Source organism: Xenopus laevis, chromosome 9_10S (genome assembly GCF_017654675.1).
Source record: "Xenopus laevis strain J_2021 chromosome 9_10S, Xenopus_laevis_v10.1, whole genome shotgun sequence".
Classification (NCBI taxonomy): Eukaryota; Metazoa; Chordata; class Amphibia; order Anura; family Pipidae; genus Xenopus; species Xenopus laevis.
The window spans coordinates 30,928,287-30,992,663 of NC_054388.1; the positions used below are offsets into that span (position 1 = coordinate 30,928,287).

General features: G+C 39.2%; 1 protein-coding gene across 7 annotated transcripts; it reads left to right on the forward strand.

The window, feature by feature from the left end:
* Positions 1-16,175: 16,175 nt before the first annotated feature.
* On the forward strand, positions 16,176-50,909 carry nbr1.S (neighbor of BRCA1 gene 1 S homeolog). Of its 7 annotated transcripts, none has more exons than XM_018238363.2 (22): positions 16,176-16,336; positions 17,697-17,808; positions 18,242-18,304; positions 19,310-19,328; positions 24,829-24,851; positions 25,740-25,961; positions 27,975-28,196; positions 28,632-28,706; positions 30,448-30,644; positions 31,595-31,711; positions 32,139-32,298; positions 32,533-32,808; positions 33,030-33,206; positions 33,483-33,558; positions 35,822-35,932; positions 36,563-36,718; positions 37,476-37,625; positions 37,751-38,084; positions 42,343-42,437; positions 48,502-48,580; positions 49,206-49,311; positions 50,388-50,909. In XM_018238363.2, exons 2-22 carry the CDS (start codon positions 17,707-17,709, stop codon positions 50,565-50,567), a joined length of 2,940 nt encoding a protein of 979 aa, XP_018093852.1. In that variant the 5' UTR covers positions 16,176-16,336; positions 17,697-17,706; the 3' UTR covers positions 50,568-50,909. The 7 variants fall into 7 exon arrangements, with proteins under 7 accessions (XP_018093852.1, XP_018093854.1, XP_018093855.1 ...); XM_018238365.2 differs by having other exon boundaries at positions 50,391-50,909; XM_018238366.2 differs by having other exon boundaries at positions 28,638-28,706.
* Positions 50,910-64,377: the final 13,468 nt, after the last annotated feature.

The window sequence follows — 64,377 nt, forward strand, 5'->3', positions numbered from 1 at the left end:
GCTATTTAAAGGCGCAGGCGCGCTGGCGTGATAATAGCTTTTATTTTCATCACTTCTGCATTGCATGGAGTCAACCAACTTTTGGCACCTGTTACATTGGTTTTGTCAATCTTGTTAAACCAAAATGTTGTTAGTTTACTGGTGTGTTTGGGTCGTTGTCTTGTTGGAACACCCATTTCAAGGGTATTTGCTCTTCAACATATGGCAACATGACCTTTTCAAGTATTTTGATGTATTGAAACTGATCCATGATCCCTGGTATGTGTTAAATAGGCCCAACACCATAGTATGATAAACATCCCATATCATGATGCTTGTACCATCATGTCTTCAAAAGTGTACTGTGACTTGAATTCAGTGTTTGGGGGTCGTCTGACAAACTGTCTGTGGCCCCTAGACCCAAAAAGTACAATCTTGCTTTCATCATTCCACAAAATGTTGCACCATTTCTCTTTAGGCCCGTCAATGTGTTCTTTGGCAAATTGTAAGCTCTTCAGCACGTCTTTTTTTCAACAACGGGACTTTGCGGGGGCTTCTTGCCAACAGCTTGGCTTCACATAGGCGTTTTTTAATTGTAACAGTACTCACAGGTAAGGTAACTCCTTTGATCTTCCTGGAGCTGATCATTGGCAGAGTATTTGCCATTTTAGCTATTCTTCTATCCGTTCTTCTATCTGTTTTCATCTCCAATTAACTTTTTTTCAAAGTATGCTGTTCTAAACAGTGTCTTAAATGACCCATTTTACCGCACTAGTTGAACTCCACACTGCTATTCTTTGCAACAATTTTATTATTTGGAAAAAGCTATTATTATTTTGAACAAGCCTCAATTAATTATTCAATTACTGTAGGATCTTTTGGGTTTCTATTACTCTACTACACCTACTAGTAAATTGCCATGTGGAAATACAGTATAATTTCTACCAAAAACAGTAATTGATCAGGTTAGTCAGACAGCTATTATTCTGAACACAACTGTAGGTCTGCAGTGGGTGCTCCATTTCAGTTTTGAATCCATTATGAACAGAATATAGAATCGTTGCTACAGACCGTTAATGCCCCCTTTAATATCCCATTTTAGAAAATGAAACTAATAGAAACCAGCTTTCCTTTCTCCCCCCTTGGTCAATCTTTTCTTTAATTTAGTTCTCCAATACTGTACAAAAACCTGAATACCAATGCTTTGTACTGATTTTGCCTTGCTGCTACCAATACACAATAAAAAATATAAAAAAAACATTAGGAGAGCATATTCTGTTTTTTATTTGGAATGACTGATGTATTTTTCAACTGTAGAGAATTGCACATATTCAGAGCCGCATGGTAATAGTTGCAATGGAATTACCCATACACAGCTAAATAACAGGTTCCACCTCAATCCTGACAATGTAAGTAGTCTGAATTTTTTGTTAAACTGTAAAAATTGTGCTGCTTTAAAATTCCCTTTTTGCTTTCAATGAACTACAAGATGAGATTAGAGCACAATTGTAACTATATGCAAACAATAAACATACAGTATTAGATCATGCATCCAAATGCATAGTCTATATCCTGCTATAAAGGAAGTAGGTTACATTACATTCCCTCTGTCTGCCAATCTGTTTCTTTAGTATGCATATTGGTATACAGTGTACAGAAGAGGGAGACTGATTAGAGCACCCTACCTACAAAATTTTGACTGTGCATGCTGGTTCCCAATTTCCATCCAATGTAATTCACACAATTTTGTGGATCCAATGACACCAGATGTTCAAGGCTTTCATTGTTACCTACGTGTCCAGGGGGTATCCAGTTTACTTGCTCCTGTCCACATAGAATACCAGCTCTGCAGGCTAGAATGGACAAAAATAAATTCTAGATTATGTAGGCTAAGACTGCTATAAAGTGAAGCTTGTCTGAGTTTCAGATCTCTCACATAAAGATATGTCAATGTTTACAACAAGGTTAGAGATATATTAACATATTTGTGTTAGCCACACATCCAATATCTAGGTCTTAAGATGTTTCACCAAATGTGTCACCCTTACTTTACCTTCAAGCTGAGTTTTCAGGTATATTGAGAAGAACAAACTGGCATTCTTCACAAACCTCACCCTTACTAGACTTCAAGCTCTGCTTTCAGGTGTATCTAAAACAAACAGGCATTCTCCTCTAATCTCACCCTAACTGGAGTTCAAGCAGGACTTTCAGGTGCATTAAGGAGAGCCTATAGGCATTCTCCGCCAAATCTTAACCTAAATCACCTTCAGGCTAAGCCCCAAGCAGGCCTGGACTGGGAGTCAAAATAGGCCCTGTCATTCCAAGTACACAGAGGCCCAAGCAGACTCCCTACCAGCCCAAACAGCCTCCTACCAGCCCACTATATGGTAACTTTATATGGAGACGTACAGCAGCCCCTCTGGCATTTGCCAGAACCCACAGTTTGCCAGTCCGGGCCTGGCCCCAAGCCACTGCCAAAGGCCTCCCTAGAGGGGCCAGACCCAAAGTGTTGCTACCACTGTCACAGTAGTCGAGTAAACTGTGAGACTTTTGTGAGAACACCATCCTAAATGTTCTCTTTAAACCTGTTGTGATGAAGATGCTAACACAGCTTATATCAGTGCATCTCTGTAGACAGCGAATTATATAAGAGGGTAAAGAAAGCACTTGTACATAGTGACAGGATACGAGCCAAAAGCATATCAGAACTGTTCAGTTCCGCAGTGATTTTATGCAAGGTAAGTGTCAAACTTTTGAAGTATGTAAGTAGCAATGCTGTCCAGCAACCACTCACGCGTCACTATTAGTGCCTTGTGCTTCCTCTGGATCTCTGTGATACATAAAAGAAAACAAATATAAACAGTTAATTAATCTAGCAACTAATTTGAACATTCAGTAATTAGACCAAGAAAATCTTTGAAAGGATAAAATATATGAATGTAAAATTGGTGAGTGTGCAATTTATGTTTATTTTTTTGAAATTCCAGAATATTAAGGGATACATATACTGTTAATATAAATGAATTTGTATTACAACAGCCGCACCTACTGGTTAATGTCCAACCATTCTGACCACCCAAGTAGTCAAGGAAACTGTTCAGAGCAAGACAGAGGGACAGTCTGATGTTCTTCTGATTAGAAATCTCAGATCACTTTTCTCATCTTTCCTAATGTTTTTCCTAACCAGAAAAAACACCAGACCAGTCTTCTAATCTTTCTCCCGACAACTTCCTCGACTACTTAGTGGTCATAATGGTCGGAAACTTACCAGCAGGTGGTGTTGCTGTAACAAAATTTATTGATATTATCAGTACATGCTAATATCTTAGAATTAAAAAAAAGTTGTATGTAAATTGCAAAAGTCCTTAGCACTCTCATCAATTTTACATTCACTTATTTTATATATTTTCAATATACATGAAACACAATTCAAATCTAGTTTTCAATATACAATGAAGTAAATGCAGCCAGCCTTGTATGCTTGGCAGTGTCTCTTCCAGTAAGAGTCAGGGTGAGATATTGCTCATTCCTGTCTATTCTTACCTCATTTACATAGTGTTTATTGTTTTGACAGCCAATATAATTATTGCTCTGCTATAGGTTTAGGAAGAGTTTAGGCATTCCCACTAGTAAAAGATGGAACACTGGTTGCAAGATTGATATTGGACTAAGTGCTTTCTTATATATAAATAACTATATACCTTGTTTCAAAAGTCAAAATCACCGTGGGAGAAGATAGAAAGGGATAGACAGATGCTGCTTCAAGCAGCAAGTTATCTATAGACATAACTTTAAGAATCACAATTCATAAAGAAAGTATCATGGAAAGTTGTTTACACATTTGCTTCATTTTTGTTATTTTGGGATTTACATACCCTTTTACTATAACCTGACTGACTTTATAAGCATTTCATAGACGGTGGCAATGGAATGGGCGTTTAAACCCCAAAGCATTCTGTACTCGACATCAATGTTTTGATGCAATTTATTTCTAAAAACAAAAAAGAGCCAATTGATTGTGTCTAGTAAGTAAACTTAATTCAGTATGTGCACCCAGAAGTTTAAGGTTAGTCTTAAAAATAAACACACAAAGTTGATCTTGCTCTGGAAAAAGAACTCTGAAATTGTTTGTCATTTGTTGGAAGATGGGGCAGGGACTATAGAGATAGTGTGCATGAACATCTGGTAGAGTTGGACTTGCTCCTCTGACTGAAATGTCAAGACTTAGGGACAAATTTACTTACCTCCGAATTGCGCCAGGGACGGCTTTGCTGACATTGCAACACTTCGCCAGGCATAGACTCGCCAGGACAACGCTAATTCACTAAAATCCGAAGTTGCATCCATGGCGCAGAACGCTTGCAAAGTTGGGCTAGCGTTACAGTGGCCTGCAAAGCGAAGTTACGCTAGCATTGGCTAATTTGCATATGGCGGGAAGTTGAATAGACATATATGTTGCAGCCAATACATTACACTACACAAGCCCAGGGAACCTTAATAAAATAATAATAAGTTGTTATAATGCCCTACACATGCCCTACACATGTGCCCACTGTATAGTTTATGTGCCATATGTTAGGAAATGTAGGGGGGAAGCAGGGTACCCCAAAAAAAAATTTACAATCTTTTGCAGCCTATCACCCTGTAAAAAGTAAGTGCCAGCGTTTTTTGGGACTTTTCACCTATTTTTTGACCAAGTCCTATCTACTCTATTGCAAGTCTGGCACAAGAGGTAACGTTCAGTCAAATCTTAATCTTAGTGAATTAGCGTAGTTACGTTCGTTCGCCAGAGCGCAACTTCGTCTGCCATTAGGGTGTGAAGTACCGCTAGAGTCTATCTCCTTCGCTAGAGAAGTTACGCCGGTGCGTGTTAGTAAATTTGCGAAGTACCGAAATGACGTCACGCTGGTGAATTTTCGCCAGCTTTAGTCACTTAGCCCTAGTAAATTTCCCCCTTAGGGTGGCCAAACACTAGGGAGAACATGCTCTATTAAGAGACCAAAATATCATCCCAGTTCTTATTTATAAACATTTGCTGTAATACAAGGTGACTAATATTTATGCACTAAATGATTCATACGTCATACAGGTAAGGGTTCTTTTCCATAATAAAAAATCATTACAGTATTAAATAAACCCAATATGATTGCTTTGAATCCAATAAGGATTAATTATATCTTAGTTGGGATCAGGAACAAGGTACAAGAGAAATAAGGAAAATCATTTTGAAAAATTTGAATTATTTGCTTAAAATGAAGTCTGTGGGAGATGACCTTGGCGTAATTTGGAGCTTTCTGTATAACAGGTTTCAGGAAAATGGATCATGTACCTGTATATGAATCTGTCATTGTATGAAATATTTGTGGATAGATTTGATAATTAAATGAGTAAATTAGAATCAATCTCTATTTATTGCACCACTAACTTTTTAATACCAGTAAAGGGGTTGTTCACAGTGGCGTAACTACCGGGGGAGCAGGGAGTGCGATTGGGCCAGGGCCCGCACCCCCTCAGGGCCCCCGGCAGTTTGCGCACCACTGATTTCTTGAGTGTTTCCGGGCGTACGGAGGGGGGTGGGGGCCCGGCTGCACGCCCCCCTCTAGTTACGTTACTGGTTGTTCACCTTTGAGATAACTTTTAGTATGATGTAGAGAGTGATATTCTGAGACATTTTGCAATTGATTTTCATTTTTTAATTATGTGTGGAGTTATTTAGCTTTTTATTCAGCAGCTCTTCAATTTGCATATTAAGCTGGTAACTAGGGTCCAAATTACCCTAGCAACCATGAATTGATTTGAATAAGAGACTGGAATATGAATAGGAGAGGGCCTGAATAGAAGGATCAGTAATAAGAAGTAACAATAACAACACATTTGTAGCATTACAGAGCTATTGAAAACCAATTGAAAAGTTGCTTAGAATGTGCAGTTCTATAACATAATAAAAGTTACCTTAAAGGTGACCCACCCCTTTGATATTACTAGAGACCTGAGATAGGAACAAAAATATTTGACAGTGCTACCTGTTTCCAACTTATATATTATATAAAACAGGCTGCATCTTACCAGAAAAATCTTCCACACTAGCATCACGTTGCACAATCACAAGCGATGTTGCATTCTACAATGAAAACCAAAGATTGGGAATCAGTTTGAAGATTCTTTTACACAGTAGTCCTGCCTGATCGCATTATTGTCTTGCAGTGGGATGGGGTTCTAGGTTTGATTCCAGACAGGGAAGTATCTACAAAAAGTTTGGATGTTTTCTATGTGTCTGCATGGGTTTCCTTCCAAACCCAGTTAGGTCTACGGACTCTTGATGAAATTGGCCATATTCTGTGGGAAATGTAGTAAAAACCTTATATTGTGAGCTCCACTGGAGCAGGGACTGATGAATATTATATATATATATATATATATATATATATATATATATATATATATATATATATATATATATATATATATATATATATATATAACGCTCCAAAGGAATCCGCACTCACAGGTCTTATATTAAATTAAAATTATTTATTTAGAACAAATGAATTTATTTAGAACAAATGACTAACGTTTTGGCCCCTCCGAGGCCTTTCTCAAAGGCCTCGGAGGGGCCGAAACGTTAGTCATTTGTTCTAAATAAATAATTTTAATTTAATATAAGACCTGTGAGTGCGGATTCCTTTGGAGCGTTATGGATGAAGTTATTGTTTCTGCACCCAGGCATACTAACATCCTTTTTCGTGAGTGCCGACACCCTGGTGGAATATATATATATATTAAAAGAGAACTAAAGGTGTAATCACTGGGGGGGATGTTAGTAATAGTAAAACCTTATATTGTGAGCTCCACTGGAGCAGGGACTGATGAATATTATTTATATATATATATATTAAAAGAGAACTAAAGGTGTAATCACTGTAATGCTCCACAGTTATTACAATCGCTTACCTAATACCCAGACTGGCACTCCTGTTCCCTAAAAACTGAACCAGCCTGTTATACTCCTATAGAAGCTCAGTCACTATGATCTTCTTCCTCTTCGGTCTTCTTTTCTACATGTCGAGGCAGGTGAATGAGCAACAGAGTGATAAAGTTGGGTTTTTGCATCTAATTTTGGCTTTCATTCTACTGTGCATGTGCTTTCTTGAACCAGAACAAAAATAAGTCCAAAGAAGCAGAAGAAGATGGCAAAAATGATCTACATAAAATACCCTGGGTTGGAGCAGCTATCCAGGTATCAGGTTATTATAATTACTGGGGGGCGATGTCTATGATTTTGGCACCCCAGTGATTTTAATCTTCTTTCTCCTTTAATAATAACCAGTTATTGCATAATAATTCATTTTATCTGGGTACAAGTAGATTTCTCTACTGTGCTTGCACCCCGCTAGAATTGGAGCAGGGAATACCTGGGAGAATGAAATACGATGGTGGTGTGGTTTTCAGTGAACAGTACCCTGGGCTGCTTCAGAACCACAGGGGCGCTAGCTTTGGGCTGAACATAAGCCACTAAAATCACTGGGGGCCTAACAATTTGATACCCCCCAGTGATTTTACCTGCCCTTCTCCTCCAAGGTCCCGGCCAAAGAAATTCTGACCATGCATTTTTCTAAATATGAATATGGTTAAAAACAGATATAGTTCATACATCATATCAAGTTGCCATGACTGATATTAAAAAGGAAAAAATTTCCTGAAAGCATACATTAAAAACAAAAAGTTTAGGAATTGATATTTGTAATGGTTATCATGTGATGGGTACGAGTTTCTCAAGCTTGAGAAACTCCCCAGAACAAGGTTCCCTCATTCAGTTCAGTCTTTTCTTCTCGTACCCATCACATAGATCTTTACATTCGTATATAACATACATGAATATATACTTACATGTTTTTATTTTAAAATTACATTTTTTCACCACAGAGGCTCCACACTTTGACACGATCCACTCAAGATCATCTGTATACAACAGGGCAATACAACAGTCAAAAATATTATTTAGTAAAGAAAACAGACACAGTACACCCACGTTAGACACTTTAGATATTATGTAACCTCTAATACCTTATCAAAGTCTGTCAAAAGAAGGATTATTTACTTCCTTCTCCATCAGAAATGGTAATTTTTATAACTATATACACATACAGACTGGTGTACAAGTATATTAAAATTAAGATCTCTCAACTTGGCAATTATGGCCTGTAATTTTGAGATCTGTAGTGGGCAACCTATTTGAAATTCTCCAATTGGACTAAGATTCTAAAATTGTGTATGCATTGGGTGCAACTGCAACTTTAAGCTGTTAGTATGGAGGAGGACAGTGAAAGCAATATATGATTGCTAATACCACCAATTAGGTACTGTATATGAACAAAATCCATCAAAGTAGTATCATCTTTGGGATGCTGGACGACCTGGGCAGATAAGATGTCACATGACTCACTGAAACGTGTGGATTATAAAATATAGAGTACGACTATACAATTCAAATGTACTTTTATTTGTCAGAGCAGGCTGGTAAATGAAAGCAGATGCATCGCATTATTTACATTTTTTGTATAGCTTTTCTTTCTAACCAAACCAAGTGTCATGTCAGTGAATGATCCAAAGACGCATATTTCAAAATCTGTTAGCAGCTGTAAGACAGCACATTTTTTTTTTTTGTGAAACTGAAAGAATAGAAGCAATTAACCCTTAAATCATTAACCCCTCCCTTTACTCTGGAATGCTTCACTATCTTTCTTTCCATGTCTATAGCCTGGGATGAATACAAATCAGTGTAGCTCTTAGCAGTATCACTGCCATTTCCAAGGGATATTTGCTGCATGTGGAAATTATCTAGAGGACATAGGGTTTCTACTAGGAGGTCTCTGAGGAAGTGTGTGAACACGAAACGCGTCAGACCTCAGACGCTTATTAGCCTAATGTTCAAATAAAATTTATCTTTTTAACAAGCGACTGCGGTGTTGGTGACTATTGAATGTGGTCTGGAGTGCGCTGCCATACATCAATAATCGTAACTTGGCGTTTATTTCTTGGCAAGGGACTCGGGGCGGCTGCACCCGGGTCACAGCAGAAATCCGGTAAGCTAAATACCAAATTGAAGATTGGGGATATCAAAGTTGGGGATGGTTTTTCTCTCTCCCCCCTTCCTTAAGTGAGAGGCTCGGGGCATTTGGCACCTGAGCCAGTTTAACTGAATGGTGAGAAAAATTTGAAGTTTATAAACACTATCGAATAAGCTTATACCGGATTTCACAACTCTCTGCATGAGTGTGAAATAAATTAATTATCATTAATAGGGTTTCTACTAGACCAGTAGCTCATGAGCAACATGTTACTCTCCAACCTCTTGGATGTTGCTCCAAGTGGCTTTGAAGCAGGTGTTTATTTTTGAATTCCTGGCTTGGGGGCAAGTTTGGTTTCATAAAAACCAGGTGCACTGCTAAACAGAGCCTCAATGTAGGTTGACAATCCACATAGGGGCTACCAAATGGCCAATCACAGCACTTATTTGGCACCCCAAGAACATTTTTCATGCTAGTGTTGCTCCCCAACTCCTTTTTACTTCTGAATGTTGCTCACGGCTTCAAAAGGTTGGGGATCCTTGCTCCAGACAGAGGTATTTCTAACAGTATTAAATATGTACCTGTGTAGATTTCAATACTACTCCCTTCTGCACTCTTCTTTGGGACTATGCGTCAGTGGCCAAACATGTTGCTGCGATAAATACAATTTGGGACTAAGAAAGATTGACCCATAAACATGTCATAGTCATTAGAAGACGTTTTCCCTAGATGAGACCAGCTCATAGACATGCCATTGCCATTAGTATTATTTGGGCATCTACACAGATCAAAATTGCTGCTACGAGTAGTAATGAGTAGTAATGCAAAAAGGTGACAAAGGGTATTTTTATGCAATGATGCAGTTTTCTTATATGCAGTGATTTCAATTCATACAGATGGAAAAGTATTTTGGGCCATAAGAAGAGGTGATTTCACATGGGTGAAAAAGCACCCAATCTACCATCAGTCTTAGGAAAAGCTTTAGGAGCCCTGGGCTAAATGAAGAAGGGTTTAATTTATTCTACATATATTGATAGCCCTTTACATCATAATATATATATCACCCTAGTACCCTGCTCCCAGGGGTGCAAATCTGCCTCCCTCTGAAGAGGATCCCACCAGAGTGGAATGTAACTTTACCAATGACAATGCTGTTGGATATGTGAAACAGCCCTGTCCCAAACATGACACCATATAGTTTATTATTATTCCAGGTTTTTACTTACCCTTTAAAGAGAGGCTATTGTATTTAAATGCAGGCTGTGGCTGTATCAGCCTTGTTAGTTCTCTTTGGCACACACTTTGATATAAGTCCCATCACCTCCTGCTGGATGCTGCTTTCCCACATTTTAGGATAAAGTAAATGAAGTTGGGCAGGCTGCCATGTTTCACATTAGGTTGAATAACAAATCCTTCTCATCCATGTCCACTGATATCCATGAACTTGATACTGCTTCTGAGATTTGGTACCCCCACCACCATGTTTTTACTGGGGCCAGGTGTCCCTTGCACTGATTTAAGCTGGGTGCAGTTACATTATAGTAAGCTCCCAAGAAGTATTAAACTGATACATGGCACCCCTGGGTTTTTCCTTTCCAGTATAAATGTTGTTGCATGGCTTTGTAAGCACTTTAGGCAACAGCAGTGATGGGGTTGAAGGTCCTGTAGCATGCATAGGGTTAAATGAGTCTACATTTTGCGGTACATATATATATATATATATATATATATATATATATATATATATATATATATATATATATATATATATATATATATATATATATATATACACTATTTGAGAATAGTACTCAATAGTAAAAATACATGTCCCACTGCAACTCCTTTAGTTACACTGAGTTGGAGAAACAATACCAGTTCAATCATGAAGTGTTGGCTTGTACTGAAAGCACATGATCAGACAAAATGACCTGAGATGGCTGCCTACACACCAATATTACAACTAAAAAAATATACTTCTTGATTGAGGAATAAAATTTGATATGGGTGAATTATTTGCAGAGTAAACAATGTAATTTAGAAATAAAAACTACACCATCATTTTCAAGATATCCCTTTAAGTAAACCAATAGGCAGCAGAAGTCCTATATATAGGGCTCACCTTGAGTCTAAACATGGGTTACCACTTCAAGCTTCCAGCTGTATTATAGTCATACATAAACTTAATTAATATTTACTTTGGTCAGAGACTTAATTACAGTTCTGTGTATCTGCTGATGAAGTCACATTTCATTTCTATAAAACATATAGGAATAGAGGTATCATTAATATTGTATATCTTAGTGACCATATTATGTCTTAATTATAATGATTGCAAATGAGATGCCTGTATTTATTAAGCAGGATAATTTTCATACATGGCTCTAATGAATGCAGGTATGAAATATGAATAAGATATTAGATATGTGACAGAATTACCAAATCTCATCAGAGCAAAATATTGTGTGAGAAGAATATTTATGTCACGGAAGCAGTAAGAGATGTGTAAGACACAGAAAGGATTGAGTGGGCTACTTGTATAGGGTGTACTGGGACTTTCTACTTGTCCTAACTTTCTTCTTGTGTCTCATGCATTCATTTGATTTACACATAGGGGCGCTGTCAAACCTACAGCTCTGTATTAACTTGAAAAGGATGCATCTGTCCATCCTATACAAATAATAAGAGACCTGTGAAATTTACCTTTGGTGAAAGATTTCTGATAAATATGCCCCATAAGGTACTCCGAATTTGCAATGCCCTCAACAGTGTTTACTACACCTGCCCATGTCTTGACACAGTCTGGTTAAACCACAAAGGTGGAATAAAGGGGAGGTTCTTGAGTGGATTTGTGTTGCAATATAGCACCCCTAATAGTCAAGAATTAGTTTTCATCTTTGCTAGTTGGACAAAATGCCAGAAATGCATATCAGATAAGGCATGTGTACTTAGGCGTTGTTCTTCAACAACTAAGGCTAAGGCCACACTAGGCGATAGCGCCGCGATTTGACTCGCGGCGACTTTTCGCCGCGACTTTTAAGCCGCAATCGCTGGGGAAACTTTTGCGCTGGCGTCTATGGGGAATCGCGAAAAATCGCCAGCGTAAAAACACACGCGGCGATCTTTTCTCTACTGTCGCTCGAAATTGCCTCGCTAGGCGATTTCGAGCGACAATAGAAAAAAGATCGCCGCGTGTGTTTTTACGCTGGCGATTTTTCGCGATTCCCCATAGACGCCAGCGCAAAAGTTTCCCCAGCGATTGCGGCTTAAAAGTCGCGGCGAAAAGTCGCCGCGAGTCAAATCGCGGCGCTATCACCTAGTGTGGCCTTAGCCTAAAAGTTGACAATATAGATATGGCATCTGTTATCTGAAAACTCATTATCCAGAAAGCTCCAAATTACTGAGAGGTCGCGTCCCAGAGGCTGCATTTTATCTAAATAATCCATATTTTTAAAAATGATTTCCTTTTTCTCTATAATAATAAAACAATACCTTGTACTTTACCCAAACTAAGATATAATCAGGGTCGGATTGGGCTGGCGGGACCCTGGGAAAAAATGCAGTGGACCCCAGCTCTTTTGGGCCCCACTGTCCCAGACCCGCTCCCTGCTCTCCATCTCCTTACCTCCCCCGGTCGCGCTGGGGCACTGTAAAAGTAGGCACACAGGGGTGGGTGTTGGAGAGGACTTTACAAGTGAGGGGCCCCTGTGGCTGCAAGCCCAGTAGGCCCTCCAGTCTGACGCTGGATATAATTAATACTTATTGGAAGCAGAACCAGCCTATTGGGTTAATGCTTACATGATTTTCTAGTACAGTACAGAAAGGTCCGTTATCCAGAAAGCCCCAGGTTCTGAGCATTCTGGATAACAGGTCCTATGCCTGTTATTGTTTTAGTTACTGGTGCACTCTATATTAGTGTGCATTCTCTACTTCGCAACATTAAAGCATAGTAAAGTATAGTAAAGACAACATGGTCTAATTCTAACATTAAACAGCACTAAAGGATACCTGGAATTAATTTTTTTAGGAAATTGAAGGAATGTGATTTCTTCACAGAATAGCCAAGTGTCTCAAAAACAGACAATACCCTCCTGTGAAATCCTGCTGACCACCCACCAGGCAACCCTACATCAACTAAAATGAAATACAGAGAGTGTTTCTATCCCCGTGAAACTTACCTATAAATATTAAAAGCAGTGATATGAGTCGCAGACTATAACGCTATTTATATACGGTTCCGTGAATTTAATGTTAATATATGGAGAAGAAGGCATTGCACTATTTGGTTTCCAAGTCGAAATATCACAGAGCTTAAGGGCTAGGCCACACGGGACGATTTCAGGAAGATTAGTCGCCTGGCGACTAATTGCCGCGTCTAATCTCCCTGAATGGCTTGCTGGTATCTTGCACCCGCTAGCGCTAAAGTCGCCTGCGCCTATTCACACGCGGCGATACGTTTTTCAAAGTCGCTCAAAATGCGGCGATTAGTCGCCAGACGTGTGTGGCCCTATCCTAAAAGTCTTTCCCAAAGCAATTTCTCAATGCAGAGCTTAGCTATCTGGCTTTGATAAGAGATTAGTTGTTTTTTTATCCCTAATAAGAGAACAAATGGATGTTAAACATTACACTCCTACATATTTTGTCTGGTATGTTGGTATGTTTGTGAGTACAGTGAATCCTACGATCCCAGGGGGCGGCCCTTATTTTTTAAAATGGCAATTTTCTATTTATGATTACCCAATGGCACATACTACTAGAAAAGTATATTATTATGAAAATGGTTTATTTACATGAAGCAGGATTTTACATATGAGCTGTTTTATGCAATATCTTTTTATAGAGACCTACATTGTTTGGGGGGTATAGTTTTCCTTTAATGGCTCTAGGGGTGCTTTTTGGCTCACAGAGTGGGAAAATATATCAGGTTGAACACAATTTAGTTATGGAAACTTACAACCCTGCTGTTTGTTCCATTACAGGTATGGGACCTGTTATCCAGAAAGCTTGCAGCACTTGGGGTTGCAAAATGTTAGGCAGCCCCAAGTGAATTGTAGTTACTAACCTGAAACCCCGGGCCAGTGTTCCTATCCGCAGAAAACTACACCAGCCCGGGGTTATACCAGTGAGTACCACAGAGTGATCTTCTTCCGTCTTCATCCTTCTTTGCGTGGTAGAATGAAAAGCCGAACTTTCATTTAAAAAGCCGAACTTTCATTTAAAAGTCGGCTATTTTGTTCAACTGCGCATGAGTTTGCCCCGGGAAATTTTAAGACAGAAGAAGACGGAAGTGGATCACTCCGTGGTGCTCACTTGTATACCCCGGGCCGCTGCAGTTTTCTGCTGATAGGAGCACCGGTCCGGGGTTTCAGGTAAGTAACTACAATCACTTGGGGGTGCCTAACATTTGGCACCCCCAGGTGCTGCAAGCCTTTCCTTCTTCTTTAAGGACCAAGTACAAGGTACTGTTTTATTATTACTGAGAAAAAGGAAATAATTTTTAAAATTCTGGATTATCTGGATAAAATGGAGACCATTTGAGATGGTCTTCACATAATTTGGAGCTTTCTGGAAAACAAATTTCTGGATAATGAAACCCATGCCTGCATTATATAAGGGTTATTCGTTAGAACCAACTAAAGAAAACACACATATATATATCAGGGAGATGCCGAAACGTCAAACCGTGTTTTGAAAATAAAACTTAAATTTTAATTAGTAATCCCTGTGAGTGCAGATTCTTCTGGATATATTTCATTTGTTTTGCTGCACCCAGGCACATTTACCGCAGTTAACGAGAGTTCCGGTATCAGAGTGAAATTTATATATATATATATATATATATATATATATATATATATATATATATATATATATATATATATATATACACTCACAATTTGGAATAAAATATTCCCAGGCCAGCACTTCCCTTGTGAAATAAGTGTCTTTTATCATTATACACACATTACAGTGCTCCAGCGTTTCGGTCCCTCTTGGGACCTTTTTCAAGGATAATATACAATGTGCAAATAAAACTTTATATAGCGCTCACAATACAAAATGGTGCCAAAGTGACCTCCTATTCCTTGTGACATATTGACCAATGGTGTGTCTTCTAATTTACCTACAATCATTTTGTGCATCCGTTAAAAATTTGTGAAGAAGTGTGTTAAGAAATTTTCACTTAATTTTCTAATAATTTTTTTAAAACCTGTACAAAATATACAATAAATTTCTTAAGTATATGTGCAATATACCGTGTGACCAGTAGATGTCCCCATCAGTTCAATAAAAACTACTCATAAAAGCGGTGCATGTTTCATCCTGTGAAATAAGAAGCATAACAAAATACTAAGTTACTACAACATTTATATCTGCAAATTGCAACATATGTTTCTTATCATTTAGAACTATATCCTCTTTTCCCTTTACTCTTGTAACGTATGTATCTATTCAATCTGCTATCTCAACTGGATGTTTTTTTTCAAAAGATAGTCTCGGGTTTAGGATGTTTTAAACCAAGAAGCAATTGTATGCTGTTGGGGACATGTACTGGTCACACGGTATATTGCACATAGACTTAAGAAATTAAGTATAGGAATGGAAATCAAAAATATTTCCCACATGTTCTCAGTCAGGTGCAACAACCCCAATAGTGGTCAGACCAGATGATTCTATAAAGAAACATAAAAGGGGCATGCTCCCATAGTATAAGATAATTGACAATTCTTTGAATACTATTATTGTACGTTACACATGAATCCCAGTGCATTACTTTGTTACTTTGTAACCCACATCCACATTCTAATAAATAAATACCTTTAGCTGACCCTCTACTTTTCATATTTCAGACTCTCATTCAAACCAATGTGTGGTTGCTAGGGCAATTTAGACTCTAGCAACCAGATTGCTGAACTGGGGAGCTGCTGAATAAAAAGTATAAATCTGAAATAAATAACTCAAAAAGCACAAATAAAAAATGGAAACCGATTGCAAATTGTCTCAAAATATCACTCTCTATATCATACTACACATTCATTTGCAGGTCAGACTTTCCCCACGCCTCTTTGTTTACAGGAAGGACTAGTTCCATCAAACCCCGCCCCTCGTCCCCATTTCGTCCAATCGGCAGTCTCCTCTGAGCTGGAAACGTCAGATCGCCATGTTCTACAGTAAAAAGTCTTGCGGGAGCGAGCGGAGAATTCTATAGTTAAAACAGGGGCTGTCGCGGATTTCACAGCCCCTGTGATCTCTCCGGCTGAGATCGCATGAACAGCCGAACACTGAAGGTACTGTGGGTCTAGATGCGTCTGAATGTAACAGATTCAAAGTCGTAGGTAAAAAGGAAGAACGTCATATATACACACTGTAGATGTCGTCTCTGGCTATTTCCCATCATTCCTTGCGGGTCACCTGTAGAAATAAAGGCTGATTAGGAGATGGGTAAATAGGATAGTAAGAAATAACACGGAAGTGACTGTAAAAAAGGCAAGTATTTGATTGGATATGCAAGGCTTAGGCCCCAGAAGAACAGTTTGCCCAGGTGCAGTACTGCATAGCAACATTGGCTTTGCATTTAAATAGGTGACTAGTAAATACTAGCTACTGATTGGTTGCTATGGGAGACAAGTCCCTTTTAGCACCCTGATGTTCCATAGTTACGCAGTAAAGTTATGTTGAAAAAGGGCCATTAAAACCACTCCAAATGACTCCCAGTACTTAACTTTAGAGACCTATCTCTACACCCCTATAGATAAACTATACAAAACTAACTATAGATCAACTATAGCCTTATTCTTGTGCAAGAAGTCACCCAAGCCACTCTTCTAGGCATCAATAGAATGTGTCACCACAACACCCAGCAGGGCATTTCACAACCTCACAGGCCTCAGCGTGAATAACCAAGTTCCTTTCCTCAAATCTAAAGGGGTGGCCTCTGGCTCTTTGTCCCTTTTTATGGGAAACAATCATCCACACTATTTGTCTATAATGTTAAAAAAACCCATAATATTGTGTTTCTACCGATGGATAATGGCCAATCTGCCCAGTGCTTCGTTTTCCGACGTTGCCTAGTGAGGAAAACAAAGTGCTGCATATGTTTTCCTATAGCAAGTTATTTTATTGCCTATGGGAAAGCATTTTGGGGAGACTTGTTGCTTGTAGTGCAAATTTAAGCATGGGTGACAAATGTCCCCGTGTGCTATTACCCTATGTTTCAAGTTTTAATCTAGCATTGCCACATTTCAACGGGCAGTGATGTCATAGATGTAAGGGATTGGGGCAATGGTTTTTATGGGCATCAGGGGGTGAGACTATAACATTACAGGTGGGGAATGGATTGGGAAGCATTTGAAGCTACTGTGCTGCAGTTTTTGCTTTCTCAGAAAGGTGAAATCAAGGCAAACAATTTTGAAGTGGAGTGCCTGTGTGAAAACCAGACTGTCCAGTTCAAAACTGGACATTTGTATCCAGTGTGGGGATATTAATTAGTTCTTGTTGTATGCAGAATTTTCAGTGGGCCGAACATTTTCTTTTTTAACTGCCATTACCATTTGTGTACATAACAGGACAAGCCCAGAGGATAAATAGCTCTCTAGTCTATGTTTCCTTCCAACAGTGAAATGCTTAATAGTGTAATATTTATTACAGAGCAGAGAGCATGGAGTCCCAGGTGAATTTGTTTGTGAGCTGTAATGGAGAATCCCAAAACTTTCTGGTATCTAACTCTGAAAATACAACTTGGGCTGATGTAGAGACAATGGTAAGTATTGGTTAAATAGGGGTCGTTGCTTATGTAATGTTTGGGGTAATAAGCATTTGTACTACTGCTGCGTTTAGCTTAAAGGGTAATGTAATAAAAAATGCAAATGTCTGGTCACCCATAGCAACTGGCCAGCTGACCGTAACTGCTGTCTGCTGATTGACACCTTCAAAGTGTGCCAGTGGCCTATTCATACAAAGTGTAGTGACATTGTGCCTGTGTAAGTAACCCAAAGGCCACTTAGGTATGTATTTCACCCTGTGCTAAACTTTCAAAATGTCAGTCTGGACCTGCTTCCACTGGTAAATAGCTTGAGCACAATATATTTATTTTTAGCAACAGTATAAATCATTTCTCTGTTTTTCTCAACTGTTTTGTAATTTCCTATATCCCAATGCCAACAAATTTGCTAAGTGTTGTTTGTATTTTATAGGTGTTAGTCTCTTATGATCTGAACTACATCCAGATAAAGTACATAGATGAGGATAACGAAGAGGTGAGAGATTTTTATTTTATTTGCAGCATCAATTAATCCAGTAATATTTAGGGGAGATTTTATACTCCACAAAGAATTAGGCCCCTTAGTTCCCCATGAAAATGAAGATACATGCCTCCAGGAGCTTTTCATAATTCTGTTCTTTTTATATCTTGAAACACAAGTTAATGACCTTTAAATGGAACATTGGTCAAACTAGCCATATCCTATCAAAACTTAGCCTAATGAGCTATGCATGCTTTGAGCACTAGGGAGATGTAAAAGACGTATGTGGTGCTACTGGATACAGTTTCAAACATGTGGATCAATACTGTCATCAGTTGATATAGCTTTAAGTAGATATATTAAAGCCTATGGCAGGTATTGTGCCGCCCCCAGCCCAGCATGACTGAAACAATTCAGCAAGGTGATTTAATGGTGTAGGAGGGTCGTGTTACTAACACGCTGGGCTGGGGGTGGTTTTGGGGAGGTTTTAGCTGCTTATAGTTGCGTGCAGCTTCTTTTCACTGATACTGACATGTTCCTATTTTTATAGGAACGTGTCAGTATCAATTTAATCCCAGATCTTAAGGCACAGTACTTGATAAAGTTTCTGAGGAATGGATCAGTACTGTTATCAACTGTTGTACTGACTACTAGTCTAGTGTAAAAGGTACAGTACTTCAAAGCCTAGTTCTTTTGTGGCCATTAGGGTACATACACTGGTGCTTCTATCTATCTATCTATCTATCTATCTATCTATCTATCTATCTATCTATCTATCTATCTAATGTTGCAGACAACCCTGCTTTACTTTCAGGGGTTTTATTTCCTTTCCTAGTGGTGGCATTAAGCAGGGGCAACAGGAACCACTGCTGCTACATGCTTATGTGCAAAGGGAAACTCATTTGAAACAAAGGAGCTTAAGCTATTCTAAAATTGTAATGGCACTTTTCAGTGTTTATTGAACCTTTACTGTTGCCTTAGTATTCTGTACATACACTAATTCTTTTTGCCTTATTTCAGGTGTCTGTGAACAGTCAAGGTAAGTTTTGTAGTAAATGAATGTGCAAAGAAATAGTAAATATGCAGCCTTGTGACATTGTCTGTATGTATGTGCTCTGTATGTAATGCATATTTTTATGCTTCAGTTTTAGGATATTTTTTTAGGTTTGTGTGTTATTGATGTCATAATACTAGGGATGCACCGAATCCAGGATTCGGTTCGGGATTCGGCCAGGATCTGGCCTTTTTCAGCAGGATTCGGATTCGGCCGAATCCTTCTGCCAGGCCGAACCGAATCCGAACCCTAATTTGCATATGCAAATTAGGGACGGGGAGAGAAAACGCGTGACTTTTTGTCAGAAAACAAGGAAGTAAAAAATGTTTCCCCCTTCCCACCCCTAATTTGCATATGCAAATGCAAATTAGGGTTCGGTATTCGGCCGAATCTTTCGCAAAGGATTCGGGGTTTCGGCTGAATCCAAAATAGTGGATTCGGTGCATCCCTACATAATACCCAGATTCATAGACTTACAGTAGCTTGGAAACTGGCTGCATGTAGTCGCACATTTTCACCAGTGCAGGAATGGCATCATAGCATTGTATGTCAGTGCAATTGTAAGTCTGACGTTAAGCTAAAAGTACACAGTATGTTTGGACAGAACCCGGGCCGGTGCAGTTTTCTGCTGATAGCCTGGGGTGTCATGTATGTAAATACAACCATTTGGGTGTGCTTAACTTTGGGCACCCCCAAGTATAAATGACGTTGGTTCTACATTACAGCAGACAGACTGACTTTGTGCTTGAGATGGATAGGGGCATTTTTCCAGACCACTGTTTTCATCCTGATTAGGCATCCTGTGACATCCGGTGTACTGAGAACTAAACCCTAAAAATTAATATGGCTAAAAATGCCATATTTTATATACTGAACTTATTACAGCAGCCTAAAGTTTCAGCTTGTCAATGGCAGCAATGATCCAGGACTTCAAACTTGTCACCATCTTGGAAAGTATCAGTGACACTTACATGCTCAGTGGGCTCTGAACTAAGCTTAGGGGTCGTTGCAAATAATTAAGCAGAAAATTAGATTGGCCTGTACTATAAGGTGATGCTGATTATTAAAATCTGATGCTAATTGCACTAATCTATATGTTGCCATGTAATAATTATTTGTATTAATTACTAATCAGTCCTATATTGTGACAGTTACATTCTTAGTGTACAGTATATTGTGAGTTGGTCCTTATGCTCCGTAAGTGACAGCAGCACAGATCATGTGCAGTGAATCAGCAGAAAAGAAGATGGGGAGCTACTGGGATATTTCGGAGACACAGATCTGGGGTTGCCTTGGGCTGGTATAGAAGCCCAAAGCATAATGTACAACATTTTGTAGCCTACTTCTTTAGTTAAACTTTAGTTCTCCTTTAAAAATTCTGCAGCTTTCACCAACACTGTCATTGTAACATTGTAACAATTTTATGGTGGAAGAAAAATCGTTCGATCGATGGATTAAAATCCTTCGAATCGAACGAATTGCGGTAAATCCTTCGACTTCGATATTCAAAGTCGTAGGATTTTACTTCGACAGTCGAATATCGAGGGTTAATTAACCCTCGATATTGACCCTAAGTAAATGTGCCCCTATATGTATTTTAATAAAAATACACTCTCAGTTTAGTGGTGTATTTATTTGTACAGGTATGGGATCCATTATCTGAAAACCCATTATCCAGCTCTGAATTATAGAATGGGCGTCTCCCACAGACTTAATTTTATTCAAAGAATACAATTTTTTTAAAAATGACTTCCTTTTTCTCTATAATAATTAAACAGTACCTTGTACTTGATCCAAACTAAGATATAATTAAGGCGTATTGGAAACAAAAACAGCCTATTGGGTTTAATTAATGTTTACATGAATTCCTAGTAGATAAGGTATAAAGATCCAAATTACAGAAAGATCCATTATCTGGAAAACCTCAGGTACCGAGCATTCTGGATAACAGGCCCATACCTGTAGTACCTATATATTTTGTTCAAGCATATTTCATATGAGTGCTGGATGAAAATAAACCGTTCCAAAATCAGAAAGGTTCTTCTTTCAACAAAACAATTGTCTAAACCCTGTAAGTGCTGAGTGAAAGCTATAATCCTCTATCTCCCTGGCATACAGTATATACTTACAGGGTTAACGCAGTTGTCTTTCACTATGAGTCACAGCCAAGTCATACAACCTGCCTAGCATAGAACCATACAGTAAACATGCATAAAGTAAAAACATATTTATGCTTAAGTTAAATGTATTTTAATTAAAAAAAATTTATAAGCGTGAATGTTGATGTGAATAGGGTTGTTGGATCCTAAATTGTTGGATTCTCTGTAGTAAAATTTTTTAGAAATACAAAAATTCAAGTAAAATACATTGTACTTGATCCCAACTAAAATATAATTAATCCATATTAGAGGAAAAACAAAATGTCATAGTAATTAAAACAGTGTTTGTTCACCCCTTTCTACTGGTTCTAACTCTTTCAAGAGGGCAGCAGAAGGCAACTCTCCTTCAGCCAATTAAGTGCAGCCCAGATTATTGTCTGCTTATTATAACTGACCACTGACTGTAGCTGGCACAGATCTGAACATCAGCATCAAATATACTAAGCCAGGGGTGCCCAAAAGGTTGATCAGGATCTACCAGTAGACCTTTAGCTGTGATCAGTAGATCTCAAGACACTGTCAATAAACAGCTTGTCTAAATCACTCCTATTTCATGCTTCTCATTCAGATATGGATGCTAAGGTTACATAAGAAATAGTTGATTATTAAATATAGCAATATACATTTTCCCATAAATCAGTATTTAAGTAATATTTTCCATGGAACAGAATACTAACAATGCTTTGGATGTAGATCATAATGGGACAACATCACTAAGAGTAGACCTCATGTTAGTAAAGAATGGGCACTCCTGTACTAAGCCAAATGTATTGTGCATATGCCCCAGACCGACTGCTTGAGGAGTCCATACAAAAGAACAGCAATGCCTGTTCAAGGGATCGGTGGGCACCTACCATTAGGTGCATTTGTGTCCAAATTGCAGGAGGCTATTTTTTGAACCTGATGTTTTTTGAAATTAAATATACGTTTCCTTTACATATGCTTGTAATTAGGTGCATCAAGCATAAAAGGTAATTTTTTAGCTAATGTTTTTTAAATAAAATATAATTAAAATGCACTTCTTCGTGGGATCTTTGCATGCCTTTTGTCTTCTGCTGTTATTGCCTAATTTTTTAAAAATATGTTTGTGTGTGTTTGTTTGTGTATTTTTATACATATATATGTGTATCGGCTTTTAAAATTTTGTCCAATATATTGGTATTAATGTTTTGTCCAAGTCATTAATAAATGAAGGATTGTAGTAAAAGACATGAACGGAATAAACATTGGCAAAAGGATAAACCATTGCATTTCAAACTATAATATTCTTAATTACATAACATGCAGATTTTAATTGGACATACAGTAGAACCCCCCATTTTACATTTTTCAGGGGGACCAGAAAAAAATGATGTAAAATTCAGGAAAATGTAAAATCAGGGTAATGTATTATGCATAATATATAGGTGGGACCACAAATCATCAATGTAAAATGAAGGGAACTTAAAATCAGGAGATGTAAAATTGAGGTTCTACTGTAGTTCACTTTTAAGACCTGCAATTTGTATTAAATAGACATCTCACTGGTGGTGGCTTTAAAAAAATACCATTTCAGGTTCAGCTGTTTTTGATTTAATTTCTCTGCAGCATTTCGAAGTCCACCATTTTCAGGAATGCTTTTTGGGATTTATCTATACTCGTTCATTGAATGAGGATGAGACACAATGCAGCATAGAGAATACTGGGGTCACTTAACTCCTGCTTTCTGCTTTGGTGGAAGGCAAGAAAAAGGCAAGCAAATGCAAGAAGAGCCCTTCTTAAAGTCTTTTATTACACTCCCATACAACACAGCACTCAATGGGGAATATAATATGTTTCGTAAAACACAAAAACTTTTGCAATGACACTTGCAAAAAAGTTAAGCCATTTTTTTTACTGATTTAAGACCTAGACAACTTCCTTGCAAAGTTTGCGACCAGATTGCTTTTGTATATGTTTGCAGTGTATGTAAATAAGATTTCACAAACCATTTTTTGCGACAAAATACTTAACAGAACTGCAAAGCAGGTGTTAAAGGTTCACAATGTACTATTAAGATTCGCAATGCAATAAAAGCCTAATGAAAAATATTACATTGCGACAGGCCAATCTTTTTTTTAGTCTTTGCGAATTTTATTACATTTCCCCTTTAGTACCTCTGTACAGTTAGACAACTATGCCTTGTACAGTAATTTAGACAGATCTCTATCATATCTATCTATGTATCATATCACCAACACCAAATATCTTAAATGTAGAAAACACATTTATAATGTAATTAATATAATTGTGTTTTGTTTTTTCACCACTGGGACAAAGACGGTTTCTTTTAATGTCAAGCCTTACTGGCATGAATAGTTTTCTCATAATTTCCTCAGAAACAAGAGAAGGAACCTAATGTTTTACTTCAAATTTTTCCATTTTAATAGAAAACTCTACAAGCAGATTCTTAGCTACTGAATATGGAAGCACAGCTCGGATTAGGTACTGATTTGATCCAGTTTCACCCTTGTTAGGGCTTATTAGTGTAGTAGAGGTATGGGATCCCATATCTGGAACCCTATTATCTAGAAAGCTCTGAATTACAAAAAGGTCCTCTGCCATATACTCTGATTTAAGCAAATAATTATATATTTTATTTAAATGGTCTTCTTTTTTTCTGTAATAATAAATAGGGATGCACCGAATCCACTATTTTGGATTCGGCTGAACCCCTGAATCCTTCACAAAAGATTTGGCCGAATACCGAACCGAAGGGAGAAAAATGTTTACTTCCTTGTTTTCTGACAAATGTTTACTTCCTTGTTTTCTGACAAAAAGTCACGCAATTTCCCTCCCCACCCCTAATTTGCATATGCAAATTAGGATTCGATTCAGCTGGAGAAGGATTCGGCCGTATACGAATCCTGCTGGAAAAGGCTGAATCCCAAACAGAATCCTGGATTCGGTGCATCCCTAATAATAAAACCGCGCTTTATCATTGAAGGCAACCAAGATGCATGAATCTATATTGGTGGCAAAATAATCCTATTGGGTTTATTTAATGTTTAAATGATTTGTGGTAGACTTAAGGCACGGTGAGTCAAATTACAGAAAATCCCTTATCTGGAAAACACCCAGGTCCCAAGCATTTCGGGTAATAGATCTTATACCTGCATAAGGGTTTTGCCCAGCAAATGTGATGCCTGTAGATTTTCAAATGAACAGCAAGATTCCTACTGGACTGGGGGTTTTGGTCACTGACTGCACTCTCCTCATTACAAATCAATATATTCAGAGAATAGCATTGAAACCCTGTAGCGCATGATCAATTGCTGTGTTAATATATTTTATTCTGTCTGTTTTAGGGGAATATGAAGAAGCGTTAAAGGTCAGTATGATTTTAATTACGCATCAGACTTCCACAGTCTACCCAACAACCCAAAACTGGGGCAGTAAATAAGGGCAAAAGGCTAAAAATCTGGTTGAATACCTTTCAGGTTTAAGGTCAAAATAACACATGCTAAGGGGCCGATTCACTAAGCTTGAGTGAAGGATTCGAATGAAAAATACTTCGAATTTCGAAGTATTTTTTGGGTACTTCGACCATCGAATGGGCTCCTTCGACTACGACCTTCGACTCGAACGATTCGAACGAAAAATCATTCGACTATTCGACCATTCGATAGTCGAAGTACTTTCCCTTTAAAAAAAACTTCGACCCCCTACTTCGGCAGATAAAACCTACCGAAGTCAATGTTAGCCTATGGGGAAGGTCCCCATAGGCTTGCTAAACTTTTTTTGATCGAAGGATTTTCCTTCGATCGTTGGATTAAAATCCTTCGAATCGTTCGATTCGAAGGATTTAATCGTTCGATCGAATGAAAAATCCTTCGATCGATCGAACGAACGTTTAGCGCTAAATCCTTCGACTTCGATATTCGAAGTCGAAGGATTTCAATTCGAGGGTCGAATTTCGAAGTATTTTTTACTTCGAAATTCGACCCTTAGTGAATCTGCCCCTAAGTATATATGTTTTTGAAAATGCAGAGCTACAACTAGTTACTAGTTGATTATGCTTTTCTGTACCCAGAACTCTGGATGTCATTCTGGATTATACAGATTTCCAAAGATGGATGAATGGTACCCCCATATGTATGAGCGAACATGAATAGGCTCCTTTATATCACAATAGTTACCTGTAATTATGGGTATTTGTTACGCACTGCTCCATTTTTATAGTATTCACATTTTTCATAAATCTCAATGATCTTTTCAGAGTGCAGTGAAGCAGGGAGGACTTCTGCGAATTAATGTCTATGACAAGCAACAGCCTAGCAAGAGTGAAGAGCCTGCACATTTTGCAGAATTGAATAAACCATTGGAGACCAAAAGCTGTCCTGCTGTCAGAACTGGAAAGAGACCACTGGAGCATTATTCCTTGCTGGCAGGGACAGTGGAGCAAGATATTAAGAGGGCACACCTTTCCAGCAATATAATGGTGATTATATATTATATTGTGCTATTCTTGTAATCATTTTGTGCATTGAACAAACACAATGAACACAGGATGTGGCTATTTAGCAACCCAAAGTTGACCTGGACAACATGAGACTTATAGCCTCTAGCAATATATGTTCATTTCTGGTATGGTAGTGAGTCGTCACTATGTTTTCTCCAATAATTAAATGTGGAAGCAAAGGTCTGTTTTCAATGCAAAAGGATTGTCTTCTTGGAGTAATATTATAATTGAATGTAGCAGAGTCTGGGGTGAGCCTTCATGTGAGGAACTTCTACAATACCCAAGAGTCAGAGAGCAAGAAAGCATATGTTTGTGCTGGGAGCCTTCCCGCAAATTTTAGTATAGTGCATCAAAACCTCTGTGTGATGGGACAGTAACAGAACACCTGATAATAGGTCCAAGCCTCTGTGCAGCATTTTGGACAAAGATCTGAGGCATCAATGTATAAAGGTGGCCATACACGATATAGTCTGCTGACAGACTAAGTCTGCAGTGTATAGGGCCATCCAACGACTTCCACGGACAATATCTGGCTTAAAATCAGTTTAAAATTCTCCTCATTGGTTCGTTGATGGCAGCCCTCGGACTAACTACCTGTATTTTCGGCGTTGCCAAGTTGGCCATATCAGGGAGAGATCCACTTGTTTGGTGTCCTTGGCAAACAAGCGAATCTCTGCATGTATGGCCATATATGAAGGCATCATATTAACATTTGGAAAATATAGAGGCAAGGTATTACATGGTTATCATAGGGTTTATTGTCTAAGTTAAACTGGACACTAATCATGCATTCTGTGATTTGATTGTGCTAATAGATTGATTGGACACTTTGTCTGGGGAGGAGCGCTGTACACTTATCGTGGTTCGAAGTTCAATTTTTGTCACAATTCAAGTTTTTTTTGCACAAAAACACACAAATTCTAATTCTAATTTCAAAAACTCAACTGTCTGGTATTTATTAAGCAAAAAAAAACTTGAATGTAAAAAATCAGCATCTAAAAGCTGGCGTGGTGGTCATGTAGAAGTCAATGGGAGGCAAAATTCAAGTAATTTTTTTTAATGACTCTAAGGGGGTTATTTATCAAGGTCCGAATTTATCTCAAGATTGGCTGCTACAAACTCCGATCTAACCCGCTCTGGTTTTTCCGATCTAACCCGCTTGTGTTTTTAATCTATTATTACATTTTCCAGAAAATTACCTTTGCGGTAAAAGCTCCGATTTTCATGATTTTTTTACCCGAAAGCTCCAAAAACATTGTGACATTGCCCGAAACCCATTGACTGTTATGCAACCTCGACAGGTTTGAGATGCCGTGTTTTTATATTTGGGCTTTTTAGCCCTCGGGGTTTAATAAATTCAGATTTTTCTTTTAAGCCTATTATAACACAAAAAATCACAAAGTTTTCAGGGAATTTCGGGTATTCGGAGCTTAGTAAATAACCCCCTAAATGATTTTAGAATTTGTAAACTCATAAATTTTAGTTTTTATAGCCTATAAACTCTACAAATTAGAGCGATTCACGTTTTTAAGCCTATAAACTATGACATTTTTTGTTTTTTTTCACTATTCTATTCAATCGAGTATTTTACATTCTGATTTTTTCATAAATAAGGGAACATTCAAGGTTTTTTAAATTGTGCGTTTATCCGAAGTATAAAAAAACTCACAAACTTTACAAATTTGATTGTTAAAAATAAATGAATAAATAAGCCCATAAGCAGGGGTTATTTACACTTGAGAAAGGGTCCATGTGATCTGTAACGTAGTGTAATAAAAAGTAGCAGCACAGTTCTGCAGTTTGTGTGACTACCTTCATGCTCTCTAATGAATGGCTTGCATAAGTCAGGTTGAATGAGATAACTCTCCATGTTTGATACACCCAGCTTAACTGTTCCTCTAGGAAATTGAGATTGAATGGTATGGGCCTCTGTTATGTGTTGCGCCATCTTTATTGCATTAACATTTTCATAAATCTCAATTACTTTTTCAGAGTGCAGTTAATCCAGGAGGACTTCTGAAAATGAATGCCTATGACAAGCAACAGCCTAACAAGAGCGAAGAGCCTGCAAGTTTTGAAGAACTTAATAAACCCCTGGAGCCAAAAAGCTCTCCTGCTGTCGCAAATGGAAAGAGACCATTGGGGCATTATTCCATTCTTGCAAGGACAGTGGGGCAAGACATGCAAAGGGCACAAACTTCCAGTAGTGCAGCGGTGATTATATAATATATTGTTAGATTCTTCTTATTATTCTCTGTGCTAGACAATCAACCATACTAACTGATTAGCAAACTGTAGTTTCCTATTAACAATCCATTCCAGTAATCACCTGTTCTTTCCTATAGAAGTTGATTCAAAGATATCTTATTGCCCTTTTCTATCCATTCCCATAGACTCATTCTTTCACACTTCCTGTTTTCAATCTTCATTGTCATCCTGTTGCATGGTGTCTGCTGTTTCCTACTGTAATATATACATAATGACTTTCTGGTCCTGTATCATAATTTCACCAGTGAATACGATTAGTGTGCTGTCAAATCCATATCTGTGTTGTAAAGGCCACCTTGGCATTATAAGAAACCTTATTGAAAATTATATAATATCCAAATGTTAACTTATATTTTGCTACTGAATCTTAATCTTGGACAGGAGCAGCTCGCACCAGCTGAGACCAAGGAATCAACTGTAATCCCACCAGACTGGTTTGCCAGCTATATGGAAAAAGTAAGTACTGTGTATACAGTAGAACCCCCATTTTAAATCCCCTGATTTTAACTTTTCCCTCATTTTACATTGTTGTTTTGTGGTCCCACCTATATATTATGCATAATAGAATTCCCTGATTTTACAGTTTACTGGATTTTACATAATTTTTTTCTGGTCCCCTGAAAAAAGTAAAATGGAGATTCTACTGTATATGTATGTATGTATACTATGAATAAATGGCCTGTGTATTCAAAATAAAGGGTCTCGCTCTTGTGTCTGATACAGATATTAAATTAAAGATGACTGTTTTTATGAGCAGAAATGCAACTATTGTACAACTGACTTAGTAAAAATATAACACATTGTGATTTCTAATTGTTTGAATTATTCAACTTTCTATTAATTTATTCTGCGTTTTTACCTTAACCCTTTAGTTTGTACGCTCTTGCGAGTAAGATCCTATTGTACTCTGTAAACCCTTGTTTGTTGTTTGTGCTCTGTTCGTTGTAAACCGATATGTAATTTGTTAGCACTATATAAATAAATTATGATGATGACAAGCCCTTCAGATTGGATTTCAGCAGCTATCTTGTTGTTAGGGACCAATTTATCCTAGAAATCAGTGGTTTGAATGAGAGACAGGAAGATGAATAGGAGAGGGATTAAATAGAAAGATAAGTAACAAAAGTAACAGTAACAATAAAACTCTAGCCTCGTGGAGAAGTAGATTTTTTTTGGCTGCCAGCGAAAATGACTCCCATTTGAAATCTGGAAAGAGGCAGTAGAAGTAACTAAAAAAATTTTGAATTATACCTTCTCCAAAATGCTTTTTATGTTCTTCTGTAGAAACCTTTGTTTAAACAACATTTTTAATGTATAATTCTTGTTATATTATATTATTGTTAATTATAACATAATTGTCTACAACAGTAATTAACTTCTAATAATATAAATATCTCCATGTTGTTTGTAGAGCAAGCACTCAATGAGCAGTCCTCCATGCAGTTACAGTTAAAAAAAAGTATTTATTGAAGTACAAGCATGGATTACAGCCTTACGCATTTCGTGTTCTCACAACACTTAATCAGAGCCTATCATTAAGTGCTGTGAGAACACAAAATGCATGTGGCTGTAATCCATGCTTGTACTTCAATAAATACTTTTTTTTAATTGTAACTGCATGGAGGACTGCTCATTGAGTGCTTGCTCTACAAACAACATGGAGATATTTATTCAACCCAAATTAACTATGTAAAGATTATAAACCCACAGTAGTACAGTACTGAACAGTAGGTTGACCACAGAAAACCACATACTTTTTGAAAGTAGTCATAAAGATTTCAAAATTTAAATCCCCAAACAGCAAACCTTTATACATGCCAGGAACTTTCTGAACAGTGTTATGCCCACTTTTTTCTACTCCAAATTAGCAGACTGAAAAGCTTTCCTAAACTAAACTAGTAACCTTTAAACTTGCACATTACAACACCTACTGTATGTCCCACATATCCTTATGTCTGATGATAAAATATCCTGAATAAGAACAACAGTTATGCAGAAATCTCAATAAATGTAAATCTTGCACGCACATTTTTTATGGGCAAACACAAGTAATCAAGAGTAATGCAAGGAAATCACTCAAATCCAGTCACAGAGCAGAAGTGTTACTGGGCTTAGGATATATTATTGTCGATATTCCATGGTTTGTACACGTGCCTTTGTTCTTATGTTAGCTTATTGAACCTTTCTTTATTTGCAGTTTAAGGAACAAATCATACTTGAAACAGTGGAAAGGGTGACCCTGTCTCTAAGAGAGAACTCGATGACCAACGCCAGCTGCTATTCATTGCCAGTTAAAGATCCAGTAAGGCCTGCTTTTCTTGAGAACTTGTTTGACTGGCATCTTCTCTGCAGCAATTGTAAACAAAAGATAATTGGAATACGCTATCAGTGCAGGTAGGTATTGTGCTTTAAAAAACACATTCAAAATAGTTATAAAAGCTGGTCATAGCTGCCTTCAGATTACCTTCCAAATATAACACCAATTTGGGAATTTCTTGGAATTTTAAAACGCTAATACAGATGGGAAACAATTTAAATGATTCCTACATATTTGGGATCCTTGGGTGCAAAATCACTTCTTTAAAACAAATCAAATATTAATGGCAGATACATAATGGTCTGTTAGTTTTGTCACATGAAATTCCTCTCTAGACTCCTCTTTTACATACTTAAAGGAGAAGGAAATGTTAAAAGTAAGTACACTTTATCAGAAACGTCTATATGAAAACACTAGTATACCCTCAAATTAATGCTGCTCTGAGTCTTCTGTCAAAATAAACACCACATTTCTTTCCTTCTGTTGTGTACACATGGGCTTCTGTATCAGACTTCCTGTTTTCAGCATAAACCTCCAGGGCTTGGGCTTGGGCTTGGGCTTGAGCATGCTCAAATCAATCGGCATTAAACTGCCTTTCCTTCTCCTTTATGGAATGTTATGATTATAATACAGAATATTACATTGCTTTGTATGGTTTCCAGTATAATAGCTTTAATAAGCACCTAAATAAAAATAGCAATAGCAGGCCCGATTGACTTTGTGTTAGAATTTGATCAGTTTTTATTATTTAGGGGTCTTTACGATTCCCCTGGGCAGAAGAGCAAGAGTACTAAAGGGCAAAATAACTTGCAAGCACTTCTGCCGGGGGAATGGCTGTGTTGTGCACCTCATATTCAGTTTTCTGCATTTTGAAATGAAACAGAGACTTGCATCAGTTCTGCAAGAGGAAAATGCAGTATTAGTGCAAACAAGCATATTGCCCATGAGGAGATATATGACCCCATTTACACATTTTTAAGCATTCATATAAAGTCATAACATTTTTATGATTAATTTTTACCCACAGCACCTGTGTATCCTTTAACATCTGTGAGCAATGTGAAGGTGAAGGCTGCGACCATGACCACAGCCACCTATACTTAAAAATGCGGAGACCAGTAGAGGCCCCTAAAGAACAATTCAGGTGAATCTTTATGTTTGGGACCTTCATTTTCATACAGATGATAAGGCTTTATTTAAACAATATTGGCTATTAATGCGACCCACTATTGAGGGAACACAGGTAGGTCCAGGCTAATGTTTGCACTTGTGTGTAATTCATCAGAGAATCTAAAGCTGGCACATTAGCACTTGAACACAAGTTTAAAGGAGCATGTTTGAGTGCAAGTACGTTTCTGAATAGCACTGATGCCCGCATGGTTTTGAGTCTGCACTTGCGTTCATAAATTAGTCTTCTGATTTTTCTGGCTCGCATTAGTCTAGTAAAAACAATAAATAGCCCCCTTATCCTCTAGTGTAGCCGTTTATTCACTAAACAATTCATAGCTAGTGGGCAGTCTGGGAATTAATGTCTGCTTATGTTCATTACTTCTGTTATGCTGTCACTGCAGAATTCCTATGCAACCATGCCCACAGATCATTCCCACTGTCAGTGCCATCTTTGTGGATGAAAACTTACCTGATGGAACGCATCTTAAGCCTGGTACTAAGTTTATCAAACACTGGAGGATGAAGAACACTGGGAATGTTAAGTGGAGTTTAGATACTAAGGTAATGTGTTCAGTTATCTGAAATGGAAACATATAGCTCAAACATATAGCTGTTTATTGTATATAAAATAAAGGGTGAGTGGACGTGTATCTGCAAGAACAGCCCAAGAAGCTGGGCTTGTATTGGAATATGTGCATGTTGAACATACCTATCTTTATTACTCCTTTGTTAAACCACTACTTATTTTTTAATGTAGTAGGACATAATACATACTAACTGGGCTACTTTACACAGCTAAAGTTCATGTGGGGAAACCTGACGTTAGCATCCACTTCATGCAAAGAAGCTCCAGTCCCTTCCCTGCTACCAAATGAGGTGGGAGTTTTGTCTATAGAATTTATTGCCCCTGCGTTGGAGGAGACCTACACCTCCCACTGGCGCCTGTCACATAAAGGAAAACATTTTGGACCTCGAGTTTGGTGTAGCATCATTGTGGATACCATTGCGTGTAATGACATCCTAGACCATACAGAGAAAGGCCTATCTTCCAGGGGGATTAACCAACAAGAGGCAAGTACTTAAAACTCATACCTTCTAGTACATCACTTCTATAGTTACCTTGTTTAGCTGAAAGCATTGGCATTACAGGGTATAATTAAAATTATTTTTTTATAATAAATCTAAATTAAATTGCATCTACTGGCCTCAAAACAGTCTCTTTTTTTAATGTACTTTTTATATTGCAATTTCTAAAATAATCACACACCTTATTGATTTTTGCACTTTTATAGGATGCTACAACTGGATCTACTCAGAATGGAGACTCTCTGGTCCAAGATTTGGCCAGGCCCCCCACTCCTGAGACAATAAGGAATACAAACGGTGACAGAAAGCTGAACTTTCCATCTGTGGATCTTCTTACTGCTCAGGTGAAACACTGTCCCTGTTTGGTGCAGTTGGGGGCAAAGGTATACATATAAACCATCTATCCAAATTCACAGCAAATCTAATTTTGTTTCTATCTTTCATGCATAGTGTTAAAAAAGGTGCAGGACTTACAGCTATAAGCTATAAGTAGTTAAAAACGGAGTTAGACTCTATATGGTTGTTGGTATTAATTCTTTACCTTCTAAAATGATGTGCAAATAGCAGCACTATTCATTTACCTGGTGAATTAGTATTTGTGTTTTTCTGACTTATTTTTTATTGGATTGTTGAGTAGCATTTTACATTCTTTTGTTCAGGACTTGCTCTCATTTGAGTTGCTGGATATAAACATTGTCCAAGAACTGGAACGTGTCCCTCATAATACTCCTGTTGGTGAGTGAACTTTATAGACCCTGTATGTATCAAGTATGTATCAATAAACTGTATTGCAAAGAGGGGAATGTAAAAAAACACAATGATATGGTTTTGGTGGTTGTGGTGGTGGGGGACAACAGCACAATATTCCTGCATACAAGACCTTGAAGGCAGCATAAATTCAAGGAGCAAAGGAGTATTCTAGGTTACAAAAGTCTGTTCTGCATAACTTGCACCACCCAGACCTGATACGATATCTACATGATCTGTAGATTCTGGCAAATGCCAGAGGGACTGCTGTAAGATGCCATAGACAATAACAATTTTTGGGCTTTGGGGGGGGGGATATTGGCTTCATTGTACTTAAAATATTCCTTTTACTCTTAGCCTTAAATCCTTTGGAAGGATCTGAGAGATTATTATCCCCCTTTAATTATTTATACACACTGTAGTTATCATATTCCCCCTCCTCAAGAGCATCTTCACCAATGTTTAAAGCCAGTGATGTTTTCTAATAGGTGTTCAGAATAATATCAGTGTGTTTAACTTGGCTTCACATAAGTGTCTTATAATTGTAACAGTATCCACAGGTAACTTTAGACCTTCTTTGATCTTCCTGGAGCTGATCATTAGCCGAGTCTTTGTCATTTTGACTATTCTTTTGTCCATTTGAACGGTCCTTTTCCATTCTCTTCCCCGTCTTTCAGGTTTTGGTTGCCATATTAAAGCATTTGAGATCATTATAGCTGAGCAGCCTATCATTTTCCCCTCTCCAATCAACTTTTTAATCAATGTCTGGAACGAGCCATTTTCAGAGAGAAATGCACTTTAACCAGCATGTACAACACTTGCTGCCTTCCTTCCTTAAAGGAAAAGTAACACATTTATTTCACTTTAAATATATGCATTCAAAATACTTTAAATAACATATGTAGTCTTAAAATAGTGCAATATTATGGATGGTTTTTGAATGAATTACATTACCACTCCTTTACTGGGCAAATTTAAAAAGGCGATGCGGCGACTGCCTGGCTTCCGGTTTAGTCCGGAAGTTAATTTGCTGCATTCTTCAGCTTCTTCAGAGTCATGCTTCTGTGTTATTTATAGACTTTTTTCAATAGTGAAGGAGGGGTTGGGGACGGAGCTTTTCTCCTTTCCAGTGAAGTCTGCATGCCTGTAGGAACGAGCGATGTGTGAGCCTGCATAGGGAGCGGGAGGGAAAGGAGGTGGGAGCTACCCAGAAGATTGCTGCGATCTGCATCCTGAGCTCGAGAAATCATCAGGAAGGTTACATTTCTTAAAAAAATACTTGCACTATTGAATTTTCTTTATGATATGTTTTCTAATAAAGGTATTTAGAAGTGATATTTTGAATGTAAAAAAATTGTGTTACAGTTCCTTTAAATAAGGGCCGTAATTGGCACCTGTTTTTTCACAGAATGAACGATCTCACTGTTTGAACTCCACACTGCTATTATTTGTAAAAAAAAAGTTATTATTTTGAACACTGCTATTATTTGGAACAAGCCTCAGTTAATGATTCAATGACACAGAATCAGCAGCATGTCATGACTGATGGGTCTGTTGTTTTTCTATTACTCTACTGCACCTACTAGTAAATTATTTGCCATGTAGAAATATACTTAACAGTTATTGATCAGGTTAGTGATGTCTGATTGCTATTATTCTGAACACAACTGTATATTGTAAAGTTGCTTAAAATTATACTTTCTTTCATTATGCTAATACAGGTTTTAATTCCAATAATATTGTCTGGTTTCATGTTTCTAGTTTGTTTGGACATACATAAATCGAAAATAATTGTCTGGTTTCCAGTAGTAATTTGTTACAAACACCTTCTCCTCCTCCCCAAATGCAGAATTTCCTGGGCCATTACCTGTGTATAAAAAATGCACAAGCTGGGGTACATAACTGGGGAGCGCAGCTCCGCCTATTTCCCATCCCGTGTAGTCTGGTTCTGAATTACTACAGCATGCATATGTCCTGCTCAAGTCAGGGAAACGTTAAAAAATGTCATCCCAGCGCTATCCAGCCAAGTACTAGGCTTTTTTTTATTGAAGGGACAGAAGGAGTAGCCATGCTCTCCATTTACTGCTCAATACTACACAATTGCAAACAGACCAAGTATCACACACACTCAGACACGATCTCACCCAGAAACAAGCATGCTATTTATTTGTTTGAACTTCTTGAGGTATTTTTGCTTATTTTTACAAGCTGTTAAATCCTTAAATGCTGATACATTTGCTTTTCTTTCTAGATATGACTCCCTGCATATCACCTCTGACTCACGATGGACCATTAATTGAAAATGCAGGTTTGGGGCGAACATTGGAAGAAAGTGAAATGGCTTTGCAAAAGACACATAATGGTAAGGCCTTCCAAATAACTGAGACAAAATAAAACATATTGACAAATTTCCCCAAAAGCGTGTATTTTTATTAATATAAAAGGAAATTGGTGGATCAATTGCAGTTATACATATGTGAAATATCTAAAAGAGAAGGAAGCGCACATAGGTCAGTGCTGTTTTGTGTTGCCTGAAAATGGAAATCCAGCAACAATAGGTTTAAAAGGTGTTCAGAAATGTTTTTAATTGGATCCACCCAAGGTTTACATACAAATCAGGCTTCCTTTTGGGGCATGTACTTACAAACAGTCCATGTTCAGCATGCATATCATATTTGGTTTGTGAGTTCCGCAGTTCATTCATTACTCTATACATGAAGTAGAGACAATAGAGAAAATAATAGTATAATTCTGTTTAATAAATATTTTAAAAACAATCACAGAATGCCAATTGCCTACTCACAAACAGTTCAGCATCAAAAGCACATCACATTCCAAGGTAAAGGATCTGCTGTTTGGAGTTATGGTGGTGTTTAGGGAGCAGCAGTTGGTGCCACACTATCTTTTCCTAGGCGTTTCACAGACTCAACAGTATTTAGAAGCCTCTATTTGTGTTTTAGTTGACAAAATAAAGAGTATGGCTTTATTCCAGGACTAAGTAAGTCTCCTGAAAACAGAGAGAATGCAGCAGCACAGGATGAAGAAGACATCAGCGGAACACAGTTTGTGTGTGAAACAGTGATAAGGAGTCTGACGTTAGATGCAGCCCCAGATTACAATCTGCCTCAAAGGAAGACCTCACCCCACAGTGAGTGTACTATGATGCAGTTCTGCTACTTTATTTAAAGCATGAATGGTGGTAGTAGAATTATGGTGCGCACTCGGAGCTGCATACTGACATTTCAAAACAGAAGGTCCCTAGATAATGTACATGAAAACTCATCCTACAAGGTTCTGTTTTATTATAACAGAGAAAGAGGAACTTATTTTTAGAAATTATAATAATTTGCTTAAAAAGCCTCTATGAGAGATGGCCTTTACATAATTCTGAGCTTTCTGGATTCAATACATATCATTACTTAATGGGGACTTAAAATTGTTGGCAAAGGTTCTGAGCTCAGATTCAATAAGGTAACTCAGTGCTTTGTGTATTGTGCAACTTATGAATGAATCCTCCAGAAAAAAATAACCAAATAACAAGCCATTCTGGCTTTAAAGGAGAACAAAAGCCTCAGTGGTGGATTTTAGAGGGGATGTAACTGGTGTGTTTCAGGCGGGGGGTGAGAGGGCTGTGTAGTAGTATTAACTGGTATGTGAGACAAATGACTATGAAGATTTTTATTCCAGGTCGTGGTATATCTAGTATAAGAAATTCTAAAACAACTGGACTTGCTGAGTAATCACTGAAGACGTTTCACTACTCATCCGAGCAGCTTCTTCATTGATTACTTAGTAAGTCCAAGTTTTTTTAGAATTACTTATACTAGATATGGTATGTGAGACTTTTATTACTATGTGCTTAAATGAGCAAATTGTTTTAAACCAAACTGTCCTGACCTAACCAGGTTCACTACCGTCTATGCCACACACAAGTTGTGACTACAGTGTAAAGCATGAAAAAAGTTTGGGACAGAATTCTTCTGCACTCAATTTCTCAGAACCTGTAGAACACAAGAATGTGGATGTTGGGAACCAACAGAAGATACTTCCTACAGGTTAGTGGCTGCTTCTGATTGTAGAAGTTGAAAGCTCAGTTAAACTGAACTCATTTCTCCAAATACACATTGCTGCTGCCCAATTATGAGTGTATTCTCTCTAAGTTCTCAATTCTGTTCCCCAGATCTATGTCCAGCTGATTTATATGAAGATGATCAAAACATGAAGGAAGATGCTAACGATGAAACAGGCAGCCAGGGATCATGTGATTCTATGGAGGATTATATCATTATCCTTCCTGAGTGTTTTGACACATCGCGCCCATTAGAAGAATCCATGTACAATTCAGCACTTTCTGAGACGGGATGCGACACGGAAACAAAGACAGAGGCAAAGGGAGATGAAGCCAATAGTCATCAGTCCCAGAGTCACAGCATCAACGACATTCTCACAATATCACAGACCTTAGATACTGTCCCGCTTATCCCAGAAGTGATGAGACCCTCACCTCAAACAAGGTATGATGTACTTTATGCTCTTACAGCGTGAATAAAATCATGTGATTGCTGGGACTCCAGGACATGTTATTTAACATTTATTTATTTATTTTCATTCATACAGTTCATGGTATATCTAGTATAAGTGATTCTAATAGAATTACTTATAATAGATATTTAACACAATGTTTCAGAGGGGTTACAACCTGAGGAAAAAGCAATAATGAGAACCATAAGACCAAATCAAATCCTATTTATTAATGTTTCATTATAGCAAATCTACAGATTATAATGTCAGCAGATGACTTACTGCCAGGAGTGGAAAGGGAAAGCTGCCTGTCCCAGGGTATAGAATCTACAGCTGTCTAAAGCCGTCCAAACTTCTTGAAACTAACTAATTTACAATACAACCATTTCAAGGAGAGAATTCCGTTACTTCACAGCTCTCATTGTCACAAACACTTTTTTTCTTGAAAGCCTACAATTTGCAGAATCCATACAAAAACTTTTTGGCTGACTTTGATCCCTTTAAATAAAACATGCTGGGCAAACTTGCACCTGTGCAGTAACCCGAGGCCACCAATCACATTTTCTATGTTGTCTAAAGGGGGACACGGGGAACATATGGGGTTAAGCTCCATGCTTTAAAAAGCAGGACACTTGATGCTAATTTGAAAAGGGGATGTGCCAGTCCACTCCAGCTTCCCCCTACACCTAGCTCCTCCTACCTTCAGGTTTTCAAGTGTCCTGCTCCTAGGAGGTTGGAGCCTAACAGGTCTCTAGTGAGACAGATGAGGAATTTTCGGGTAGTGATTAGCTCTGACATCCGGGGTGAGGCCGGGGTCAGGGCTGCCTGAACCCACTGGGGGTAGCCCCCAGGCCCGGACTGGCAATCTGTGGGTTTGGGCAAATGCCTGATGGGCCACTTGCTTTAAAATGTAAATGGACTGCTCACATAAAAATGCAAATGAGGTCTGTATTTAATATATAAATGAGCCACTCACTTTAGAAATGTATATGAGCTTTTGCGTGAGGCAGCCTAGTCTCCTCAAGTATGCCACACTTTGGCCCTATGACACACATGGTAATCTCTTATCTGCCAGGGTGCATGGTCTAGCTGGGGGCACAAAAAGGAACATTTAGAATTTACAGTAAGTATAGTGCCACTAAACCATCTGATAGAATAGTTGTGATAGAAACTAGGGTGAGATATTTGTTGCAAGGGCCAGTTCCAGCACATAGGGTGTATATATTAAAATATCTATTAATAAACATTAGCTCTAGTTAACCATGGGGTTGGAAATATATATCATGCTTTGCATGCGCGTGAATACATGGGCTGCTTTGAGGGCTGCTTTTTCCTACCAGTTCGGCCCTGGTAGCCCCCTTTGCGGGATATCTCACCAGGGAAATAACCTAGCCTCAGCTATACAATCCATCCAGGCATGGGCGGTGAGACAGTGGGGTGAGAAGGAGGACTACTGTTACTCTAACCATCACTCCCGCACCTACAAAACCCCCTCCACCCACACGACCCAGGGAGGAGAGCCCAAACCAGCACAATAGAAGCAGGCACAGCGCTGCTTGTTTCCGTCTTTCATACCTGACCCACCGCACTGCTCCGGTCAGTATTGAGCAGTTAATTGTTCTGGTAGGAGAGCGGCTCAGCATCAGGGACGGAAGGCAAGTGGGGAGGATTGTGATTACCCGGAAACCCGAAAAGGGGTCTAGGGGGCGGTCCAGGCACCATTTTACTTAGCACAAGAGGGAAGCGGAGCCACCCCCTCTATTTCACGGTAAAAGAAAAGGCGCCGCCTATCTAGCACACTATCGGAAGCCTAGGCAGTCTGCCAGAAGCATCTCTCTGCAAACAGCAGTGAGGGCAAGAACTGAGTGCCAGAGACCGCAGGGGACAGGAGAGCAGAACTGCTCCCAGTGCACTAACCCTGTGACTTTCTCATACACCTACCCACCACCACCATGGCAGAAGGTAGGACAGGGGATTTATTCCCCAGGGTGGGGGGGGGAGCCCCAGCACCAGCAGGGCTGGTGAAATACCTGGCCTGCACTAGGTGTCACTCTAAAGCCCCAGGAGGTCAAACAGAACCTCTCTGTAAATCATGCTCCAGGGAACAGGAGTCTGTGCCTGCTTCAGGGACCAACCATGACCCCTTGCCTAATGCAGCACAGCAAAAGGACCTTCCTGCAGAGGGTAGTTCACAGAACCGGGAACCCCCAGCGCCACTATGGGCAATCCAATTATCACAGTCCCTGGTCTCTCTCCAGGGTCTCCCTTCTCTCACTGACTCTCTGGGAAAAGCAATAGCTAAACTTGACCATAGGCTCAGTGGCAAGCGCAAAAGGGCAAACAAAGCTGGGAAGCAAGTACTTCCACAAGCAAGTACTCTGATGTTTCATCAGAATCTCCTGAAGGGGAACTTCCAGCGTCCAACATCTTGTTGGGGACGAGGAGGCCGGACACACAAGCAAAGACGTCCATCATTAAATTGAAGGTATCATCAAACAGGTTATAGAGGTCCTTAACATTACCCCGGACCCTGTAAACAAAAGGCCAAGGGCCTCTTCAAGAGACAAGACAAGTTGGCAGCCCAATTTCCTTTTCAGTGGATACACCAGTCTCCAGGCTATCAGAATCCACTGCTTTACCAGTGACGGAAGAAGCAGCGTTCAAATGGCTAGAGGCTTCTCTCAGGGCCATTTATACATCCACAGGATCTTCACTACGGCCCACCCTAGCTTTGGCGTGGGTTGGCATGAATCATCCAGTCTTGGGCAGAATCTTTACTCCATGACATACAGGAGGGTTCTCCTAGATTGGATCTCCTATCAACAGCAAGATCAATGCTGGAGGGATAGGACTTACTGTGCAAAGCCATTTTAGATACAGCACAAATTATTGCCCGATCATCGGCGCTCTTAGTGGCGGCACATAGAACACTCTGGCTAAAGAACTGGTCAGCAGACATCAGCTCAAAGATGTTGCTCACATCGCTCCTATTTAAAGGAGGCCGACTATTCTGAGAAGAACTGCAGAAAATGATCTTGCAGGCCACTGTCGGGAAGAGTACCCATCTTCCCCAATCCAGGGCTCACTCGGCCACGTCCTCAAAACGTGGAAAAAACGCATAATATCCCCTCCACACCGATCTGGATTCAAAAACAGACCAGGGGACAGAAATCAACCCACATGGAAGCCCAACAAGTCACACAACAAGCCCCCCACGGATAAGACCATCAAAGGCAGTCTAACGGGACATACCCTCCGGAGACTTCAGATCTGATAGGGGGCAGGCTGTGTGGACCCAGTATTCCACAGATGCCTGGGTCAACAAAATCATTATAGAGGGTATCACCTCTACTTCACTTCTCTTCCCCACCAGGAAGTTTGTTATGTCCAGGGTCCCCCAAAAATTCCCCAGAGCTCAGGCATTCTCAACGTGTATAATAACAATGGTGAAGGCCTGAGTGATTATACCGGTGCCACAGCACAAGAGATTCTTCAGCTTTTACTCCAACCTGTTGATCGTCCCGAATAAGAACAGATCCTTTCGGCCAGTTCTGGACCTGAAGGCACTGAACAAATTCATACTATCTGTACGGTTAAAAATGGAGACATTGTGATCAGTGATTCGGGGAATGGAACCAGGACAACTACTGATGTCACTGGCTATCAAGGATGGCTACCTGCATGTTCCGATTTGGCCTCCCCACCCTCAGATTTGCATTCACAAACCAACATTTCCAGTTCCTGGTTTTGTTATTTCTTGAACTAAACAGGAGAGAGAGAGAGAGAAACTGAAGCGTGCAAGACTAAACATGGAGTTGTCTTTATATCCCTGTTTGCCCAGTTCAGCTGAAGAAATAAAACTATATATTTTTGTTGTAATAAAACAACAACAGGCAAAGAGTATGTTTAGCACAAGCCCTGTACATTGCACTAGAGTTGAAAAAGGGTATATAATTTTCCTTAAAGAGTTGCAGATTACTTTATATTTGTGCGATACCCACTGAACCTCCAGGACAGGTACACTGCTCACTGGCTGCCACTTCACCCCAGACTGTCCAATTGCCACTCCTCTGTAAATAAATTATGTTATGCTTGGTCAAGTGTATGGAATTCATAGGAATAAAGAAGTGATTAAACAGTATATGTACATATCAAGCACCCAGCAGCACTCACAGAGTGGATACAAACCGAGGATCAACCTAACCTGCTAATCACATTATACAGCTAATAGAAATGTTTGTTTATTTGAAGGGCACCACAGGAGATACCAGGAGCTGCTGTATCTAGGACAACAGAAGCTGAGCCTGCAAGCATCCGGCAATCTATTCCAGAGCAAAGGAACCAAGGTATTGTATTTGTATTTGGAACTTAAAACAAAGGCTTGATGAAAATTTTTTTACTAAATTTTAGGACAAAACCAAAAATGAGTGTTTTCAGGTTACCAGTCTGAGAATGTTTTATGGGGGATTATAGGCCCACATGAGCATGGGAAAGTGGCAGCCGTTTAGTTTAAAAATTTTCAGTTGGGTTTCAGGGGTTTAGGTTTAAGGGTTATGATTGGTGGGATATGTGACAGATAACGGACTTACCTGGCTGAGTGGGTATATAAGGAGCAGGTCTCCGGCATTCCGTGTTGGACAGCCTGTGTGTGTAGAGGTGTCTGAAAACCCAAGGTGTGAAGATCGCGCTGACTGGAGAGAGGTGTCTGAAGATCGCACTGACTGGAGAGCTGCAAGCTGGCGAGGATGGAGAGCGGCAAGCTGCTGGATGTCTTGCGTTGGGTCCGCGAAGAAGCCGGCGATGAGGATATCCGTTCCCTCCTGATGCTGTGTCAGTCATCTGCTCCGGCACCCCTGCAGGGAGGTTCCCCCAGCCCTTCGTTTGAGGACTCCGCTTCTCCTACACGCCCTTCCGTCCTTTCTAGGAGCGGTGTTTCCAGTGTGGGCGGAGCTGTTAGCGGAGCTGGTTCGGCGCATCCGGTTTCCAAGGCTGCTAGCGGTGCTGAACATCAGAAGAAGAGATCGTGCAAGCGGAAGAATTATCCCAGTAAGGATGCCGGCGTTCTTGAAGGCTTGCCGGCTGCATTTTCCGCTCGTCCTGTCAGCCCTCCGTATGAAGAAGCCGCTTCTCCGCCTGTCACTAGGCGCGGCGCTTCCTGTGCTGTCCCTGCTGGTGCGGCGCGTCGGGTTTCCATGGCAACCGGCCCTGTGAAGAAGAAAGTTGCCATGCGCAAGTCCAATGTTCAACTGTCTGCTCCTAAGAAACCGTCTCCAGGGCACGAGGTCTCTGCTGGGATCTGGCCTTCCTGTTCTCCTCCTGTGCATGGGACCCCATCTGCGGCTGCTTCAAGTAGTAGCATGGGATCTTTGGCACAACAGAGCTGTAGCACTATCCTTCCTTCCGCAGGTTCTGCTAGCAGTTGGGCACTTTTCGATCTGTTGCGGCGACTGGTCCTGCTACTGCAGGCGTTTCATTGAGTCAGCAGCTACAAGAACAGGATGCTGCGGGACGATCAGCTGAAGCTGTTTCTGAGCAGATAAGAGTTTTAGGTAATTATGACAATGCTGATGTTTTAAATGTTTTATTGTCTTCTTTGTCCTCTGGTGCGGTGTCAAAGCAATCAAGCACAGGGATTTCTGAGAATGCTTTTAAGGATTCTATTTTGTGTGATACTACCCCTTTAGGTTTGCATTTGCCACAGGCAGTTAGAGATAAAATAGTCAGGGGTGAGTATGTTGACTTGCTTTCTTTATTGCCATCTGCTAAAGAATTTTTGGTTAAAAATGACAAGGTTTCGGAAGTGGAAATTGATAGACGGAGACCTGTGGCCTGGACTTTTTCAAATTGGTTACAGGCATTTTGCATTCATGCAAATGTATTGTGTGCTAAGCAACCTCATTTAAGTTCAGGTTTGTTTAAACACGTGGATATTATTTTAGAAGCTTAAAAGGCTTATGGGGGCATAGCATGGTTCATTTATGACGATAGATTTAGTCAAAAAATGTCTATTCAGCGGTCTATTCCTTGGGGTTCTAAGGACATTGACCTTTGGATGGGCATGCTGATTCCTAGGTTTCAGCCTCAGGGACCTGCCTCAGGGACAAAGGTTCCTGTGAAACAAAATGCTTGTTGGGCTTTTAATGAATCTACTTGTCGTTGGCAAGGTAATTGCAGGTTTAAGCACGAGTGTGCTCATTGTGGTGGTGGGCATCCTGCCTTTCGTTGCGTCAAGCGTTTTGTTTCCAGCCAAACCAAGCCTCCATCCAGGGATTCAGGTTATAGAGCAGATAACCCCAGTGAGGTTGGGCGCAATGTTGCCTTATCTAAGGTTGTATCCAAACCGGGAGATGGCAATCTTGTTAGAGAGGGGATTTGAGTTGGGATTTTGGATTCCATCAAAGGATGTTCCTATGTTTTTCCCCTTCCCTGATAATTTAAAGTCTATTAGCTCTAACCCTCAAATTGTAGTTGAGAAGATTGATAAAGAGTTAGCCCTTGGTAGGGTTCAGGGCCCTTTTGTTGACCCACCATTTGATAATTTTAGGGTTTCTCCTCTTGGGGTAGTCCCTAAAAAGGATCCAGGGTCTTTTAGACTTATTCACCATCTGTCATTCCCTTCAGGTGATTCTGTTAATGATGGCATTGGTCGTGAGTTGTCATCTGTTTCTTATGCATCTTTTGATAATGCAGTCGCTGTGGTCCAGCGTTGTGGTCATGGGGCGTTAATGGCTAAGAGTGATATTGAGTCAGCTTTTAGGCTATTGCCCATTCACCCTGAATGCTATAATTTGTTGGGTTTCCATTATGATGGCTTATTTTATTATGACTGCTGCCTTCCTATGGGGTGTTCTTTATCTTGTTTTTATTTTGAAGCTTTTGCTAGTTTTTTGCAGTGGGCTGTGGAGTTTGAAACTGGTGGTACGTCAATAGTGCATTATTTAGATGATTTTTTATTCGTTGGCCCTGCTAATACGGATTCTTGTCATATTCTTTTACATAGTTTTATGTGGCTGTCCAAAAAATTTGGTATCCCTTTGTCTGCAGCAAAAACAGTTATGCCAACAACTGTTATTCAGTTCTTGGGAATTGAAATTGATTCAGTTCAAAGGGTTTTTCGTTTGCCGATTGAGAAAGTTAATAAGTTGAGAAGCTTGATTTTGACTACTATGGGGGCAAAAAAGGTTAAATTGAAGCACATTCAGTCTCTAATTAGTCATTTGAACTTTACATCTAGAGTTATTCCGATTGGTCGTGTTTTCATGAGGCGTTTGGTGTCTATCATTTCAGGTGTCTCGAACCCCAACTGGCACATTAGAATTCCAGTGGAGGTCAAAGAGGACCTTAGGATATGGGAACAGTTTTTAATTGACTTTAATGGTTGTACTTATTGGCAGGGTGATTTTCGGGATAGTACAGCTTTACAATTGTATACAGACGCAGCGGCCACATCGGGTTTTGGTGCTGTTTTAGGTAACCAATGGTGTGCAGATAGTTGGCCTAATGATTGGTTGGTTAGATTTGGGGCTCTTAAAAAATTTAGTTTTTTCCTTTATTGGTGGTTTTGGAAGTTTGGGGGGAACAGTTGGCGAATCAGAGGATTCTTTGGCATTGTGATAATAGGGGTGTGGTTCATGTAGTAAATAATCTTTCCTCTGACTCCCCACCTGTTTTGCGTTTATTGAGACAAGTTGTTTTTAGAGCTCTTAAGTGGAATATTTGGATAAAAGCTAAGCATATTTCTGGTAAATCAAACTTATGTTGCCGACGCTCTGTCTCGGTTTCAGTTTCACAGGCTCTGGGAGTTCAACAGTCAGCTGGATCTTCAAGGGACGCCTTGCCCGTGTTATTTATGGACCTTGTGCTGCCAGAGTTCAGCGTTGGTTGACTTGTTCATTGGCGGATAAAACTTGGCAGTCTTATTTGGGTAGTTCGTGCAAATGGATTGCCTTTAAGGATGGTCTTCATCGGGAGACTGGTCTAGGTGATAGGGAATTAATTTTATGGTTAATTTTGGAACAGGGTCAGGCCGGGTATTCAGCCAGTTCTATTCAAAAGCATTTAGCTGGTATTTCATTTTGGTTGAAATTACTTGGTTTGGAAGATGTTACCAAATCATTTTTGTTGAAGCAAATTTTAAAAGGAATCAGCAGAATGGGGCGGTCTAGTGATACAAGGAAGCCCATTACTTTACTGATTCTTAACAAGCTATTGGCGGCTCTGCCTCAGGTGTGCTTTTCAACGTATGAGCAAGTTTTATTCAGGGTATTGTTCATTTTTTGTTTTTTCGCTGCTCTACGGGTTAGTGAGGCTGTGTCAAGTAGCAAGTCAATTCCAGGTGGTCTTCAATGGGGTGATGTTACTTTGGTGAATGGAAAGCTTCGTTTGCTTATTAGATCATCAAAAACCGATCAATCTGGCAAAGGTGCGGTTTTGTGGTTGGGTACTAGTGCCATTTCTAGTCTATGTCCGATTCAATCCTTTAAAGCATTTGCTGCCATTCGTCCGTCAGTCTGTGGTCCATTTTTTATCCACGCTGATGGTTCTTCCCTCACGAAATATCATTTCACGAAAGTGTTACATGATTGCATTGTGCGGGTGGGTCTTACTCCTGATGATTACAAGACACACTCTTTTCGTATTGGTGCTGCTACTCAAGCTTCAATTTTGGGTTTCAGTGATATGTCTATTCAGAAATTGGGCAGGTGGAGTTCCAAGCGTTTTTTGTCATATGTCCGCCCTGCTTTAGTTGATATTTAATTCTTGTCTTTTCATTTTCAGTTTTCCCACCTCTTATTTGGCTGATTGGTCACTCTTTCCTTCGTCGAGCTAAGCTGAGAGCATAATCCCATGTTTACAGTGCCAATTTGGGTTTGGAGAATGTTAAAATTGTTTGGATGGGGATTCAGGGTTTACGATGGGCTGATTTTATACCTGTAACTCTGCAGATGAAGGCAAAATGGGGATTCCCAGCTGTTATTTTTGTTCATCTTGGTGGCAATGATATCGGTAAGGGTAGAACTATCGATTTAATTAGGGCCATGAAGCGGGATCTTGCTCAGGTACATTTTATGTTTCCACATACGGTCTTGGTTTGGTCTGAAGTGATACCCAGACTGGTGTGGTTGCAGGACATCTACCTTCGACCTTTAGAAAAGTATCGTAAAAAGCTTAATTTTGCTTTGGCAACGTTTTCCAGAACTCTCAATATTTTGGTTCATAGACACCATGAGTTGGATGACGGTGGAGTGGGCCTTTATGCAGCTGATAGGGTTCATTTGTCTGACATTGGGTTGGACATATTTAATATGGGCATTCAAGATGCCCTTGAAAGAGCCTTGTCTTGGTGGGGTATGGCCAAGCCCACTGTAATGTGTTAATTGGTCTTGGCTTGGAGGCATGGCTTTATGTAAAGCGGCCTGCTGGGTATTTATGCAGAGGCTGGCTAGTGTATTAAGCTCCTGTTAGCATTCTTTAGTTAGCTAACAGCATTCTAAAGGTAAATGTAATTTATTGTGAATTTAACAATAAATCAGCTGCGGCCTTTTATCTCCACCTACATACAATTTGTGTCTGTTTTATTTTACTTGTGTCTTGACTTAGTGCTGTCTACGCTTCCCATGTTTTATGGGGGATTATAGGCCCACATGAGCATGGGAAAGTGGCAGCCGTTTAGTTTAAAAATTTTCAGTTGGGTTTCACGGGTTTAGGTTTAAGGGTTATGATTGGTGGGATATGTGACAGATAACGGACTTACCTGGCTGAGTGGGTATATAAGGAGCAGGTCTCCGGCATTCCGTGTTGGACAGCCTGTGTGTGTAGAGGTGTCTGAAAACCCACCCTCCCCCCCCCTTTTTTATTGTTTTATTTATGTTGATTTTCATCTATGTGTATAAATAAACATATAAATAAATAAATTAAAAAAAAAAAAGAGGTTCTAACATGTTTAATTTTATTGTCGCAGCTATGTTTTTATGATTGTTGGAGGCATGGCTTTATGTAAAGCGGCCTGCTGGGTATTTATGCAGAGGCTGGCTAGTGTATTAAGCTCCTGTTAGCATTCTTTAGTTAGCTAACAGCATTCTAAAGGTAAATGTAATTTATTGTGAATTTAACAATAAATCAGCTGCGGCCTTTTATCTCCACCTACATACAATTTGTGTCTGTTTTATTTTACTTGTGTCTTGACTTAGTGCTGTCTACGCTTCCCATGCTTACGGCAAAGTTTTTAAGTTCAGGACATAAAATCTTAACAACCAGCAATGTCAGTTGATAGAATGTGATTGATTTTAGATAAAAAAAAAAGACAAAAGTCCATTTTGCTTTAGAGTAAGAAATCTGAACATTTGTAGGGTTACTCGCCACTTCTTGCAAAGTTTTATACTTTCCTCTTATTTAATTGTTTCCTAAAAGATTCTTCATATGAAAATGCCCCAAAGTTAGAAACTACAGCTTGTACTCCAGCATCCAGTGAACAGACTGATCACACAAGGTAACCAAATATTTAATCATAGTTTAATCATAATATTGATGATGCTACCTTTATGAACGTCTGCATTTTAATTAAGTTCATAGTACAACTATGGGATCTGTTATCTGGAATGTTTGGGACATGGGGTTTTCCCAATAATGAATCTTTATTTAATTTGGATCACCATACCTTATGTCTGCTTAAAAAAATCATTTAAACATGAAATAAACTCAGTAGGATTGTTTTGCCCCCAATATACATCCAGACAGCTTAGTTACCATCAAGTACATGCTACTGTTTTATTATTACAGAGAGAAAGGAAATTATTATCAAAAGTAGAATTATTTGTTTAAAGTGGACTGTATAGGAGTCATAATTCAGTAAATTCTGAAAATTGGGTTTTCAGGGATCCTATATAATATTGATCTTTCCCAGTGTTAGCAGTATTTGATAAGTTTAAATATGCAGCTCTCTCACCCTCCTTATTTACTGATTTATTACCCTGAGGTGATGTCATTTCACCATATACCAGTATGACCAGTTCTTGGTATAAACACTGGCCAGCTATCTTGCATTCCCATTATGAAGAAAATGGAGGATGGAATGGGCATGGTAATGTTTAATGGCTGTGTTTGATTTCCAACAGACAGTTCACCAGTGTCAGCATTGCAGGAGGTCTTGTGAAAGGGGCTCTATCTGTTGCTGCTTCTGCTTGTAAGGCTTTATTCTCTGGACAACAGGAGACAACTCTGGTGAGTGCAGCAACTCTCTCTATTTTAAGGGCAAGTCAGCCCCAAAATAAAAAAAGCCTTATGCCTTATAAAAGAAAACATAATTCTAAGCAACTTTGCAATATACTACATTCATTACAAATTTTCTATGGATTTTAAGTTATTTGTATGTCTTGCTATTGTAAGCAGTGTTTGGCTGTCTTTTTCTGTTTTCTGTCCTGGTGGCTTAAAGTGGCCATACACAGAGAGATCCACTCGTTTGGCGATGTCTCCCCGATATGCTTGGGGTGGGCGATATTAGGCTAAACCGATCGTGGGCCGTAGGGCCTAACAATCAGATAGTAATGAAAGGTATACAGGCTCTCGGATGGCAGAACCACATCATCAAACAGATGCATTCCGCAATACAACGGGATTTATACCCCTGCCCGACCATCATCTGCCTGACGTTTGGCCAGATATCGATCGGGGAAGCCCATCGGAGGGCCCCATACACCGGCCAATAAGCTGCCGATTCGTTCTGTCTGCAGGTTTTAACTGGCTGATAAAAGCTGCAGACAGCTTAAGACTGTTGAAACAAGACAGCCAGATGACTAACAGACCTGTCTTTGCTGGGAACTCTGACCTTTGCAACATTGTTTAAAAAGTAACCAAGAGTAATGCAAATGCTACTTTCAATAGCGATTGTTTTAACAAATAACTGGAAATTTTTAATAAATATATATTGAGAAGTTTCTTAGAACTATGTATTCTTTTATTAGGCATTTTTTTTATCTTGGGGTTAACTTGTCCTCTAATCTTTCATTAAAATGATGTTTACATCAAAAAAAAGTAACTAATGGTTTGTGTTTAAGCTGGAGCTTTGGAGCTTCAGTTTTCTCTGTGAATGTTCTTCTTTGTGAATTAAAAAACGTTGTGCAGAGTGAAGCATATTAGCTCCATATGTACAGCATAAGAAGAAAGGACGTGCCACCTTCAGAGGCAGAAAGGGTTTTTCATTTGAGCAATGCCAACATAATTTAATGTATATATTACCATGTTAGATACTCTAGTATGTATGTAACTCCAAACCTTAACACAATTGGCTTGTTCCCCAGCAGCAGCCAAGAAATTCAGAAGAACAAGAAAGAGCCATGATGGCTATCCTCTTGGAGATGGGATTCTGTGACCAGCAGCTCAACCAACGCCTGCTATGTAAACACAGCTACAACCTCATGGACGTAGTGACCGAATTGGTCCAGATCAATGACAACGATTGGTACTCTGCTCGTTACTGAGCCAGAGAATGGAGCAGTTCTACAATTAGACATTTTGAAGTAAAAAGATGTCTTGCTAGCATTGCATTATACATCTGCTTTTTTTCTTATTGCCCCTTCAATATCCATCCGTCTTTCGTTCTACCTACCACATGTCACTGATGATTCATTGTGAAGTAAAGAGATAACTGTATCATTAGCTCTAGATTCTATGGAAGTACAATCAGTGAAACAAAAACTGTTTCCATTTATAAGGATAAATGTGCAATGAGCAAGAAGTGCACCCTCTGGTATTGGCTGACACTGACTTTTTATTGCCAGATTGCATGGCTGAAACTGGAATAAAGGAGTCCATGCACAGTATGGAAATCAGGTCCTGAACTTATTAGGAAGTAATTACCTGAAGCAGGTAATTAACAGAAACAGGCTCCGAATATGTTTTTATTGATATACTAAGGGGCCCATTTACTTAGCTCGAGAGAAGTAATAGAATAAAAAAAATTTCGAATGGTTTTTTTGGCTACTTCGACCATCGAATTGGCTACTTCGACCTTCGGCTACGACTTTGAATCGAACGATTCAAACTAAAAATAGTTCAAATATTCGATAGTCGAAGTACTGTCTCTTTAAAAAAACTTCTTCCCCCTACCTCGCCACCGAAAACCTACTGAGGTGCAATGTTAGCCTATGGGGAAGGTCCCCATAGACTTTCTAACAATTTTTTGATTTTTGATTCGAAGGATTTAATCGTTCGATCGAACGATTTTTAGTTCGATCGAACTATTTGCAGTAAATCCTACGACTTCGATATTCGAAGTCGAAAGATTTACATTCAGCAGTCGAATATCGAGGGTTAATTAACCCTCGATATTTGACCATATGTAAATCTGCCCCTAAGAGTATTGGCTGTTTGTGGGCAATAGTGGAAAAATCTTGGCAAGATCACACTAATTTGGGTGGAGCGGAAAACCTGCTTTTGTAAAATTATCATTTAAGAATGAATATTTCTGTAAATAGATGTGGGGGAAAAGGTGATTCATTAGATGAATCAATAGATGAATACTGGAATCACAAGGCACTTTTAGAGTCATCACCAGCAGTTGAAATAAATATTTATCTTTCACTCTAAATATTTAGCCACCAAAGCAGTCATTTCTTCAGGGTTGTTTTGTTTGTGAACATGTCTGAGATGTATCTTAAAACGATTAAAGGACTATTTTTGGTCAAATGATCTCATGTAGGGCTTGAACTAGGAGTAGGCAGAAATGGTGCATGTCTCTTGTGATGCCTACCCCTAGTTAGACTTTCTAAAACTATAACCGCTTCACTGTCTGATGATGCTATATTGATGTGATGGTGATGATCGGGGAACCATCACACAACACAACCCACCCCCTGCTCTTCTCAGCACCCCCCCCCCCACACACACACACACTCGACACTTCACTGTAGGCTGTTATTTCTCCTACTTAATATAACTGAATCAGTCTCAATGGATTTCAGTGCAGAATTCTGCTGGAGCAGCACTATTAACTGATGCATTTTGAAAAAAACATGTTTTCCCTTGACAGTATCCCTTTAATGTTTGGCTACCATGAGTATCTGGGACTGAAAATAAGCATTGTACCCAACTATATCCCTAAATGACCTTTAGATTGGACACCCCCAGTCAAGGCTCCGAGCCTTCATTGTAAAACGAGCTGGGTTAAAAAACAAAACCACTGAAGACGGTCACTTTGGAAAATTCCTTGATATGACAAATTCTCTTTATGCCAAAAGATCACATTCATTGTTCTAGTTATAAATATCATATCATGAATATTAAAAATCTATGCGGATCACAAAAAAAAGATTTCTCCATGGGCTGATCAGTTTGAACCAGATATGCTGCTGTCCAAATACATCTGAGAATTTCTGTATCCAGGGGCAGAGTTGATCAAAGACACATGAAATCTTCTACCACCTCCAGAGTGTAGTCTCTTACTCTGAAAATAGGTGCATGCCTGGCATCCTGGGCAGCTTCTTGTTTGCACATAGTTTTGCATTATAGATAAGAATTTTCAAGTTTATATTAACTCTGCAATATTCTAGTTATAAGATAGGTCTATATTAAATCAATACTGACTTGGCTGAACAAAGTGTGCCTAGTGGGTCCTGGGAACATTGATGAAAACCCATGCAGGGAGCATTACAGATATTTAGAAGATTGAGCAGCTGATACAGATAACTGGGTAATGAATACAAACTGAAGCCTAGTCACTGTTTGAAGCCTATTTGTCTCAGTTGAGCTAGACCTGCACTAGCATATCATACGGTATATTGCAGTGCCTATACAAAAAATGTTCCAGCTTTTCAATTCAGAGCATAATGAGGTGGGCAGCCTAACAGCGTTGATGTATATAAGGACGTTTTTGGCCAGGTGGTAGCAGCAAAGAATATTTTTTGAGCGGGGGAAGCTATGCCATTCATTCAAAATCTTTTGCTCCAGACAGTCAAATGGAAGGGGCTCTCCTCAAGCAGTGTGGCCAGCACAACAGGGACTTTGTAAGTTCTTCCTTAGCTCAAAAATTGCATTAACGGAACTGGACTTCATAGGTCTCTAGTAACACCACTAAATATGAATGTTTATATAAGATGCTCAGAGATGTCAACTAACCCCATGTCATAAGAGTAAAATAATCCACCTCTGGCATTTAAGAAACTTAAATGTTTCCATTCAAAGTTATGATCATTGCCTAAATGACATAGGGTTCGTTGAAAAGCCAAAGGAATATGTCCGTAATACCAAACAGTTACATCCCATATTGCCCAATGCTGCCCCCAGCTCATCAGTACCTGCTCCTCAGAATGGACAGAGAGATATACACTGCCTGTATCTTGCTGGGCTAGGGGCAGCACATTTCTAATTACAAATTAAAACAGTACTCTGGCCTATGGAAGGATCAGGCCACCCCCAGCCCAGCGTGGCTGACACAACTGTGGAGGATTCTTTTGCTGTGTCGACGTGTCATTCAGTTTAATACCACCAGTCTGGGGCAGCACGGAACTTACCATAAATACAGCCCTGTTTATAACTATGTATAGCTTTACATGATGACATTGTTTGTACAGATTGAACAACTGTGTTTTTGCTTAACAGATGCATGCAACCCAGTCTATCCATGGCATTCTCACCATAGTGCTGTCCTTGCTCTGGGAACAATATCAGCTAATACATCCAAGAAATACAGAAGACAGAAAAACACTTATTAAAAGCTTTTATTTTAATGTAACTGTTAATTTCATAGAGATCTGCTGTTGATCATCTTCTTATCTTTTTACCACTGTTGATTATATTGCAGAGACTGCAAACAAGGACAAAACAAGATCATATTAATTAACCTTTTCACATGTAAATTAACTGGGACATTATCATACTGTTTAATAATTGTTCTGATTTTGTAGGTGCTATTCACCCCAGTACATTGTATGGAAATTAATCCTTGATTATATGATTTATATCTACAAGTGTTAAGAGGGCATTATGTTTTAGTAGTACAAAGTTGTTGCTTATATCTATGTTCCCATTATCAGAATATCTGGTGCTTATATCTGGTACAAAGGTGCTAAATTGCACAAGCTAATACCAACCTATATGTTTTCTTTTACAACATGTTGTAGACTCTTTAAAACAAATTGCTGTTTGGTTGCTATTGGCAGCTGAACGTTTGCAGTTTAGCACCTATAATTTAAAATCTTTGGTCTATAAAGCACTGAAGTCATTAACAAAATGTCTCTGCTAACCACAATCCCAAATGAAAAAGCCATTTCATTTAAAATAATTGTAACTTACATCATCGAAAACCATGTTCTGTTTAATGGATAAAAAAGTGGTACTTACATTGTATCGGTTTGGTAGTTTTGCCGTGTAACCATCATCATCATTGTGCGTTTTCTGTAGCTGGCACAATGAATCTTTGCAATGTATGCCTGACGGCAAGACAAAATAGAGTAAGCAAAACTCCTGGAATCTATGTTACGCCATACTCGCTGCACTAGGAAAGATGGAGCCTACCTTGGATATCCTTGGTATTTTCAGAAACATTTTTCTGCACTGCAACAGTACTGACATTGTATGTAAGGAGTTCATCCATCTAGTAAAAGAAAAAAGGGTGGTGATATTATATGATATACAGTGAGGATAATGAGAAAAGCTCAGGAATAGGGGAGGCAGTAAGAACTGGAATCTGAAAACGGTTGACAGGTTGGGGTGTGAAAATTTGATTAGCAAATAGATTACATGGAGGGAATCATAAAATGGGGTGGCATAAATAATAAGGATACAGGTATCTAGCTGGTATGGGATGGCATCCCCATAACACAAATCCCCCCAAAAAAACACAAGTATGAAATAAACCCAATAGGATTGTTTTGCAACCAACATGGATTATTTCAGTTTAGTTAAGTACAGTCAAGTACAATGAACTCAGTAATAATAAAAGAAGGTTTTATTATTACAGAAATATAGAATATCATTTTAAAAAATGTTAATTATTTTTTAAAAAATGGACTCTATGGGAAATGCCTTCCTGTAATTTGGAGCTTTTGGATGTCGCCAAAAACTGCAACTTTTTCGGATTTGACGCCGAAAACCTCTGACTTTTTCTGATTTGACACCTGAACCACAAAATCTTTGAATTATTGAACGAAACCCAGCGCAAATCATGATTTCAACTGGACATCTGCCATTGACTTTTACATGAACTTGCAAGGTCTGTGTTGGAGTACTTTTTTATTTGGATTTTTTATACCATTTGGATTTTTTTTACATAAATGGTGTTTTACCCTTTAAAAATCCGACCAGAAAAAATCAGACTTTAATAAATAACCCCCTTTATCACTTCTTACCTTCAAGTCACTGTGCCTTTTCCTGTCCAAATGATTCTGCTTTCTTCTTGCTTCCCAGTGATAAGCCGACATTGTGTTTATGTTTCCGCTGGAGATTGCTGAAATATGCATGCATTAATTAGAATATTGTTACTATAGTTAAATACATATACAGTATACATACACTTTTACATATATTCTATTCCAACCTTATGTCTCTCCTTTTGATTGCAAGTTCTAAAGAGCAGGGGGTGGCCCCTTTACCTCCTGTATCAGTCAGTTTTGTATTTAATTGTATGTTTGTGCAATGCTGAGGAATATGTAGGTGCTTTATAAAAGTTGTGCACAATAGCAGCCAGTGATGGAAAGAAATAGCAAAGTTAATGTATTACATATTTAAAAGAGTACATATGTAAGAACCAGGTCACGTTTCAGAATGGAAGAAACAAATACTGTAAGACAGGGGTGTCTCCAGCTATCTAGCATTTCTGTATTGCTCGGCAACTGCAGCAACTAACTGTAGGATAATGCAGAGTCAGACTGGGATGCCAGGAACCCACCTGAAAACAAAAGACCATAGACCCACTCTTCAATCTATTTTTCCTCTCCCCACTCAACCTCTTTCTTATTCCTTTAGTCTATTTTCTTTACATACTATAATCTATTATCTCCTCTATTTAGCCTCTTAGTTCCCATTCAGAAATAGGGAATGGCCATGAAACAGGCCACATGGTTAGAAGCAGGAGGGCCCATTGGGAGTATTCCTGGAATCCCGGTTGGCCACCTCCTAACACCATTATTCCAAGACGACAAATAATCTTTGCTAAATCAAATAACTGCTTGAAAAAAATAGCGAGATCAGGATGATACATAAGAGCAGTTACTATTAACTGAGAGACAAGTACAGCCATCTTATCGGCTTAATATCCCGAATAAAGGAGCGAACTTAGTTTTCTAATAGCAAATACTAAAGCTTCTGTGCAATAGTTACCTGAAGAAACCGTCACTGTCATTAGAGTGCAGCACTTGAGTTTTAATGAGTTTGAAGCTGCCTGGAAAATGTAGCACCGCCCGCTTGCCCCTGGGCAGATCTTGCAGAACCTCTTTAATGAACAGCACAATGCAGTGTCCAAGCAACAGGGCACAACACAACGTGCTAGCAGGAGATACTGTGTACAGGACCTGTCACCATCCACTTTAGCTGCACAAATGTCATTGTGAATACACAAAAGATCAGTTTCCAGTGTTTAGGTCACAGCGCTGGTTAATACAATGCATTCCCTGTGGCAGCCTGATGGTAAATTCATGTTTAGAGACATGAGCACTTGATGAAATAAGATTGGATGAATCTCATGTCACATAGCTGTTGCTTCTTCATTTTCTTTATGGCAAGTATTCTAGCCTATTCGTGGCTACATAATCTGTTTCAAGAAAGCTACAATGTTATAACTTGTCACATTTTTTATATTCTTTAGTTACAGATACCTTTTTCCAAAGTGAGGTTTAAAATGCCATCTAGTTGCTAAGGTTAGTAGAAACCCCAGCAGCCAGAAAGCCAATGGATTGTGACACTAGATTGTTTTCGTATTTCAGACTTTTAAACAATTTTGGGCCACCGAGCCTACCAAGCTGATGAACATTTGCACATGCTGTTGAAATAAAAATTGTTCAGCAAAAATGATGAATCAGAAATAATAAGTGCAATAATTCTTAGAATTCCATTATCTGTATCAAGTATGTATGTATATTTTTAATTTATACATTGCTACTTATGTACACATCACTGTACAGCAGAACAATAAATTAATAGAACACACAGTGGGTCATTACAATAATAAATATAAATAAATACAAAGTACATTTAAAATAAAAATTAAGAGCTTAGTGTCAAAGAGACAAGAGGCTAGAGGTCCCTCTAAGGTTAACTTAGACACACAAATGGGACAACATTAAGGGGGTTATTTATTAAATAAATTCAAGTTTTTTGTATTATAAAATCCGAATTTTTAGTGGGAAAAAAAAACTAGAATTTTTCGAGATTTATTATACCACAAGGATGCAAAAAGTCAGAATCCGAGAATCCGCCATCTCAGACCTGCCGAGGTTGTACATAAGTCAATGGGAGAGGTCCCTATCCTATTTGGAAGTTTCTGTGTTCTGGGCTGGAATTAGCCTGAAAATCCGACTATCCGGCTATTTCCAAAAAAATCATACGATTCAGGTTTTCGCTCGATTTTATCGATTTTGTTCCCGGGTCTGATTAAATTGAGCATTTTTAACAATAAATAAGGTCAAATCGTGGATTCTAGTTTGGTCATACTTTTAAAACAATCAGAAAAATTTGGATTTTGATAAATAAGTGTTGCAGGTTACAATCGGTGACAATAGAATTTAAGTGTCAGTTCCCAGTTCAGGTGTTATATAAGAGCTCCAAGAGGTAGTGTTTGAGTTTAGTTCTAAAGAGACTGAGGGAGGCTTTTGTAAGGGTGCTGCGCCAATGAGGCAAGCTCAGGCAGCAGCACCAAATAGGTTACCAGGGGTGGCCTTTAAAAGCCGAATTTTCTGTTTTTAAACTGGAAATTTGGCTTTACTAGTGTACTAAAAGTTTGTGTCTGTCCCTTTCAGCATATCTTGCCTAATTCTTAAACAAGATTGCAATGGTCAGCTGGCTCCTGCTACATTTTTTACATTTTAATAGTCAGAACTAGAGGTCCAATCAGCTTTCACCAGCAATTACATATCTACTGAAAATATTTAAAGGGGCACCTTTTGCTAAAATATTGTTTCCCACACCACAGCTGGTGACTAACAGAGCCTGGAATCACACCCACCAAATATTGTTCCCTCTATTCCCAGTGTGGCTGCTGTTCTCAGGCCAGAATGACAATTTGTTGTTCAGGAAAATACAGGAAGGGTCGCTGTAAGATTCTGCGGATCACCATGATCTCTTGAGCCTCTAGGGGACTATATGAGCATCAGCTTACCTAAAATGCAAGGACCATGCCTGGGCACATGCATGTACACATTATGTGAGTTAACCCTTCGGGTTCGGGTGACATGCTTGCCAGGACAGAACACTCATTCGGCATGTTTCTCCCAACTAGAGTAAGGGCATTGTTAGCCCACCCCATAGCTTCCGTGGAGGGAATAAATGTTGCCAAAAGGTGCCCTTTAAGTAATGGATGCTAGAGAGCTGCTTAGAATTAAAATGTTTATGTTGATGGAGATGAAAGTGAAAGATTAAATAAAGGAAAAGGATTAGGACTCATATATAAATATAAAATATTCCACGATTTAAAAACCACAGAGTGGTAAATTATAAGTCAATTATCAGTTTATGCATATTAAGTTAGAGATAGAAAAGATAACTCTCTTTCCCCCAGTGGGCTCTATTTTCTAAAATGCAACAAATAATTACATTAGAAATGCTGCACATTGTGTTTTAGGATTCTTTACTAGCTCAAGGCAATCAAAGTCCTTTATCAGTGAAGATCTGTGCTGGTGAATATTCATAATATGTAGCTCCTCAACTTATTTTCTGCTGATTCCCACATGCTCTGGGCTGCTTTTACTTACCTGAGCTTAGGAACAAGGTCACAATCAGCGTGGTTCAGACCAATCAGTTCTCTTGTATTCTGTTGTATTCCACCTTCCTCAGCCCCTCTCGTACCTTAAAGGGATACTGTCATGGGAAAAAAAATTTTCTCAAAAGGGATCAGTTAATAGTGCTGCTCCAGCAGAATTCTGCACTGAAATCCATTTCTCAAAAGAGCTAACAGATTTTTTTATATTCAATTTTGAAATCTGACATGGGGCTAGACATATTGTCAATTTCCCAGCTGCCCCAAGTCATGTGACTTGTGCTCTGATAAACTTCAATCACTCTTTACTGCTGTACTGCAAGTTGGAGTGATATCACCCCCTCCCATTTCCCCCCCAGCAGCCAAACAAAAGAACAATGGGAAGGTAACCAGATAGCAGCTCCCTAACACAAGAAAACAGCTGCCTGGTAGATCTAAGAACAACACTCAATAGTAAAAACCCATGTCTCACTGAGACACATTCAGTTACATTGAGAAGGAAAAACAGCAGCCTGCCAGAAAGCATTTCTCTCCTTAAGTGCAGGCACAAGTCACATGACCAGGGGCAGCTGGGAAATTGACAAAATGTCTAGCCCCATGTCAGATTTCAATAATGTCTAGCCCCATGTCAGATTTCAAAATTGAATATAAAAAAATCGGTATGCTCTTTTGAGAAATGGATTTCAGTGCAGAATTCTGCTGATGCGTTTTGAAAAAAACATGTTTTCCGATGACAGGATCCCTTTAAAGTTAACTTTTAGTATTTAATAGAATGGCCAATACTAATCAGCTTTCCAGTTGGTCTTCATTATTTTATTTATGATTTATTTATACATTTTTTAATTATTTTCTTTCCAGCTATCAAATGGGGTTCGCCGACCCAATCTAAATAAACAAATGTAAGGCTCTATTAGGCCCTCTTCTATTCATATTCCATCAATGCATGGTTGCTATGGAAATTTTTTTTAAATTCATTCTCTATGTTAAATTAAAGGTGAAAAGGTGGGCAGGGGAGTATGGACTGTTTGCACAGGTCCCTCCAAAGATTTTTGGATGGAGTGTGGCGCCTTCAAGGTGCTCACGATATACATTCAGGGCTGTATTTAGGTCCGATGCCGCCCTAGGCATCGAAACTAAACACGCCCCTATGTCGTGCGTGCTGATGTCACGTGTTGTGCATGCTGTCATCACACGACGTGCATGCTGACGTCACACAACATATTCAGTGAAGTGACATCAGCGCGCTGTGTGCGTGACATCACTTCCGCATTCTTCCCTCGGACCTCCTACCCCTCACCCCCTCAGCTCCTCCACCGGATGTCCTATGGAAATCCGTGGTGGAGGGTGGGGAGGGTTTTAAAAAACTATTTTTTAAAAAAATAGGCACCCAAGTGCTGCCCCCCAAAACAGACCGTTGGGGCCTATATATAAATACTTTAAGGGGGTTATTTTTTGGTAATTTATGAATTGCTCATGCACCAAGTATAAATTTAAAGTTTAATTCTTCTTTAGTTTAGATTTACATTACTTGGCCCCCGCTGGTAGCTCAATTTAATATTCAGCCCTGTAGCATCAGCTTCTATATACAAACTTCATTTTCCACTTGATGATTTCTAACCCCAATTACTCTCCTTGTTGAAGCAAGAAAGCTGCTGACTAGCTGACTTGACACTATTTTTCTCTTCTAGAACAACTGTAACACAATCCTTCTGAAATTAAATAAAACTGTCCCTAACCAGGGTGTGCCACTTGCTCAGAACCAGTCCTGTACCCACCTCCCGGCACGGTAGGATCCAGGAAAAGGGCCCTGAGCATATGTGCTCTCCGTTTTAAACTGCCACCTACTAGACAAACAAGGAACCAGTTCAGAGTACAATAGACTCAGGGAAAAGGATATAAGCTGACTGGGTAAATCAAAGGACCACTTAGGCATCCAAATATAGGGGAAACTTAACCCTCAGGGTCTCATCATAGGCTTTATGTCTCCTTTAAAGTGAAACTAACCCTCCTGGTATTCCAAAAAATATGCAGATATACAGGGCCGCCATCAGAAATCATGGGGCCCGTACAACAACATTTTTCAACACAGTTCTGGACTTTTTATGAGATCATAAAAGGCATAAGGATAATATCACTCAACTCCGCTGATGCAAAAACAGGGAAGCCAAAAAGGGTGCATTTGAAATGTGTCCCATATGAATAGTGTGCAGATCAGAATGGAATATGTTTTTGTCCACTGGTGTATTCTTGCCAGCAGAGTAATTCACATGGGTGAAGTTAGCCCAACACTCACGTTTTCTTCTTGCTCTAGTTGTTGGTTACCACAAGAGGGAGCTGCATTTCTACATATAGTTTCAGTTAAATGTGTTCTTATCTATCCAGACAATGTGGTTTATCTCTTGCTTTTCTAATTATTTTGCCACAACAACTTAACATTTTCAACATCACCCTTCTTGTAAGTCATACATGTATGTAGCACAAATGATAAAATAATGATTAATGGTAAATGGTATAATTCATGCACTTTCATTCACAGGGTATAATGTAACTGTAACTTTTATTTTCGAAATGGCTATTATTGAATACAGGGAAGAGGATTCCTTATTTAAATATCTGCCTTTCATATATTTTAGGAAAAACACTTGGTTTGGTTTGGAGTGTGTAGGGATTTATCCACTGTTACTATTATATAGGGCAGAGGCAGGAGGATATGGTTTTGCTTCATGTGTGACATATATATGACATTTCCTTTGCTAAAAAGTCCCACTGACACCCACTCTTGGCCACAATCACAATCTTTTTCAACCAGAATTTCTCCTTCTAGCATTTTCTGCTTGTATGTATTTTTTCATCACATCCCAAGTATTATTTACCTTTATCCCCCATCTCTCACCTTTTTCTGTGGCTCACCAGCTTTAGTGTTTTAACAGCAGCCCTTTAAGAACATGCTTATTGTGCCTTGTTCATGATTATTGCTATTCAGCACTGCTACCATTAGACCAGAGAGTAGAGCAGAGTTTGCAGTTCTACATCCTGTTGACTAAATCCTACAACCAAAGCCTTCTGTTTGCATGTGTGTGGATCAATATTTTACACCCACCTTCCCTCACTCTGTTGTCTTTTTCTCCACAATTCTCTCTTATCCCTCAGGGGCCACAGAAGATCAAAAATTTAAACATTGGGAGTGAAAATTCTGGGGCACCACAGTCCTCTTGATTCCGACCCCATCCCCTATGCATTTACTAATAATATGCTGATTCTTGATAAGAAAGCAGATAATCAATAGTCACTTTTGCTCTTCAGGTAGCCAGGAATCAATGCATAGGCATTCTAGGCAAGGTAACACTGTGGCTCAACCTAAGATCTGAGGGAACCAGGAAACAATATTTTTGCCAAACCATAGACTAGGTAGCTTTCAACTATAGCCAACTAGTAGGTTCTGTAGAAGTCAGTAATCAGGATCTGACTGGGTCAGCGGAATCAGCTAATCCCACTTGTGGTTTGCAACAGGGGTGCTGAGCTGTTGGGCTTCCACAGTTAGGGTTACTGTCAGTAACAATCTATTAATAATATGTGTGCCTAGATAGCTATAATTGAATTATAGTTAATTAAGTTATGAGTCTATACAGTCAAGGTTGAGATTGTTTTCTCTGGAGAAAAGACACTTGCGAGGGGACATGATTACTCTTACTACTCTTATTAGAGGACATTATAGACTGCGAATGGAAGATCTATGCTTCCATAAAAAGGACCACCGCACCAGAGGCCCAGGGGTGCTTCGCCAATGAGGCAAGTTGAGGCTGTCGCCTCAGGCGGGAGCGCCCCACTAGGTACCTGGGGCAGCAAAAATGCTGCTCCTGGTACTTTAAGAGCGAATTTTCGGGGGAGGGGGGGCAGCAGCAACTGCTGCTGCCTCAGGTGGCGGAGGGGCCAGGATCACCCCTGCAGAGGCCACCCCTTTAGACTACAGGAACAGGACTTTTATTTGAAGCAGCGTAGGTGGTTCTTTACAGTAAGCTTGTTGAATGTTCTGGTGATGTGATGGTGTTGTGATGGCTGAACATGTTAATGCCTTTCAAAGTAGTTTTGATGATTTCTTGGACAAGCATAATATCCAAGACTATAGTGATACTAAAATCTACAATTAATATACAGTAGATATTGGTACAATATATATTGTTTCAGTGGCTTTGTGTATGTATGTGAGCTGGGTTTTATTTGGATGGACATTGGTCTTTTTTTCAACCCAACTTAACTATGTAACAGGAATCACCTGTTAGCATTGGTCTGTCTTCCCAAGGTACATGGGTTATGTCTCCTGGCTATTCTACCTCCTCCGCCTCCCTCTAATAACATGTGTAGGCAATCTATAATTAATCTCCAATATAAGCCTGCCTCTTACAACCCATGCTGCTTGATCATCTGAGCTCCCTAGCCTGATCCTGCCAGTTTGCTATTGAATTGGTGCCTGGTCCCTTCCTGCCTGTTCCTGAGTTCCTATCCCTTGTCCAGTTCACCGCCTTGCTTCATGTTGATCTTCTGGTTTGACCTCAGCCTGTTCTTTGGATTCATCTTTGTCTTCAGCCAGCCCAGACCTCGGCCTGTTTGTTGAATTTCCTTGTTTGCCACCAGCCCAGACTTCTACTTATATTACGGACTTATTTGCTTGCCGTCTGCCTCCGACCACAGGCCTTGTAATAAGGACTTGCTTCATATTGATCTTCTGGTTTGACCTCAGCCTGTTCTTTGGATTCATCTTTGTCTTCAGCCTGCCCAGACCTCGGCCTGTTTGTTGATTTTCCTTGTTTGCCACCAGCCCAGACTTCTACCTATATTACGGACTTATTTGCTTGTCGCCTGCCTCCGACCACTGGCCTTGTAATAAGGACTTGTGTATTTTCTGATACCTATCATTAACCCTGCTTCATTGTCTTCCTTCATTAATGAAATCACTTTTCACATGTTCCCAGTCTATCCTCAAATCAAATACCCACTTTACCTGTGTTATGCAGCACATAGGCTCCTATCAGCCAGCCACTCACCTGAGGCTCAACCTAACACTATGTAAGAGTAACTGGGTGAATCAAGTACAAGTTAGAATGCAGTTTCGGTCAAAACCAGATACTCAGACCATCCATAGAGTACAATGGGTTAAGTACAAGCAGGGTAAGAACACAGGCTGGGGCCAGAGAGAGAACCTAGTTAGAGACTAGCGGAAAACAGGCAGCAGTGGCTAATTTGCAAACTGCAATAGGTAAGATAGGTAAGCGGAATGTAGTAATACTGAATTTAGCTGGCCAACATGAGACTTGCTGGATCAATAGAGAAAACCTGAAAAAGCAGACTGAAGTGGAACTTACAGGCTGAGCATTGTTGTCGGAGGG

Bases quoted from the DNA above. Each gene is read 5' to 3' on its own strand.
- nbr1.S (XM_018238363.2), top strand. From the start codon at position 17,707: ATGGAGTCCCAGGTGAATTTGTTTGTGAGCTGTAATGGAGAATCCCAA. The intron at 28,707-30,447 runs GTAAGTACTGTG...CTTTATTTGCAG, and splicing joins TTGCCAGCTATATGGAAAAA to TTTAAGGAACAAATCATACT. The intron at 42,438-48,501 runs GTATTGTATTTG...GTTTCCTAAAAG, and splicing joins TCCAGAGCAAAGGAACCAAG to ATTCTTCATATGAAAATGCC.